The 72089-nt window shown below is 38.9% G+C and overlaps 6 protein-coding genes and 1 pseudogene across 6 annotated transcripts; 3 read left to right on the top strand and 4 right to left on the bottom strand.

Moving 5' to 3' along the window:
• The first annotated feature begins 15622 nt into the window (after positions 1 to 15622).
• Positions 15623 to 16756, top strand: LOC113562584 (histone-lysine N-methyltransferase SETMAR-like). The gene is made up of 3 exons (XM_026972364.1): positions 15623 to 15895; positions 15979 to 16227; positions 16307 to 16756. Exons 1-3 carry the CDS (start codon positions 15623 to 15625, stop codon positions 16754 to 16756), a joined length of 972 nt encoding a protein of 323 aa, XP_026828165.1.
• A 330-nt stretch (positions 16757 to 17086) lies between these two features.
• Positions 17087 to 21609, bottom strand: LOC113562583 (uncharacterized aarF domain-containing protein kinase 5-like). The gene is made up of 5 exons (XM_026972363.1): positions 21331 to 21609; positions 18359 to 18484; positions 17909 to 18067; positions 17651 to 17782; positions 17087 to 17119 (listed from the first exon to the last, which is right to left on the bottom strand). Exons 1-5 carry the CDS (start codon positions 21607 to 21609, stop codon positions 17087 to 17089), a joined length of 729 nt encoding a protein of 242 aa, XP_026828164.1.
• Positions 21610 to 25639: 4030 nt separating this feature from the next.
• Positions 25640 to 27132, bottom strand: LOC113562582. The gene is made up of 4 exons (XM_026972362.1): positions 26917 to 27132; positions 26608 to 26802; positions 26199 to 26529; positions 25640 to 25695 (listed from the first exon to the last, which is right to left on the bottom strand). Exons 1-4 carry the CDS (start codon positions 27130 to 27132, stop codon positions 25640 to 25642), a joined length of 798 nt encoding a protein of 265 aa, XP_026828163.1.
• Positions 27133 to 27913: 781 nt separating this feature from the next.
• Positions 27914 to 28761, top strand: LOC113562581 (the record flags this gene model as incomplete). The annotated part of the gene is made up of 2 exons (XM_026972361.1): positions 27914 to 28093; positions 28172 to 28761. Coding segments are annotated over 2 exons (591 nt in total), but the record flags the coding sequence as incomplete, so codon positions are not given.
• Positions 28762 to 52159: 23398 nt separating this feature from the next.
• On the bottom strand, positions 52160 to 52975 carry LOC105287897. Its single transcript, XM_011353757.1, has one exon. It carries the CDS (start codon positions 52973 to 52975, stop codon positions 52160 to 52162), a length of 816 nt encoding a protein of 271 aa, XP_011352059.1.
• Positions 52976 to 54366: 1391 nt separating this feature from the next.
• On the top strand, positions 54367 to 56127 carry LOC113562579 (annotated as a pseudogene).
• Positions 56128 to 56885: 758 nt separating this feature from the next.
• LOC105287896 (protein diaphanous homolog 1-like) lies at positions 56886 to 58506 on the bottom strand. Its single transcript, XM_011353756.1, has 3 exons — positions 58342 to 58506; positions 58041 to 58065; positions 56886 to 57484 (listed from the first exon to the last, which is right to left on the bottom strand). The coding sequence occupies exons 1-3, from the start codon at positions 58504 to 58506 to the stop codon at positions 56886 to 56888; spliced, it is 789 nt and encodes a 262-aa protein (XP_011352058.1).
• Between the last annotated feature and the right edge of the window lie 13583 nt (positions 58507 to 72089).

The following is a 72089-nucleotide window of genomic DNA, read 5'->3' as shown; positions in this document are numbered from 1 at the left end:
GAGTTTCGAGAAGAGAATAAGCGAGGGGAGAGGTAGTGAGATAGCTAGGAGGTGCTGGGAGGAGATGAGGGAAAGAAGAAAGCAGGGACGGGTAGGATCGGATTGGGAGAGGGAAAGGGCAAATTTTTATGAGATAAAAGGATGGAAAATAGAGGATATGGAAAGGAAGAGAGAAGAGGAGGAAAATTGGTTTGGAGAGGTATTAAAGAGAGAAAAGGAAATTCAAAGAAAAGAGAGAGGGGAAAAAATAGGAGAATCAAGATACAATGCATGGTACAAAAGAGTGAAGTGTGAAGGAATTCCAGGATATTTGAAGAAGGGGTGGGGAGAGAGCAGGTGGAGAAGGGTAGCTAGATTTAAATTGGGGAACGAAATGAGAGGAGGAAGATATTGGGAGATAGATGAAGAAAGGAAGTGCAGATTGTGCGGAATGGAACTGGAGACATGGGAGCATATTTGGGAAAGGTGTAGATGGTCAAAGGAAAGAGAGGAGAGTTGGCAGGAGGTAGTGAGATGGGTGCTGGGGGAGGGAGGTGAAGGGGAAGTTTGGTTAAGAGAGCTGGAAGGGGAGAGAGAGTTTCATGAGGGTAGAAGGGGAGGGGGAGTGAGTGAGTGAGGGAGTGAGTGAGTAAGAGAGAGGGAGAGAGAGGGGGGAGAGAGAGAGTTATGGGAGGATTTGGAAAGAGGAAAAAATGGTGAGAGTCTTTTAGTGCAAATAGAAGCAAATAGAAAGCAAGAGGAAGCGGAAGTCCGAAGAAGCGAGGCGTGTGTGTGTGGGAGCGCGGGTGTGGTGGGAGCATAGGTTGGGGTCTACCACAGTCGCGCTCGACAATGTTAAGTTAGTGGATAAGTTAGAAGTAAGTGGATGTAAGTTAGTATGTAAGTTAGGTTAAGAGATTGAGATGTAAGGAAGCGTTGTAACCCCAAGGGGAACAATAAAATACAATACAAATACAAATATATATATATATAAGTAGAAAGAATATGCGGGTTCTAACCCAGGGACTCCGAGGGGGGGTGAGGGGCGGTGGTATCTCCGGGGCGCGAGGGTATAGCGTCACGCAGGGGCGGGGAGGTCGCCGGAGTGCGAGGTATAGCGTTATGGGGGGGGGGGTATGGATCCTTTCAAGTGTCCTCTGCGGTCGAGGGTGTTTATGTAAACATATCTAGGAACGAACCATGGTATGCGGTATGTTTATATCTTATTATATTTTCTAGCGCCGATACCCGGCTGCTATCAATGAGATGTTTATGTAAACATATATCTAGGAACCGTGGGATTGTTTTATAGATAAAAATTTATTTTCAAGCGCCGATACCCGGCTGCTGTCAATGATCAATTGAGAAGAGGCGATATACAGATCTAGGAATGGGACTGTTTAGAGAAGTTTATTTCTCAAGGGCTGATATTCGGCTGCAGAGTGGAAAGAGACGGAAATATGGTACCGATATCATATAATCAAACGGAAAAAAGGTTTAGCATCACAGTTGGTTGCGAGTGCTCCAGAAAAGAGTTTCCTGAAAATCTTCAGTGAGAAAAGTTCTGTGCGCGCAAAACGAATTTATGTGTGCAAAACATGGAAATCGATTCCGAATCTGACGATGATTTTAACTTTGACAATGACATCGATATGGACGATATAGAGAACCGTGTCGCCCGCGATCGCCTTTTAATGGATAGTGACGAAGAAAGTATATTATCAGACGAGAGTGCGTATCTTAGCAGTGCAGAAGTGGTCGAAGAAGAAACTCATAGAATAACATCCGATTCCCAACGAATGGTCCTTTCTCCACTCACCAGTGTCTGCACCATATACTGTTATTATTCAACGAGTGAGCCTACAGATTTGTGCATGTTATGTGCAATCAGCACAGCGAATGTAGACCTTGGACCTGTAGTGTACATTATACGAAGACACGAAGTAGACACCTGGGATGGAATATGCGGTCGCTGGTGTACAAATTGCCGCTCCACATTATATGTGATATTCCCGTGCAACATGTGCCCGATATGTACGAAGTGAACAATTAAGAAACATTGAACAGTGAAAGTGACAATACGCGAGTATGGCGGAAGAAAGCATTGTGGGTCCTGCAGGTGTCAGGAGGTGGTTTGAACTGTTAGTGAAGGACGAACCTTACAGTATATGCAATAGCCGTTTCTGTCGTTACAGTCGCCGATATACGGACGTTGATTTTTCCGATGATTTGTGGGACTTTAAAAAATACAATATTCCCTGGATGCATTTGGATTTTCAGTTAATACACCATGACCTTCTATGTATAGTACGTAAATGTAGAAAGTGCGGAGAAAAGATGTGCAAGTGCTCCGAAATATAAAAAAACTATTAAACAATCGGTGCGTTGCGGACAAGTATCACGTGCTTCGAAATATAACGAACTATCGAACACTGGTGAGAAGAAGTGTTTCGCGGGACAACGCAAGCACTCGTCAGCCACGAATACAACCACATTGCGGATGGAAGAGCAGCGAGAAACAGGTATGTAATAGTAAATAAAGAAAATGTATATTACGGAAAAGCCGATCATGTAATCCTGAATTTAAAATATTTATGTTACAGAAGGGGCCAACCGCTTGCACGTAGACCGCGCTCACGAGGGTCCTCTGCGGTCGAGATGGAGGAGGTCAGCGCAAGCTGCATGGAGCCGGAGGATGGGGAAGAGGAGGAGGCGGAAGAGAGGGAGGAAGGAGAAGGAGTTCGTTTGGAGCGGTGATCCCTCCTGCTATAACGTCACGTAAGTTTTAAAATTTTAAAAATAAAAGAAAAAAGATCTACTTCCAATATACTACACTAACTAATAAATAACTATATAACTAATAAATATATATTTGTTTTTATGTTTAGTGACAATGGTGGGTGGAGTGAAGGAGTGGAAGGAGGAAGAAAATAAAAGAAGAGAAAGTTTATATAATAAGAATATTTAATATACGTAAAAGATAAGAATACATAATATAAAATAATGATATAATATAGTAATAAGAAATAGTAATAATAGTACTTGTAATAATAGTACTTGTAATAATAAGAAATAGAAATAGAAATAATAATAGTAGTAATAATAAAGAGATATAATAATAGTAGTAATAATAGTATTTATAATAATAATAAAATAAAAGTTATATAAACTAATATTAAATTCGTTCCCCTATTCCTCCTTTCCTGCCGCTACGAATACAATTTCTGAAAAATAATAAAAAAGTCATTAATAATAATCGATCGTAATGGAGCGAAGTTGAAAAAAAGAAAAAAAAACAAAAAATACTCACGTATGTCATCCTCTTCCTCCTCTTCCTCGTCTTCCGTCTCTTCTTCTGTCTCCTCTTCCTCCTCGCTTTCCTCGTCTTCGTCCTCCTCTTCCTCGTCTTCGTCCTCGTCGTCCCGCTCCTCTTCCTCCGCGAACCTTACTCGTTTGCAGAGGAATACTGAAACAATTTACAAAAATTTATTAGTTTAAAATAAAAAACTTAAGTATATAAACGAAAAAGTAAATAAACAAATACGTACCAACATCATCGTTGTCCTCCCGCGCGCGCTTTTTATCAAAGATAATTTCTGTAATGGCAAAAGACGATTAGTATACTTATTCGTAATAAAAATTAAAAAATAAAAAGTAAAAAAATTTTTAAAAACTCACTAATATCACTGCCCTCTTCGATCCGCATCCTTTTGTTGAGGCTCTCCGACATCTCTTCCTCCTCACTCGCCTTCCTCTTGCTCGCAACTGTAGGTTCTGTAACAATATTATTAATCCCGATTATTATTTTACTATTCGAACGCCGTTATATAATACTATGTAAAAAAAAGGAAAAATAAAATTAATTACTCACCGATATCTTCCCATTCGTCCCAATTTTCGGGAGCCCACTCATCTTCTCCGTATAAATTCCTCAAATGGAAAATATCATCGTCCTCAATGTCCGGGCGCGTCCACAATTCGTCGATACACTTGTTCTCCACCCTCCTCCCCTGTCGCTCCCAGCGCGTCCACTTCATTTCGCTAATATTGATGAATCCTTTATACTCCATTCTGTCACTTTGCACGAGAACTTTTCAGTGAACTATTGAGATGCACGATCGAAGACTGAAAACTGACTGACTGAACGGGAAAAAATCTTTCGCGTGTAGCCCGTAGAAAAGAAGAAGAGTAGGAATTGCAATATGCAATGGTTAACATTAAGATAAGTGTTGAGGTAGTAAAACTCTAAAATTCAAGAGCTCCAGAGCTGGCGTAACGTGACGCTTTCGATTTAGGCTAGATGTGCAATGGTTAACGTTAAGTGTTGAGGTAATAAAACTGCTAAAAGTCTAGAGCTGGCGTAACGTGACGCTTTTCGGTTACACAGCACGCACAGATACACGTATTTCATCCCCAATACAACTAGACAGTATCTACGGAACTAGAAGATGCAGCCTTTTCGAGAACGATCTAGAGAAAAAAATATTTACGTTTCGATGCGACAAGTTAAGGGTGAAGCACCTCGTAGAGGATACTCGAGTGCGTGAGGGAAATGAGCGTGAGGAAAAGAATAGTACGCTTTATGTCTGGAACAGTATTTCTTTATTGTATCTGTTTTTTTACAATGGTTTACTAAAAACCAAAGCCAACAGCTCACAATCTATAATGTTATTAGCGCTGAAGCAATCGCTTGCTGATATTACGTTTGTTACATCTTTAGTCTCGGCGGACGCGATATTTGAAAATTGTGCAATCTTTGCGTCGACCTTTTCGACGAAACGATCCAACTGAGCGTACGTCAGCTCGATGCAGCGGTCCAGGTTAATCATGGCGAAGAACATCGATTCGGTCATCATCAATCGTACGTTGGACGAATCCAGACACACGAGTTTGGTATCACACACTGGACTCTCACTGAATCGCACCGTTAACGGTCCAACGGTGAGAGGACGGTCGCGAACATCCTTGCAGAGATGGTTCTGGATGTTCCATTGTTGTTCATAGAGTCCCTTCCACGTTTCAAGAGATAGGATCAGCTCGTTTCCTCGATGATCTCCTATCGCAATCTCGACGTAGCTCGGTGGACCGACGTTGATGCCGATGTCCAGGTACTTATATCCCGTAGCCGTCAGTGCGTATCGGCTGTTCAGTATACGAACTGCTCGACGTGCGGGTAAAACGCTGTGAGAAAAAAATCATGAATAAAACAAATACTTAAAAATCAAAAGACAAAGGAGAAGATTCTTAAACGTACCTGATACATTTCTTCGGTGGAGTTTCGGCGTCCTGAAGCGGAACGTAATAGTTCATGCTGCTTCCCTCAATGGAATTCATTGCTGCTGCTGCTGCTGGTTAGGTTTTGTATGCACTGAGGTTGACGCAATACTGAACGTGCATGAACATGTTCGATTCTTCAACCAATTATAAGGAGAGGGGATTATCTAAACATTTTTAAGCGCCGATGTCAGCGCTGCTTACGTATGGAATTTGAGTTGATGCAATACTGAACGTGCACGAACGTGTTCGATTCTTCAGCCAATTATAAGGAGGGGAGGGGAAATAAGAAGAATTGTGTTTCATAAAAACATATTTTATTTCGTATGGTAAGACCACCAATTAAACAGTTTAAATACATTTTGCAAAGCACACTTGGTTACATGTTTGTTACAACGCAAAGTATGCGTAACGTCCAGAGTATTCAAAGATGGTACGTCTTCGTAGTGAGCGTCGATAGTCTCGATGTAGATATCGTCGTCATCTAGGAGTAGATTCCGCAGCCATTCGCGTTTTTCGCATCCCTTGACGTATACGATGGTATATGATGCTTCGTCCGTCACCGCCTTTGTAATCAGATCTTTAGCCCATCGATACGGAATCGTTCCATCGTCCCATTGTAATCCGTGATGATTCGCCATCAGCCAAAATGCACGGCGTCTCTCCACCTTGTTGAGACTGTACCATGGCACACAGGGTCCAAAGATATAGTGAGAGAGAATATTTCCATTTCTCAGCACGGCAACCTCCTTCACGACAAAGTTTCCGCCGATGATAAAGCCTTGCAGATCCACGAACGTCGGTACGGACATGACTGGTTGTGATATCAACGCGTCGACTATAATCGTTCTCGATGCGGCTGTTTTTTATATAATAGAGATCGCGATGTTGCCACGTTTAGGTGACTCTGCGTACAACGTTGGTCAACGGGCTGTATTCGACCACGCGATCGTGTATGATGAGACAGTAGGCCGTTGTATTTGGCGGTGCATTCTCCTTGCACTCAAATTCCAATCGCACATCCACGGTGGCACTCTTGACAGACTCGTTCTGTCGCGAACAATCGATAACCACGAAAGGTCCGCGAAGAAGAAAGTTGGGAGGAGTCAAGTATGCCTCGGCGCAATTGCAGTTATAATAAGCCCTACGGAAACGTGAATACATGTCGTAAAGGATGGCGGTTTTGTTCTTCTCGAAATCCACATTCAAGTCATCGTATGGATAAAATTCCGAATTGAGATGCAGTTTCACGTTGGTTAGTTTGCAGTCGTCGAATATGGTAACGTCCTCGGACATGATGTTCTTCCGACCTGTCTGCAGAGCAAAGATGACGTATCGCGGCTTCTCAAGCTGAGTCGCGGTCTTAATCGCCCACGAATGCTTGGTCGTACTCTGTAACAGCGGATACTTGTACAGTGTCACGTCCCGGTAAAAAATCGAACTTTCTCTTTTCTGTCAACGGTCCGAACGACGCGCACAAGACGCACCTCGGAACCGCCATTTTGTCGGTACTCCTACTTCCACGAGGGACGTCCCACTCTCACGAGAGAGGGGACCCCCACTACCGAACCGCCGCAACACCGAGCCGCCGAAAACAAAGGACCTCATTGCAGGACCGGAAAAGTTCAGTTCGACTCGCGACTCAGAACCAAGAGGTTCACTCGACACTCAAGGGCCACGGGTAGCCTTTTTCTATTTCAATCTCTAATTCGAACTTAGAACTTTTCCATTCCTTCATATTTCGACTTAGAATATTTTTCAATCTTCGTATTTCGACTTAGAATATTTTTCATTCCTTCGTATTTCGACTTAGAATATTTTCCAATCTTCGTATTTCGACTTAGAATATTTTTCAATCCTCGTATTCCAGAGTTATCTTAGATTTAAACGTTAGCATTAATAACCGTAGTAGTTAACTTAAATTTTGTAAGAACAATTGTATTTCCACCAATTCATTTTATTAGAATATATGTATTTTGTGTGCTTGAATTTACGATTTATTTTTATTTTTGACCACCAAGCCGATTTGATCATAATTCAGCGACTATAAATTTTACGTAGCTTACCTCAGTTTCGGTCATTGTGTGTGTGTGTGTGTGCAACCAGTTAACGAGCCTACAGTGCGGACAACGCACGTTGGTCTCCATTCCGCTGAGCTGACAGTCTTACAGTGCGGACAACGCACGGGGCGGTCACTCGGTAACGCACCCCTTTCCGCACCACTCTCACCACAAGGTACACTCTAACTGAGGCGCGCACGTTTAACAGTAACTTTTGCATAAATGACGAAGTTCTAATGCCGAAAACGAGACGAGGAGGAAAGAAACACCGTGCAAGACGTTTAGCTCGTATATTTTCTAACTTAGAATCAGTGAACACCGTCGTCTCGCAGTATTACGACATCGAGCCTCACTACATTGATCCAGAATACGAGGCACTTTTCCGACCACGCGACCGTAACACTAACAGAAATAACAATAATTCGATCATAACGTGACTCACGAAACCGAGAGTGACCAGCAACTCTGTCGTATCACACGAGTGATTCTAATCACGAACGGAAACAACGAAGCCACGTGGGCAACGAGACTGGTCCCCATTTCATGCAACCTGCGGTACCCTCTGTGCCAGGATATTCCCGAGGGGGACCCTCGCCGAACTCATTACGATAGGCTGGCACAAGAGATCAAGGTACAGCGCTGGATCGAGAGTAACCAAGAACCCCTCGGTAAGTGAAATTATCATACTATTACCAATCAACTTACATCGGCCTAATGATAAATTAATGAAGTTATTGACTCACTCAAAGTAAAATGCAGAATATTACCATAGCTCTCTAATGATAAATTAATGAAGTTATTGACTCACTCAAATTAAAATTCAGAATATTACTACGGCTTTCTAATGATAAGTTAATGAAGGTGATTAACTCATTCAAAGTAAAGGTCAGAACAGTATTGCAGTCGTCCATTAATGAGCTAATGAGGTTGATTCATTATCATACAACCCGATTACACTTTGCGTGATCACGCGCGGATACAAAGACGTCGAAACACAAGCCGCGTTATGCGAACAATGCAAATCCTCACGAATCGGACCCATTTATCATAACGCGTACGCGAAAACGGAGACTCATAAATTGAACATCGGGCCCCGTGTGATTGATGTAATCTGTATCTATTGTTCCGCATCATTAACGACCTACCGACCGGCCCATAGATGCACGCGTTGTTATAACGAAATGATCGGTTTAATTAGGGGGAAGTAAATTCAAATAAATTCGCCATCGGCCACCCCTTTATTGAACCGAAATTTTTCACAAAGAGCGACCCTGCCACCCTTCCGCGGGAACTGCACTCCTGGTGAAATCACTCTGATCACGAGTATCCCCGGGTAGAATCCTCGGATTCGGTAACCCGAAACAGTGATCTAGTCCCGTGCTACACGTCCGAGTCCTGCATTCCAAAATTTGCAGCCGCGATTAGCCGGGGGCTAACAGTATAAAGAATTCATAAATATATGTGTATATATCTATTATGCAAATCATATATATACATATATTTTTTTGTTAATAACTCATTGTAACTCTTTATATTCCACAGAAAATGTTAATATACTTACTACTATAACTAAAAATCTGAATATGGCCATTCCAGTTGTAAGGCTGTTAAAGGATATTGGTAAGAAGTATATTCTTTTTACTCATCTCAATTCATAATACGATTTAACATAATCATAACTGATTAAAACTAATTTTTCTTTATACCTTGTAGTTGATATAAATAAAGATACAAATAAAGATAGGATGCCTAATGAAAGTACAATGCTTAACGAAGATACAACGCATAATGAGGGTACAAGGCAGAATAAAAATTCAATGTCTGGTGAAGGTATAATGCTTAACGAAGATACAAGATCTCATAAAGATACAGTGCCTAATAAATGTATTTATATCTGAAACTTACTAAGACGCAAGATAAGATGTATTTATATGATTACTTATGATCCATTATTATTTTATAGGTGATAATAGTTGTGATGTACAAGATGTAATCTCTGATATAGATGACGGATTAGAAAATTTCAATGAAAGGAGTGTCATCTTACAAGAAAGTATCAACAATGATGTACTAGACCGTACTGATAATAACTTCAATGGGGAATTTACGAATTTATGTATGGAGTTCGAATACTCTGATTAGCGACGATAATGCAGATATATTATCAAATCAGAATGAAGAGGACGTTGTAAGTAATACTGTTCAGATCTGAAAAATGTTATATTTATAACCTCAGTTCTACACACAATAATATTGAAACTATAGAAACGCACTCTTATACAGATATTACGCTCACGATAACAGTAATAATGATGATACAGAAGGGTTCTGATTATTCTTATAATAATGATTCAAGGAATACAATAGAAGAAGATGATATAAATATATGCGCAATCATGTCGAAAGGATTCCAATAATGTTGCTAAGCATAGCAGCTTAGAAATATCATTAAATACTTCGGAAGAAAATCTGTGATAATTATGAGTTAAATGTGAGTTATTCAAAACCAAAAGGTGCAGACAAAAAGAATTTCTGTTGTTATTGTAAGAAATTATAATGCATGATATGTAGGAATCTCGAACAGGTGCATAAGAATGAGGAAGAAATAAAAATGTTTACCTCACTACCCATAGGTAGGCAATCAATGAATATTGTCTTCATTGCTCCTCCCAATCAATAATAATATGTTATCTTGGAACACTAGAATATTCAGTAAAACTTTTGAATGCAATTACTTTTATTCATAAACGTGTATATTAAACGGAATATAAGAGGATATACTTATTATATATGCTATGGTATTTTAAATATAAAACAATTCTACATATTGTGAAAAAATATATGACATATATGAAAAAACTGCATATGTAATATATTTAAATACATACTCAATACATCTACCTACTTATGTAACACATTTAACTACATATTTAACATATCTAACTACATATTTTTATAAGGATCAATATTATAGAATTATAAGTTTTTATTTTTTCTACTTTACTCTGATTTCATTTCTTTTAGGTAGTACGGAGAGGAAAAAAATCATTAGTATTAGTAAACGAAAAGGCAATTACTTGTTTAACACAGATGGCACCTACAATAAAGGAGAACTTATAGTTTGTAGAAGACCAAAGGAATCAAAACACATACAAGCACGCGATTTTATATGTTGTGCCAGACGCAAAGGAGTTTTTAGTAAAATAATATACGTCGTCATATTAAGAGCGCACGAAAAAAGTTGGTGGCAGATCTGTAGGAAGGTTGAAGGCCGAATCCATGAATGTGCAAATTCCATCTGAAGAAATATTGTATTTCCTGTGTTACGAGAGGATGATGTTGTGAGATGGTTAAATTGAAATGGAAAAATATGTGCCTCAATCGTCGTTCTGTTCCTCAAATTAGAAGTTGGGTACATAACAAAATACCCAAAAACCGTAAACCATGACGTACTGGTGAGTAATATATGTTTGAATCTTTATCACAGAGAAGCATTTAAAATTATGTATACGATATTAGATGCCCTTAACCTATAACTGTATAATAATACAGTCACAATATCGAACAATAAATTACTGGTCAATAATAGTTGGTTATTCGAATATTGTAAATGTATCAATATTGTAAATGTTGATCGATATCATGTCTGTATTATTATAAAGTTATACCTACAATGCTATAATATAATACAATGATGTCATATATCCTATAATAATATATGTATTCAAGCTAAGAAAAACTAAATATTTCTTGTATGTTTCAGATCCTGACACTGAATAGAGTTTCTCTTCTTATATATCTTTCAATTTTCTTCATATTCCATTATATTATATTATTACTATTAAACTATTATAGTCTACTTTAAGTTCAGGAATCTTTCGAAAAGATCAAAGTATACGAAACACAATCAAAAACGTACTAAAACAAACGACAAAATGTATCTACCATCTGTCTTAAGAGATAACGTATATAAAGAGATATTCAAACTTCTTTGTGTATAATATTTCGTATTGTTCTAATTTGACACGATCTCATCCCACCTTGTTATTATATCCCGAGATTTAAGCAACAAAGTATTCGGTGGGAAGTCGAGAAACCAACCGGCTTTCACGCCTTTTTTATAATCGAATATATATTAAGGGTAATAGTAATCGTAAACTCCTAATGCAGCAATCCTTACAGTACAGAGTATGTAGGCTAATGTATTCTTCACAGAATGTCGATATTTTTAATGATTGCGGAGATTTAAGCCAAAAAGTATTCGAATACGTTTTTCCCCTTTATCTCGGCAATCACTAGCGATATCGACGTCATTCAAAAAGCACATTATTCCACAAACTCTGTGTTATTGGGATTGCCACATTAGAATTTTACGATTACTTTACCTTCGAATATTAAGGCGAGAGAGAGCGCGGAAGCCGTAACGTTATCACCCGGCCCGCTTTCCCGCTTTTTTTATAATCGATTATGTATTAAGGGAAATTGTAAACTTCTAATGCAGTAGTCCTTACAGTACAGAGTGTAGAATAGGGTGTTCTGTGAAGGATGTAAATATCAATTTCTATGCGTTCGCTCAACTATTTATTCTGCAGATGCGGCCTTTGGGCAAATATTTTCAGTATTGCCAGAGAAGAACTGAATGTATCTTGTTTACTGTGAAAGTCCTCTTAACGAATGTGATTAACGATGAGCGATTTTTCATTATCGAATCGCACTTACTCTAGTGATTAGCAGTTGTCGAAAATCTCATCACGCATATTTCATGTTCAACAGGGAAGATATTGTTGCTTCGGGACGAAAACGGCAAGAAGTAATTAATAATTAATTAATATTTGTCCTAGAAATAGTGAGTTGTGATATTTGTTATCCTTCTTGAAAATAATAAGAAATATAACATCAAAAGAATTTGGACTCATCAATTGATTTTGTACATCATGGATTACTAAAATTTTTTACTTATTGATAAATAGCTGCTTCTTTGGTAATATTAGTATAAATATTATTATGATAAATATACTTGTCGAATCTTATGTTTGCAAATTGTAAATAAATATTTTTAGCTCATTGTCAGTATTGGCTAATTTATTGTAATTGTCGTTTTGGCGGTTTCTGTAAAACTGTCTCGTGATTAAATCGAACATATTGATTGACTGCTGACTACAATTAACGATTATAAAATAGAAAACATTGGTCCTATTAGGATTAATATAAATTATTTTGGGGATATTTAATACAACTGATTGTCGTAATCAGTTGTGAAATTAATTCAAACTTTAGTAGTAGAGTATGAATATTCGAACGTAAATAATATCATATATAATATGTATGACAGTGGTATTTTGCGTTTCTAGGTTATTGATCGATATAACTCTTGTTTTTAATATAAATATTATATTAATTTATATAAATTTCTTATAAAGTTTGTTTTCGCCACAATATAATAAGGCTTGAAATTAAAAGTAAATTAAAAGTAATTGATTGTAACTTTTAATTAACTGGTGTAATGCAAAAATATGATATTATGGAAAAATAATCTATGTACTGATAAGTCCGAAAATAGTACTTCTACATATATTTCTAGATGTAGTACACATGTATACAGTTTTATGAAAAATATTTTATTATTATGAGAAGAGACCTTAAAACTGCCTTTCCATATGTCTACAAATATTCAAATTATTTTGAAGTTTCACAAAGCAAATACATCACAAGGATATGCTAACGATAGCTCAATGTCTCTGGGATATCCCTATGTTATGTTTCAGACATTTCTACTAGTTAGGAGCGGTCGCCAAGGAGTTAAAAGCAATTTGAATATTTGTAGACATATGGAAAGGCAGTTTTAAGGTCTCTTCTCATAATAATAAAATATTTTAAATAAAACTGTATACATATGTACTACATCTAGAAATACATGTAGAAGTACTATTTTTGTAAGCATCTATATAGGTGTAGTTCCTATGTATCGCCTTATTACTAAATTACATCATTTAAACACTTTATAGATAAAATTGTTCAACGTAATGGTTGTTTCAAGGACTTCTATATAAAATCAACTGATGGGTAGTATTCAGGACTGTCCTGAATACTGCCGTTCCGCGGCCAGATTTTTCAGGACCGTCCCGAAAACTGCCAAATGTCCTGGAAACTGCCCTTAGATTGTACAAAATGTCCCGAAAACTGCCCTTTCATATACATACATATATTATATATATATACCTTGCAATATTTCTTTAATTTTTCATTGTATCTTCATTTTTATTTTGATTAAAAAAAAACAGTAGTTTAGATAGTAATAAAATTCTGTATATATACTTCTTACTATTAATAATAAATTTAAATTATATCCTAGTATCAACTAAACGCTAACGTAGAGAAAACAAGTTTCGAAATATATTTAAATTAGAACAATATTTTTTTAAATAACTGATGAGCGTTTGAAGTTTAATTAGTTTCTTTAAATATATGTATCTTACAATATTTCTTTAATTTCTCATTTTATCTTCTTTTTTATTTTGATAAAATAACAAAAATATTAATTTTTTTATTTCTTTTTATATATATATATTTAAAGAGAGTAATAAAAACTTCAAACGTTATCAGTTATTTAAAAAATATAATATTGCTCTAATTTAAAAATATACTATACGTGTGTAAACATATAATATTAATGAAAGCGCATAGTCTATGAAATACAAAGTATTTATTCGTATTATTACAAATACATTGTGCATCGTAATATTAACTGCGTTACTTACAGACTGGAGAGATTCCTATTACTACTTGTCCTTTAGCCGCCACCGCCATCTGCCCATCGCGCTCCTTACTCGCAAGTAGCGACGGCATTTATGCCGTTGATTGTACACACATATAATAACTTTTATATTTTATATTTGTTGTCTTTTTATCTTTTAATAATTTACAAATTAACGAAACAATAATAGTTTAAAACAAAATGTAGTAAATTATAAATATATAGAAATAGAAATGTATGGAACTGATCGATGTTCTATTGGTATTCTTATAATTAATTGCTTCACATATTGGATTGTTTTGTTTACCTTATTACTAACATCATGGCTTAGGCATTGATTTCAACGCAGCTGATATTTTATCGAATCGTTCCTGCGCTCGTTTTTGCATATACTCGTCTAGTGTCATATTACCTGAGCGTGATGTAAACGAAATTTTATATGGTGCCTGAGTTAACATTTCTGCTAACAATACATAATCTAAAATAAAAAAATTAAAGTATTAAGTTGAAAATAATATTATCATAATATTAACTATAGGAATAATTTGATGAATAAAGTGGATTTTTAAATACATATATATACGTGTAGAAATGTAGATACACGATATACAGGGTGGCCCAGACCTACCGTACCAACGGTTGAGGGTAGTTTCCTGAGGTGATTCTGAGACGAAAGTTCCTCTGGCAAAATGTCGAGGATGGCGTAATCTCGGCGCTATGAAGGGTTGAAGATTTCCAATCCGTGTGCTGGATTTTCCCGCGTTCAGTGACGGCGGGTCGAAGGGGCCCCGCGTATCGCGCACTGATCAATTCGATCTTAATTTTTCGCGACTGTTCATTGAGTGTTTCTTTTTACTGTTCTATTCACTGCACAATGTCTTGTAAGCACTGTATCCTCTTCCTGTAAGCACTATTTCAGCACTATTTTAAATCCGAAGACCTCGCTGGCCAGTTTACACTTTTCCGCGTTCGAGCCATTTATCCGCGTATGACTCGTTAAACACACTTCCGCGTACGTGTACACTGAGATTTTCACGCGTTACTGTTCGACTTTCTGCGACATCGGCAGTACGATCAACGAGAAAAGACGGATCGATCGCTTACCATATTGCCTGAAATCGCGATACACAAGGAACTGTCAAAACATACGTGAAGTGCGGCGCGCTCCCGCGTTGACAGATAATCAATACGAATGATATGAAATGCGCTGCACTAATATCGATAAGGGGTAATTCATACCAAAAACGATACAATTTATAATTTTATTAAATAATTATAAGTATTATTTAAATATGTAAATAATTAACTTAATTTAGTAAATATCTTGTTTAGATCTACAGATCTTATTGACGAAATTTACAGTACTTCCACAATACTTCGCGATTTATCTATGGCGAGCGTTCTAGTCGCACTCGTCGTAAATACTCTGCATGTCTGGATTGAAAAAATAGAAACAAAGAACACTTCAAAGCAATTGTAGCGTCAAAGTCGATCGTTTTTTGGTAAATCGATCTTCACATTTTTTTCTTGCAAAATCTTAGTTACAAAATACAATATGGATTACGACGCAGCAGAATATCGTAACATGCTGATTATTTACGGCGAGTTCGACCAGAACGCTCGCCGTGCCGCGCGAGAGTACAATGCTCGTTTTCCGGAACGCAGACCGATCGTGCATAGTGTCATTCTGCGATTGTTGCATTGCGCGGGACAAACGGGCCGTCTAGTGCCAGATAGACACTTAAACGTTGTCGTGGAACGTCGTGTTCGTACGGTGCGCAACGAGGAGGCGATCATACGTACAATAAACGACGCTCCAGAAATGAGCGTACGCGAAATAAGTCGCGAAATACCGTTCACCGTGTGCTGCATGATAATAGATTGCATGCGTATCATTATACGCGAGTGCAGCATTTACAACCAGGTGACTACGATGCAAGACTGCGCTTTTGCACATGGCTGTTAAATGAAGAAAACAACCGACCCGGTTTCGCGAGTAACATACTCTTCACAGATGAATCGCACTTCACGCGCGATGGCGTATTCAACATGCGAAACACGCATCTTTGGGCGGATGAAAATCCAAGAGCGTATCACATAAGAAATTTCCAGCAACGATTCAGCGTGAATTTGTGGGCTGGTGTGCTGAACGACGCAATTGTAAGAACACTTTCATCAGTTGAACAAAGTTGAGCATAGTTGAGCAAAGTTTCGCGAATTTAGCTTTTCACTTTTTCAGATCGGCCCATTCGAAATGCTCGCGCGACTGACAGGTCAGTTGTATGTAGAATTTCTAGAAAATGACTTGCCCGGATTGTTAGAAGATGTGCCGCTGGAACAACGTAGACATATGTTGTTCCAACATGACGGAGCACCGCCACATATGTCGATTCAGGTGCGCCGCGTGTTAAACGCGAGTTTCGAAAGAAGATGGATTGGGCGTGGAGGTCCTGTGAGTTGGTCAGCGAGATCTCCGGACCTGACTCCGTTGGATTTCTTCTTATGGAGTACAATAAAACAATATGTTTATCGTGAACGCATCGACAGTCGCGAAGAATTGCAAAACAAGATTATCGAGGCATTCGCGATTGTTACCCCAGAAATGGTGCACAACACGCAGCGGAGTTTGTTGCGACGAGCTAGGCTCTGCATTGAATGCAACGGAGGATATTTTGAACATCTGTTATAAAAGGTACGAAACACTTTGATTCGATAAATACTTTTACTTAAAAAGATATTACTTATGTCACTTTACTTATACTTTACTATAACAATAGTATTATTTTTTTCAGTTTATTTTGAGATGTCGAATCACGCACAAGAATGCTGAACAGACGTTGAAGAAGTACTGATGTCCAGGTTTCTACCAGGTGATGTCGGTTTCGACGTTTAAACGTCTATCCGGTCCGTTCAAATTGTCCTTCGTTGCCTTCAATGTAAAAGCCTCGCAACAAACTCCACTACGCGTTGCGCACCATTTCCGTAGTCACAATCGCGAATGCATCGATAATTTTGTTCTCTAACCATCGATCCATTCTGTTACAAGAATTCGCTAAAGAATATTAAAAAAACATAAAATTAAAAACTAGGAGCACACTATCTAAATAAATAATCAATATGAGTTTAATTCATAGTCTAAGACAATATGGCACATTTGCTTTTAACCACGTTTTTCTTTTCTCTTCTTTGTGATAAGCGTGTCAACAGTTATATGATTATTAGCACATTTTTAATCTTTTATTACGTTGATTATTTTCTAATTAAATATATAAAAGCTATTAAATAACTGTTAACACAGATTTAAGATTAACAAAGGAAAATTCTTAAAAGCAAAACAAATGATAAATAGAATCAGCATGTGATTTAAAAATTCATCAAATAATGGAGGATTAATGAAAATGTATAATTTTGTATTTTAAAAAATATAAAGAAACTACACATCGATTTTTATAAGCTTTAAGATTCTTAATGACTCAAATTTGTGATTCAAAAATAAAATAATAAATTATCTATTACAAAAATAATCGGACTATGAATACCACCCTAAAATCTATATGTCGATTAGGCTAAATAAAGAAACAACCTTAGTACTAAGATTCCAATAAACTTTTGGCACATATGCATACTTGAATTTCTTTAGATCTTTAGCGCATTGTTCTGAATTTCTTCCTTCGATTTCGAAATCCAACTCCAGGCGTAACCTATCAATAATTTCCTGCAAATGAATTTAGACAAACCTTTTTAAGATAACAAACAGAATTGGAATTATACCAAAAATATACAATCAACTATATGTAACATTTGCAAATAACAATGACGAATATATAATATAGCATGTTACCGCAAATATCCAATGCAAATCGAACTTCGGGTGCACATATGTAATAGCTTTTAGTAGGTAAACTATCCCTTTCAAATCAGATATGAATCGATCTTGGAGATTCATGTATTGTACTTTGATCGCCACTTTATCTCCATCCAGAGTTACAGCTTTGTACACCTGTCCGGTAGAAATGCATCAATAGGAAAAGAACTTTTTTATAAGACAACGTAATATCATCGCGGACACTGGCAACGTCTGATGGACGGACAGAATTATTATTATGATAGCTGCAAGCCAACAATCGTTGGACATACTGCAGTTACTTTTACTCCCCTACCCCCCTACCCCCAACTACGCACCAACATATCGTTAGACTTTATAACGTAGTGATCTCTTTTATTCTTTTTTATAAGAATCTCATAGTGGATCGTAGAGTGATTAAGTACAATCTAAATACAATCCTATCACCTGAGCTAAACTGGCAGCTGCAACTGGCTCAGACTCAACCTCGTGTAACATTTCCTCGGGTTTTTTGCCACATTCTTGCAAAAATATTTCGTCCACTTCGCTCTTTTTCTGGGTTAAACACTTGTCCTTGAGCATTAAGAGAAATATAAGAAATGATTACTGTTTGACCATAACTGGAGGATTACTAAAGTATTTGAATATAAGAGCGTACTTGTAATGCCGACAAGGTCTCGATATATTCCTTTGGTAAAATGTGATTGACTACTGCCAAGCCTTGCCCAACTTTTATATAAATTCCACCATTCTGCATACATCCGTGTACGAGTCTTCCGGCATCATCCTCACCATGGATAAAATAACAGAAATGCAATAAACTAAATTACTAAAAGAACAGACATGCAATAAACATTTAGCAGTACCATTGTTTAGGCCGATGGTTTATAGAATTTTGGTTACATTTTGTAATACGTTAGATGTCGCGTTACATATAGTTAGTTGCCGATAGAGGCGCTGACGCGGTTAGTCTTTAGTCTTTGAGTTACCAAGTTATGGCGCGGACGTTACACTGCGTCGTAGCAAAAAGGAAAGTTGTAGGAAGCAAAAATAAAGCGAGATAAAAAGGTGTGATACAGTCTACTTTGGTGATTCATTGATAAGCAAGACCCAAAAGAGAAAATACGTGCCAAGCACTCGGCTAAACAAGAGCTGCAATAATAACCATGAAGAACATAGATATAAAATTTATACAAGTAATTATCGATAAAAGAACAGAAATGCAATAAACTATTAGCAGATTGCGAACAGTTACTATAAAGAACATAGCTATAAAGTTATTCACAGCTAATCATCAACATAACCGAAAAGTATTAAAAAGTTTTAAAATTTATAAAAGTAATCATCGATAAAAGAACAGAAATGTAATAAACTATTAGATATAAAATTTATAAAATTAATCATCGGTAAAAGAACAATGATTAACGTGCTGAACGTCAGAATATAGGTATAAAATGTATAGGTTACTTACATCGTATTCAATCTCACTCAATGGAATAGGTTATTTAACGACGAACTAAAACAATAACACTTTCACGTCTTCCTCGGCTGCGTTCGGATTTCCCGCCCGGGTCTTCCTTCACACATGTGGTCTGTTCTTTATAGGTTAAAGGGAGACAATATAGTTTTTCTCACTCAACTTCTTCTTTCACTACACAATGCGGTCCAGTTGCAGCTTCAAGTGTTTAAGAACATTTTCTATCCCTTTTCTTCTTTCAAATAAAATGAAGAAAGAAAATAGTTCGAAGCATCTGAAGCATCAACTGGACCGCAGCCCGCGTCGTACATCCGTATGTACATGCTATCTCGCATCTCTGGCACACACGAGAAAACCGATATTAGCTGCTGCCATCTCGTTGAAAAGAACGAACTGTACAAACGACGATGATGATAATGACGACGTTTCTTAAGTGAAATTTGCCAATTTCAGACTTGCATCGCCATATCTCCGCTCGTAGGGCACGTAGAAGAAAAATAAAAACACTTTTATTACATAATTCGACCCCAAGCTATCCATTGAGCCTACTCTGAACTTTATCCGTTCAGCGGTTATTGAGATCTAATAATCTGAGTGTCTGCGAAAGCGTCGCTTCGCGTAATAGTGTCACGGTGCGGTTTCGCTGCGCGTATACTTGGCGCGAGACACTACCATGTCTCTTGATAATGAACCGCGATCTTTTGTCAGTTTCGCAGTACGTCCATTTAACATATGCTATATAGCAGTGCCGGGATTTAGTTGCACATTTCTGGTCGATTTCGTTGTCAACTCCCACTGTTCCCCTCTTGCCGCACGTATCTTAGAAATGAGGTGCCGGACGCTAATAAACAAGATACATGCCGCTAAATTATTAGCAGCTCATTTTCAGTGTTGAAACGAATAAAAAATTATTTAAGAAGTAACTTACACCAAAATAAAGCAAGTGACCTGTCGTTATTATGCATTGAATCAGATGTAATGGACTCGATTAATTATGATGACATTATAGATATATTTGCTAAAACCAAAGCCAGAAAAAAAATACTTTTAATTATTAATTTTGTTTAATTTAAATTTGAACTGATTTATTTTTATACTTTGTTAAATGCAATTATATGTATACTCAATTGTGCTATGTTAGTTTTCTTTTATTAAAAAAAGTTATCGCAATGCCAACTTTTATTTTCAATAAACTACATATGACTTTAATTAACTGAAATAGACTTGTTCTTTTGAGGCCTCATAATAATGTTGCGCCTAGGGCCTCTAAAAGTATAAATGCGGCCCTGGTTTATGCGTAAAACACGAATGTAAATGTTAAAATCGTCGCTCTCAACTAGAAAAGAGCTACAAAATGTTAAAGAGTGACAGTTGTGAGGGAAGGAAATTAAATTATACTGATCAAATGTAGCAACACGAGTATTACCTTATTTATAATTTATTTTTCACTTTTCAGTTTTTTCATTTCAGTGCCTTTATAAACATGTATGATTGTGGCATTGTTCTTCACATTAGAATCATCGTCAACACTGAGGAATGAAACCCATATATGAAATAAAGAAATCGTAAAGAAGGAAGATAGAAATAAATAGAAAAATAGGCAACTGTACATATATCAGATAAGTAACTAATATCCCTGGTAGAAATTTCGTGCATTTTTCTAACAGTTATTGAACAGTTTTGTTACATTCTGCCCAGTAATTGACGAGTAAAACTGTTGGGATCCCGATCAAGATGTAACGTTTTTCCTACAGTTACTGGCCACAAAAGATGCACAAAATCTGAACTCATTTACTGAACAAAAACTAGACAAAGTGCTTTGCAGAAATGTTTTTGTACATGTTGGAAGTGTCGGTAATACTCTACGTCTTAATATTTTTAATAATTTATCACTATGCGAATGAGGTATTTTGCATGAAATAATCCACTCTTTTAATTGTACGATTTCATCCTGTTCAATGTCCAAATTATTATGACAGTTTTCATTATTATCAGAATCTGATGTGTTCTCGTCACAATACAATTCTTCATTATTAATATCAGGATCTGATGTATTCTCGTCACAATACAATTCTGTATTATTAATATGCAACTCATTTGTTGTTTGCTTACTTTCTTTAACCTTAGTTGTCAGTTCTGCCATAACATGTTGTTTTGTTAAATTCCGTACTTCTTGCAATTTTCTCTTCTTTACTCTATGTTTTTCTACGCGCTCACTCATTTTTTAAGTAGTTTTTGGATCGTCTTTAAAGAATAAATTTAATATAATTTAAGTATTGATACAATTTATGAGAATACAGTAATACTAGACAGTAACTGCTTGGGTGTCTAGAAAAACTGCACAGATTTCTACCAGGGATTCTCATAAAATAAAAGAATATTTATTCTATGTACTTTCTGTAAGTATAGATATTGGACCGATTCTTTCCTTGAATTAATTTTTTGTTTCAGTTTCCCACCTAATTTACTTGCATTTACTTGTAACATGTTAACAACCGGAGAATAATTGCCTACCGAAAACTAAAACTGCCACATTCTGAGCCTAATTGCTTCTTCAAGTGCAATTGTAAACATGATATTATATTACATCGTCGCATCACATTTCGTATCACATTTGCCTTTGCAAGTGATGGGATTCTCGTGGTGCGAGTAGCAGTAACGACACGTTTAGTTGGTTTAATTGTATAATTTACTTACACTGTACGAAATACAAAATAAATGAGAATGTAAAACGAGCACGTATCGTGAATACGAGGAGACACAAAGCGTACAGGGAAGAACATAAACAATATAATGATATAGAAAAGAAAAATCACAGTAGGGCCAACCAATCAAAACACAATAACTAACGCACTCTATAATTCTAATTCCAACAGCAAAAATGAATTTTGGGATTGGAAATGGAATTTCCAGTCTTCAAAACAATGAGGAAAATTTAAAGAAGAATAGAAAGTAATAAAATAAAATGTAATAATAATAAAGAAAATAAAATAAGAAGAAGAATATAAAGTAATAAAATAAAAGTAATGAACGCTTAGAAATTGTTTTATTATTTTCCTACTAGTTCTGATAACACAGGCCGACATTTTTAGACTTTTTGTCTGCTGTTTGAATATAAAATATCATTTTCGATGTATTTTTTCACGCTGAACACGAATCCGGCCGCGAAATTGCTCTATCACGTCAGGTTTTTGAGAAAATGAGGTTAAAAGTGTCAAAAGTGACGTTTTTTGCCATTTTTATGATTTTTTCGCTGGTAAAATAAATTTTATTTTTTACTTTCGCCTACGCCATCTTAAAGTGCCAACTTTTATCTTTAAACTCGATTTTTCGAAACTCCGTAGGATTGTTTTTCGCCGAGTTAACCACTTCGCTGTCAGACGAACATTTCGGCCTCCGTAGCAGTAATGCAAACTCTGTACCCCTGGAACCATCGGTGTTACACCACGGTGCTCACGCACACAAACTCAGCCTAGCCGCCATTGTCCGCCGCCGAGCGCTGAGAGCACACGGACACGGATCACGCTTGTGTACGTGAGCACAGTGGTGCAGCACCAATGGTGCCAGGGGTTCAGAGTTTGCATCACTGCTCCGTAGCACTCGATTAGAATAGTATATCCCCACCATGCACTACCGAGGCCTGACATCACTGCCGCACAGAATCGAAACCGCGTACATGTGATGTGCCGAGGGTACTATTGCGCCGATCGTTTTACTTATGTCGCGCTTGTATTTATACAATACACATTGCATATGCAGTTGTCCTGCTCGCCTAGAATTGAGTCTACCCTCTGTATTTATATTGTATTTGCTTATTTTTAAGAATTTTTCTTCTTTTGGGAAGTGGAATGTTTTTGTAAATAAAACAATTAAATGGTTCAACAATTTTTTTGTTCGCTCAACAAATGCTTCTTATGTAAAGATGACATCACGAACTTGTGTTAATCATCCTGATAAATTTTGCTACATCTGTGGTAAATATACTCTTAAAAAACAAGGGATTACTATAACTCCATTCATTAGTTCAATTTATTTTCATTACTTCCATCTAGAAATTAAAAATCAAGATAAATCTTGGGTTCCTCATAATGCCTGCAAGAGTTGCGTCGAAACATTACGGCAGTGGGAATTGGGAAAACGGAAATCTATGCCATTCGGCATTCCCATGGTCTGGCGTGAACCGAGTAATCATGTAGATGATTGCTACTTTTGTTTGACCTCGATACAAGGATTTAATAGTAAGAATAAAAATCAGTTCTTTATCCAGATGTCTCCAACGTCACCAAACCTATTCCTCATGGATGTAACGTTCCTGTACCGCATCCTCCACGGGGACAAGGTGCTGCATCTGCTTTTTCTTCTTGTACGAACGACAACATCAATATTGATGACGGAGATTTTGAAATGATCGAAACTCATGATGATCTTCCGAAATTCGATCTATCTGACGATAAGACGCCTAAACTGTTCACCCAACACGCATTGAACGATGTGGTGAGAGATTTGGGCCTGAGTAAAGAATCGGCGCTACTTTTAGCATCGAAACTTGGCGAGAGAAATTTGCTAGCTTCGAACACAACATTTAGCTGGTACAAACACCGTGAAACGGAATTTCTTCCATTTTTTGTTGCAAAAGATGATTTGGTGTATTGCACTAATGTCCCTGGTCTACTGAAAGCTTTAGGTCTTGATATTTATAAGAGAAACGAGTGGCGACTTTTCATCGATTCGTCCAAGCGGAGCCTGAAAGGTGTCCTTCTCCACAATGGAGGTCGATATGCTTGTGTTCCAATTGCGCATTCAGTACATCTTAAAGAATCTTACGAAAATGTTGAAATCCTGCTAAAAGCAATAGAGTATAATAAGCACAAATGGCAGGTTTGTGGAGATCTGAAGATCGTGAGCATGGTTCTTGGTCAGCAATCTGGGTTTACTAAATACCCATGTTTTTTCTGCGAATGGGATAGTAGAGCTAAATGTAAGCACTGGACCAGATAATTGTGGCCACCCAGAAATAGTCTAACACCAGGTTCAAAAAATGTTATACGTAAAGCCTTAGTTGATCCAGAAAAAATACTTCTGCCTCCGCTTCATATAAAACTAGGTCTTATGAAGCAGTTTATGAAAGCTCTGAATAAAGAAGGAGATTGCTTCAAATATCTCGTACAAAAGTTTCCAAAACTATCAGATGCCAAAGTAAAGGAAGGCATCTTTGTTGGGCCGGAAATAAGGTCACTGTGTAAGGATGACAAGTTTGAAAAAACGATGACTACTGCGGAAAAAAATGCTTGGGTTTCATTTAAAAAAGTTATCAACGGTTTCTGAGGAAACAAGAAGGATCCGAAATATGTAAAACTCATAAGCGATATGCTCGCACATTTTAACAATTTAGGCTGCAACATGAGCTTGAAAGTACATTTCTTGCACTCTCATTTAGACTACTTTCCGAAATGTAACCTGGGAAGTGTCAGTGAAGAACAAGGTGAAAGATTCCACCAGGATATTAAAGAAATGGAGAGGAGATATCAAGGAAAGTGGGACGTCCACATGTTAGCCGACTACTGTTGGTGTCTTAAGCGTGACGAACCAGAAATACCTCACAAAAGACAGCGTATGAGGCGCAGCTTTGATAACATGTAACTTTAAATATTTAAGTATTTAAGATATTAAGTTATTAAGTTTATATGTGCATATGTGCTTATATAATATCTTTTTAATGATTTAAAAATAAAAAAATGAAATTATAAAAAATGATTAAAAAAATGAAAATTAAAATAATAAAAAATGATAAAACAATTTAAAAACAACACAGCTAAAAAATTTTTAAAAATGATAAAAAAAGTGTGATGTAGGCTGCCTCCACGTGGTGCACTCTGGTAAACGTAGAATGTTTGTAAAATCGTTCCTACTGCGGCTAAACGGTCTACGAACAAAAAACATGGTGCAGGATACTGTATTTGCATCAGTAAGGTACAGTTAAGTTTTGCTCGTGTAAAGTACATTATACACAGAAGATTTTTAATGCCAGAATCTCATTTGGGGAAGCGAAATGTAACCCACCCAGAAGTAAAAAAAGAACAGTATATACCAAATTTTATTGAAATTCTAAGTTTTACAAATTTTGGTCCGCCATATTGGATCGGCCATTTTGAATTTTTAAAATCTTATTTCGGATTTGGATTCAGCGACCTCAAAAACCTTCTATAAAAATCATTATCATTCAGTTCTAAAATTTTGTTCTCCAAGTACATTTATGGCACGAAATGTTCGTCTGACAGCGGAGTGGTTAACTCGGCGAAAAACAATCCTACGGAGTTTCGAAAAATCGAGTTTAAAGATAAAAGTTGGCACTTTAAGATGGCGTAGGCGAAAGTAAAAAATAAAATTTATTTTACCAGCGAAAAAATCATAAAAATGGCAAAAAACGTCACTTTTGACACTTTTAACCTCATTTTTCTCAAAAACCTGACGTGATAGAGCAATTTCGCGGCCGGATTCGTGTTCAGCGTGAAAAAATACATCGAAAATGTTATCTTATATTCAAACAGCAAAACTCATGTCGGCCTGTGTAATTTATTTAAAATTAATAATAAATCTATATTTTCACTGGTTGCTATTTCTTTCCAAATGTTTTCTAAGATATCCTCTTTTTGTTTTAAAATATTTCGCTTCCCTCTTGCCCAGAATGTTGAATGCCTCATGATGCTCCGAATACGTTTTTGGTGCTCAGTCAGGTAAGCTGTAAATAATATATATCGCATTTTATGAACAGTAATAAAATGTTTGCAATGGGGCATTCACAATATATACCTAAAAATTCCACAATTGTTGAGTGTTTTTTTAGAGTCTCTCGTAGTTCCCGATTATGTCTTTCAGATATATTGTTTGTTTTATGTAATTGTTGAAAAACAGAGAACGAATCGGACTTAAAGCCATTTAACCATGTCTCTTTATAATAATTAAAAAATGAATCCAAATACTTGTAATTTTTGAAAATAATTTTGGATATTATTTGGAAGCCTTCTTCTATTAAGTTTTTGGGTAAAAAAGCTAGGGATACTAACAATTTGGTTGCACCCCAACCCAATTCTTTGTCGTCGCCTTTAAGTATCCCAAATTTGTCGGCATTATGTACTAATGCCTATAAAGAGAAACCAACATAATTAAAATTAACGCGCATTTTATGTTTATAATTATGTGCATTGTTATTGTTTATTACCTGACTGTAATGGAAGAAACTGCCGATGATTTTAGCACTGGGGAAAACTGTTCGTAACGCTTTTCTTTCTGCTCTTTCAAAGTCTGATATTGCTGTGTCAGGTTTTATTTTTATAACATTTACGACTGCGTCCAAAACATCTATATAATTTTCGGCACTGCGTCCTTCCATTATAGCATAGACAATCGGAAATGTCTGAAAATTGAAAGTAATTAAATTTACTCATATATTTACATAGAATATAGTGCCTTTAAAATAACTAATTACTTAATGAATTAACTATAATTAATGAACTAATGTTTTGCTTACTCTATTTTTATGTCTAATTACAATTGTCCACAATTGGCAATTAGTATTGCTTAGTTGGGGTACTGTGGCAAACGTTCCATCAACAAAAATAGTTAATTTTTCATTAATTTCATTTGTAATTGATTCAGTTAAATGTTGATCAATAAAAATAACTGCTTTTGTAGTATTATTTTTTAAGATAAATTTCACATGAAACGAATCTACTGCATCCAACATGAGTAATTGTTTCCAGGTTTCTTTTGTGAGGCAGTTATGTAATTCGTTTAGAGTTTTTGGAATTCGTTAAATATTTTTTTTTTCTTTTTGTTACGCTCTATGGATTTTTCAATAGCACCAATGCTTATAAAATCCAATAAATGATCGTGTCTATAGGTACAAAGTATGGAAATTACGTAAATACAAATTAGTAAATGTACACATTACGAATTACAAAGTAGTTGCTAGTCCGCTTCGTAACAGCATTAATTATTTGCTATTTTATTGTTTCTTACTCACTTTGACATAACTCTGTTTTTTATTATTCTTGTTGTTTCGAATGGTTGTGATGCTTCAATTTCCTTTTTGATTTCAGAAAGCTGAAATGGTTTATTATGCTCCTCGTGTCTTCCACATAGAATATAGTTCCCATTAACAGGTTTTAATCGTGCTTTGCACTGTACATCTTTGTTTTTACGGAAACTACATTCGTAATAGCTACGAGAAAATTATTCATTAGTAAATATACCAAATACAATCCGATGCTCTACGTTATACATTTTTCATTAATTTCATTCACATATATTGTGTTTGCTCACATTGTATCTCCGTAGGATTTATCACGATGGAAATGGTATCCCTCATATTCCACCTTCGTCTCTTGAATTCTTGCTTTTTTATATCTATTTTTTCAGCCATATCGACAAATAAAATGATTTTTTATACAATATATCTAATAAGGACGCCGAACGAGATTGCAAACTAACAATCGGGAAAAACAAAAGCATTATGAAAAAATGTCTATGCTATAATGGAAGGACGCAGTGCCGAAAATTATATAGATGTTTTGGACGCAGTCGTAAATGTTATAAAAATAAAACCTGACACAGCAATATCAGACTTTGAAAGAGCAGAAAGAAAAGCGTTACGAACAGTTTTCCCCAGTGCTAAAATCATCGGCAGTTTCTTCCATTACAGTCAGGTAATAAACAATAACAATGCACATAATTATAAACATAAAATGCGCGTTAATTTTAATTATGTTGGTTTCTCTTTATAGGCATTAGTACATAATGCCGACAAATTTGGTATACTTAAAGGCGACGACAAAGAATTGGGTTGGGGTGCAACCAAATTGTTAGTATCCCTAGCTTTTTTACCCAAAAACTTAATAGAAGAAGGCTTCCAAATAATATCCAAAATTATTTTCAAAAATTACAAGTATTTGGATTCATTTTTTAATTATTATAAAGAGACATGGTTAAATGGCTTTAAGTCCGATTCGTTCTCTGTTTTTCAACAATTACATAAAACAAACAATATATCTGAAAGACATAATCGGGAACTACGAGAGACTCTAAGAAAACACTCAACAATTGTGGAATTTTTAGGTATATATTGTGAATGCCCCATTGCAAACATTTTATTACTGTTCATAAAATGCGATATATATTATTTACAGCTTACCTGACTGAGCACCAAAAACGTATTCGGAGCATCATGAGGCATCCAACATTCTGGGCAAGAGGGAAGCGAAATATTTTAAAACAAAAAGAGGATATCTTAGAAAACATTTGGAAAGAAATAACAACCAGTGAAAATGTAGATTTATTATTAATTTTAAATAAATTATCAGAACTAGTAGGAAAATAATAAAACAATTTCTAAGCGTTTCATTACTTTTATTTTATTACTTTATATTCTTCTTCTTATTTTATTTTCTTTATTATTATTACATTTTATTTGATTACTTTCTATTCTTCTTCAAATTTTCCTCATTGTTTTGAAGACTGGAAATTCCATTTCCAATCCCAAAGTCCATTCTTGCAAAGGCAAATGTGATGCGACGATGTAATATAATATCATGTTTACAATTGCACTTGAAGAAGCAATTAGGCTCAGAATGTGGCAGTTTTAGTTTTCGGTATGGAATTATTCTCCGGTTGTTAACATGTTGCAAGTTGTTGACGCAATCCGGATAGTCGAAGGTAGGCGTGAAGAAAATTGGCTAGTTGATTTGATTGCACACTTTACTAAAATTAAGAAAAGAAACAAGTAATTCCGTAGTAAATTAATCGAGGCAGCAGGCTTGACAAATATCATATGATGTGTCGTGTACGGGCGAGATTTTCGTGCTCCGGCCCCTTGAATGACGCTGAGGGAGGTCGCTCTTCGAAGATCTTGTTCGCTCAACGCCTGTAAAGAAACTGCTGGGATAATTCCTGAAAGAAGTGGTTAAGAGAACGCTCGAAGAACGTTACCACCTCAGTTATTAGAGGCACCGTAAAGCGGCTGACTAAAAAATCAGCGAGTGAGCTGCTCCAGAGAGCACACGTCCATGTAATGGATGAAGCTGCAAGAGTCCACAAGAACTCTGTCACCCAAAGGCAACCTCTGTTAATAACGAGTCGACTTTGATTCTTTCACCTAAAATAGTGAGGTTAAAATAGTCGGCTAAGACTACAACACCCGAGATAAATCAGGCTAGATACAGAGACGTAACGACTCTCTCACCCGAAGGCTAGTGACTAGAAAACTCGACAAGCGCTTGTCCACCCGAAGGCCGTGAACTATAGTAAAGTCGTCGAAGACTTACACACCCGAAGGCTGTCTAGGTTATTCGAGTGTCCGCTCAGTGGCAGAAGCCCTTATCTCTCTTTCCTCACCGCTGGGCGTTTCAGATGAACCCGTCTCTCGTTGGTCGTCCACTCGAACTCGCCTTGTCTCACAAAGAACCACACAAAGCTTTTCGCAAGCGATTTGCTACGCAGAGATCGCAGAGATTGCGAGGTAAGAAGACTGCCGCGCCACCACCGCTCTCCGCTCGCTCTTGTATTACTCCGCCGACGGTCGCGCAGTACCGCTGTGGCCGGTCATTTCGAAAAGACCGCTAATCCGCAACACAAGTAAATGCAAGTAAATTAGGTGGGAAACTAAAACAAAAATTTAATTTAAGGAAAAAATCGGTCCAATATCTACACTTACAGAAAATACATAGAATAAATATTCTTTTATTTTATGAGAATATTAGTTACTTATCTGATATATGTACAGTTGCCTATTTTTCTATTTATTTCTATCTTCCTTCTTTACGATTTCTTTATTTCATATATGGGTTTCATTCCTCAGTGTTGACGATGATTCTAATGTGAAGAACAATGCCACAATCATACATGTTTATAAAGGCACTGAAATGAAAAAACTGAAAAGTGAAAAATAAATTATAAATAAGGTAATACTCGTGTTGCTACATTTGATCAGTATAATTTAATTTCCTTCCCTCACAACTGTCACTCTTTAACATTTTGTAGCTCTTTTCTAGTTGAGAGCGACGATTTTAACATTTACATTCGTGTTTTACGCATAAACATACACAATATTGCAAAAGTTTATCGAAATAGGAGAGATAGAGACTCTTCTGCAGTATTACCATCAACAATTATGCGTTTTGTAAATATTTACACGTTTTTATCTTGATTATCTGACATATGCACGCATAGACTTATTACTTAACAGAGTCACTACTCCACAGAAATTTGGCACCTAGGGATTTTTGTTGGTACCAACATTTTTCTCATCTAGTTTTCTGGAAAATGTCGTGTAACCTTCCTTATTACTTTCATTGTGTCTGAGCCCTTAGTAAGTTTGAAAAAATTTTTGGTTCTATCAGTAATCTCGTCAGGCTGGCTATTAGTTAGCTGATGCAACGTTGCCAGTTGCCACATCTATCTAGTAGTACGGCCTAGAAATAAAGACGGCCGTGTATGCCATTGTATCACTGTACATATACATATCCCCTAAGGGGCGAACAGTCTACCGTGGCTACTTATATACGTGCAGTCGCAGATCTTATGTACGAGTACGGCGTACGCCCTGTAGCCATCTGGTGGCGTCGTGAGTACTACGCTCCTACTAGCGTATCCATAAACTTTACGAAGTAATTAATCATTCAATACGCGCAAATGTGCAACCGCAAGTATCTCGATGGATTCTATCTTGATTACATCATCATAATGATATTTATATAACATACTGCTGCTATATAAAGTTTATACACATATGTAACATACGTAATCCGCATATTTACATTTTGATATTAGCTAAGGAGATTATCAATGATATTTCGTGCGGGACACAATTTCAGAACTTGACAACATTAAATTAAACATCTATTCATGATGTTTAGTCTCGTATATAACAAAAAGTATACATTTAACAAACAATTATAATAAATAATTATTAAAAAACGAATTTTTCTTCGGGGAAAGAAATGAAACATTTACAAAACATTTACAAAACATTTACAAAAACATCATGTAATTGCTGTAAATAATTAGTCATGAGGTTTACTCTCATACATATTACGTAGTTTACATATAACGTTTTAGAATTTATTCACTATTTCTCAGGGTTGGGTAAGATACATTTTTTTGTAACTAAGTTAAGTTAAAGTTAACAGTCTTGAAAATTTAACTTAGTTAAGATACAAGTTAACCCATAATGAAATTAATTGAATTAAAAGTTAAGTTAATAATAAAAAGTAATTAAAAAGTTAAAAGTTAATTTTATTTTATTTCAGTTTCACAGTCTTACAAATAACAGATATAACAAACATCACTTTACTTTTCATATTATTTAGAAACATCTACAAACTACATTTTGTTTACAGATACTTATTAAATTTAAGTAATAAAGCCATTTCGAAATTTTTGTCAGACATTTTTCCTCGAAGGTTGTCAAAAACGAGCCCTCCTGCACTGAACAACCGTTCAACGTGAGCTGAAGATAGTATCGCGGTATTATATTTTATAAACTCACGTTTGAGTGCCTTAGGGAAATTTTGTTTCGTCGCAAATGTATCAGTCGACAGATAGGTTTGAATAATATGATCAGTTATCATCATGTTTTCGTTTCGGTCCAGTATATTATTAAATCCCTAAAAAACCTTTTTAAACAAAGAAAAAATATATACGCCAAGTACATAAAACCTCTCAACTTGTGAAAACTCGAAACTAAATATGAAATCAATAATTAATTAGCCAAGTATCTAGAAGCAGTTTGAGTATTTTACCCAAACGTTTTCCATGCATACTCTCTTATCGCATGACGACATTGAAGTACTTGGCGTGCCCGAATCACAGTGGTCATGTATTCTTGTAAAGGCCATAGCCGGATTAGCATACTAAAAGTGCCCCCGGCGAGTTTGGAACGACACTTGGACTGTTATTTTGTCATTATAACAAAAACATTTTCTCAAAATTTCAATCCTTTAATTGTATTATTTCTCGAGTTATTGAAAACAATGCTATTTTCAGTTTTTATTTTTTTCTTCCATAGATATTATAGATGGACTTCTGTCGAATTTTTTTTTAAAGACTTATTAATAGAAGACATAAAAAAACTTTTTTTCATAGTTCCCGATTTAAAACTCCATTTACAAAAAAAATAATAAAATTAAAAGTAACTTTTCCGAAATGTTCTCTTCGAGGTACAATCACTAAACTTTCACAGAAAACTCTTCTCTTTTATGAAATTGTTCTCAAATTTTTTCAATTTTTTCAAGTTGGTGCAACATCATGAAAAAAAATAAAAATCAATTTTTTCCTTTTATTTTTGCAGTAAAATAGACAATTATTTATTTCTCTCAATACAAATATAGTTATAATTATACAAACAAGATTCTAGAAAGAATTTTTATACAAAAATCATAAGTTTTATCGAATGTGATCAACAAATTAATTTTTTATCTGTCTTCATCACTATCTTCAGTAATTACTACGGTGCTATCCTGTATCGTAAACAGATGGCTCAAAATTTCAGCTGGTCTTATTATTTTTGCTAAATATCTCGCAGAAGATAAGTAATATACAGCTAGGGTGTATTACTAAAGGTGTTACAAGCTTATATTTTTAAAACTAGATGAAGTATGAAATTTTTGTTTTCCAGCAAATATTTGGTATCAAAAATAACATCATATGATGAAGTTAGTGTTTTCCTAGGTGGAGTGGTTAAAGTCACATCAAGGACATTTTGATTTTTTAACTGTCGACATATATTTTTTATTGCGTATGATTGTAGCCCGTCTCCTGACGAGTAGATTGACCACAAATAGTCATAATAACAAAACATATAGAAATAACAAACCAAAGTAATAAATCCTTAAAGCAAATGTTAGAAATTAGCGCCATTCAAAAACTATATGTCGACAGTTATAAAATCAAAATGTCCTTGATGTGACTTTAACCACTCCACCTAGGAAAACACTAACTTCATCATATGATGTTATTTTTGATACCAAATATTTGCTGGAAAACAAAAATTTCATACTTCATCTAGTTTTAAAAATATAAGCTTGTAACACCTTTAGTAATACACCCTAGCTGTATATTACTTATCTTCTGCGAGATATTTAGCAAAAATAATAAGACCAGCTGAAATTTTGAGCCATCTGTTTACGATACAGGATAGCACCGTAGTAATTACTGAAGATAGTGATGAAGACAGATAAAAAATTAATTTGTTGATCACATTCGATAAAACTTATGATTTTTGTATAAAAATTCTTTCTAGAATCTTGTTTGTATAATTATAACTATATTTGTATTGAGAGAAATAAATAATTGTCTATTTTACTGCAAAAATAAAAGGAAAAAATTGATTTTTATTTTTTTTCATGATGTTGCACCAACTTGAAAAAATTGAAAAAATTTGAGAACAATTTCATAAAAGAGAAGAGTTTTCTGTGAAAGTTTAGTGATTGTACCTCGAAGAGAACATTTCGGAAAAGTTACTTTTAATTTTATTATTTTTTTTGTAAATGGAGTTTTAAATCGGGAACTATGAAAAAAAGTTTTTTTATGTCTTCTATTAATAAGTCTTTAAAAAAAAATTCGACAGAAGTCCATCTATAATATCTATGGAAGAAAAAAATAAAAACTGAAAATAGCATTGTTTTCAATAACTCGAGAAATAATACAATTAAAGGATTGAAATTTTGAGAAAATGTTTTTGTTATAATGACAAAATAACAGTCCAAGTGTCGTTCCAAACTCGCCGGGGGCACTTTTAGTATGCTAATCCGGCTATGGCCTTTACAAGAATACATGACCACTGTGATTCGGGCACGCCAAGTACTTCAATGTCGTCATGCGATAAGAGAGTATGCATGGAAAACGTTTGGGTAAAATACTCAAACTGCTTCTAGATACTTGGCTAATTAATTATTGATTTCATATTTAGTTTTGAGTTTTGACAAGTTGGGAGTTTTTATGTACTTGGCGTATATATTTTTTCTTTTTTTAAAAAGGTTTTTTAGGGATCTCACTCTTTTTTCTAAATTTTAAAAATTTGACTATATTTTAGTTTTACAATCTTTTGAACATATCATTAGTATTACATAATTTCTTTTTATATGTTTTATTATCAATTATTTTGCATGCTAACACGTACATCGTTCCGATGCAATTTGTAATAAGTTTTATTAAGAATAATCTTTTGATTTTTATATAATGTAAATTATTTTTATATATTTTATACTTTTTTGTTTTGCTAACAAATTTTGTCTATGTCATTTACAATATTTTTTATTATAACTTTAACAATATAACTTTACTTTCACATAAATCATTTTTACGAGTTTTATAATTTTATTCAATGAATGTGGTAGCGCTCGACGTTATACAATGAAATTCGTGGTATTGGTGCAGTCAATCCCTTTCTCACTAACTAATATAACGTTGCACCACGTCGATGACGACGACGATGACGACGATGACGTTGCACCACGTCGATGACGGCGACAACAACGACGACGACGTTGCACCACATCAACGTCATCGTCGTCGTCGTCGTCGTCATCGACGTGTGCAACGTCATCGTCGTCGTCGTCGTCGTCGTTGACGTGGTGCAACGTCATCGTCATCGTTGTCGTCGTCGTCGACATGGTGCAACGTCATTGTCGTCGTCGTCGATGTAGTGCAACATCGTCGTCGTTGTCGTCGTCGTCATCGACGTGGTGCAACGTCATCGTCGTCGTCGTCGATGATGTTGCTTGCAATTACTTGCAATTTATGTCTTTATCGTGAAATAAAACATTTCCTATGTATCACATTTTTTATAGTATTTGCGATTTATATCTTTATCGTAAAATAAAACATTTCACATGTATTATTAAAATCCTTTTTAATTCATAATAAATTAAATCATGCATGTGTGAACAGCAGCTTGAGGAACAAAATCGCTTTGCATGAGTATGTGCGAACATACGTACGTGAGTCTGAACCAGAATACGGAAAACGGAACGTCACGATTCTAACGTACGATTATAATATCTCAGGATTGACTGCACCAATCTTATTCGAACTGGTCGCGATCGAAAGCTCGCATTCACATTTTATTATACAAGTGCCGTTAGATTTTTGATTACGGCTTTAATTCCTGAGATATGTTAATCATAAGTTGATATGACCTGTCAAATGGCATGAATTTCAGGTAATCTACTTGGTAGCGCGTGACGTTTATGCAATGAAATTGGTAACACTTGATATTATACAGTGACTCTCATTGTTCGAAACCTTATTTTTGATTATGTACTTGGCGTCGAGACGCTGCCGCGTCGCTTGATAAAAATATGAAAATCTATAGAAAATTAAACATTCTACATATAATTAAATGTGATTATAAATGATTATAAATCTGAAGTAATGTCTTAAGATACTAATGCGGCTCTGTGATTGGTTTCAAACATCTTACGATTGTACTTAAGACGGTCTTAAAGATTTTATTTGAAAAAATAAAGGAGATAATATTAAGCAGATATATTTTTATACGAATAAATATTTTAATACATATAAATATGTCAATACAATTTGAAAATACTTGGCGCTGCTAAACCGAATAAATAATTCTCTTCGTATTTAAATAAAGATTACAATAATTTGTTTAGACTCTAATTTACGCAACAACTTGCCGAAATACATAAAATATAATTAAGTAACTTATTTTAATGTCACACACACACACACACACACATACGCACGCGCATGCACACACACACACACACACCTGAACTTACATAACACAATCAGCGAAATACATTAAACAATATATGTTATTCGGTTTAGCAGCGCCAAGTATTTTCAAAAAACACTTATTGTATTGACATATTTATATGTATTAAAATATTTATTCGTATAAAAATAAAAAAACACTTATTTGTATAGACATATTTATATGTATTAAAATATTTATTCGTATAAAAATATATCTGCTTAATATTATTATCTCCTTTATTTTTTCAAATAAAATCTTTAAGACCGTCTTAAGTACAATCATAAGATGTTTGAAACCAATCACAGAACCGCATTAGCATCTTAAGACATTATTATTTCAGATCGTCTGGAAATAAGAACAGACTAAGAGAAGTGTGGACTAGGAGATAATAATATTAAAATATGTATTTGTATGTAATGTGAAACAATATATGCTCAAAACTGTCATTACAGAATTATATTATTCACTGGATATAGCATTTTAATATCAAAGGCCAGTATTCATGGTAAATATGCCGATTAGGGGAGCCAGCCCCGATGACCTTGACCTTGACATATTATCAAGGTCGCCCTCCTGAGTGACCTTCAAAAGGTTTTAGCCGTCGCTCGTTGTTTATTAAAAAGTTATTAACAAAAGAAGTTTAATGATTTTGCAGGAATTTTCAGCTGTCCACACGAAGTAATGACTTGAATTTGACATATATTACAAAGGTCACCTCCCCGAATAAACCGCACTAAGTTTCAATCGTGGATAGTTATTTATTAAAAAGTTGTTAACAAAAGAAGTTTCGAAAGTAAAGCAGTTATTTTGAATATTGAAAGCCCAAACGGTTAAATACAAAGTATTCTCTGCTTTAACCTAACCTAACCTAACCTAACCTAACCTGGTTAGGTTGTTTATTAAAAGTTATTAACAAAAGAATTTCGAAAGTATCGCTTGTTCGTTGAAATGCTCTCTTTGTGTGGAAACATTGCCGCTGTGTTTACATACTACATTCTATATATACGGTGTCAATAAAATCTATAAGCTACTAATAACATTTCAACGAACAAGTGATACTTTCGAAATTCTTTCGTTAATAACTTTTAATAAACAACCTAACCAGGTTAGGTTAGGTTAGGTTAGGTTAAAGCAGAGAATACTTTGTATTTAGCTGTTTGGGCTTTCAATATTCAAAATAACTGCTTTACTTTTGAAACTTCTTTTGTTAATAACTTTTAATAAACAACCTAACCAGGTTAAGTTAGGTTAGGTTAGGTTAGGTTAAAGCGGAGAGGCCTCCTTCTGCTCGCAAGTAATGCGGCAGAAGGAGGCTGCGGAACGGGAGCGGGAACGCGTGTTCGCCCCGGATCGCATTAGAAGAGGAGGAGTTGGGGGGGGGAGGCGTCAGGCCCTCCCCCCACAGCCGCGAAGAAACACGAGATGATGATAGGGGGGAGAACGCATATTAGCCTCCTCCCTCTTCCTCCAAAGGCGAGCCCTTAACTAAGGACGGAGCTGATGGGCGTTGGGGTGAATGCAGACACCCCAACGCCCAAAAGATGAGAGATGGGCGGCGGTCCGCGGGGACATGAGGCGCGTGCGCGGAGGGAAATTCCGACGAGTGACAGGGTGCCTTTATCAAAGTACCCTGGGGGTGATTCTGCAGAATGCAGAAAAGCCCCACTTTGCACCGGGGGACACTTGCCCGGGCGTGAAGTTCACTCGTCGGAATTAGCACGACAGTCCGCATATTGTCGTGCATGTGGCGAGTCCTAAAAGGGGGCTGGGTGCCGGCGGGGCATTTGCCCGGGCCATCACACCGTCGCAGAGTCCTTAGGACCTGCGACCCCCTTTCGGGACGTTAGGGATGGGTGGACGGGGGTTGATTTGGGATAGTCAACCTCCATCCAAAAAACACCCCTCTTGACGGGGGGTCCCCGTGGAGCGGTAGTCTGCCACGCTCCATGGGTGGGGACCGGGCCAGCTTCGGCGGGCATGCGCGCCGCCACGGCGCGCAGAACCGGATACTTGGCAGGGAGAGGACTGAGAGGAATCCTTAGGGGCTCCCAGACCTCTCCTAGCCAGGGCTGGCAGACGGAGGTAGGTTTAGTGAGTAAGAGTCTCACACTCCCCTCGCACCCCGCCCGCGGAGATACTTTATATTTAACTGTTTGGGCTTTCAATATTCAAAATAACTGCTATACTGTCGAAACTTCTTTTGTTAATAACTTTTTAGTAAACAACGAGCGACGGCTAAAACTTTTTGAAGGTCATTCAGGAGAGCGACCTTGACAATATATGTCAAGGTCAAGGTCATTGGGGCTGGCTCCCCTAATCGGCATATTTACCCTTAATATAATTTTATATTTTATAAACATGTAAGTTAATACTTTTAAAAACCTTGACTGACAGGACTATGGCTTTTATCTCCTCATATATTATAAAAAAGAATAACATACTTCACACTACAAAATGTGTGAAATCACAACAAAATTACCTTTTTAAAAAAAGGTACAAAAAAAGCGCCAAGTATACGCGCCTGAAGTTCTTTCAAAAAAGGACTACAAAACTGATGATATGAACAAATTGCGCCAACTACAATAGGTGGTATTTATGCAAACCAGAAAATCTATTACTTTATTATCACTCTTTGGCCGATATTCATTGTTGATTCTGATTTAAGACTATCTTAGGTACAATCATAAGATATTTGAAACCAATCACACAGTCGTATTAGCATCTTAAGACATTACTTCAGATCGTCTGGAAATAAGAATGGACTATGAATACTAGCCTTTGATATTAAAAAATAAAGGACATAATAATATTAAGCAGATATTTTTATACGAATAAATATTTTAATACATAGAAATATATTTATTAATACAAATAAGTGTTCTTTTCAAAATACTTGGCGCTGCTAAACCGAATCAAAAATTGTACCTTTTTTTAAAAAGGTAATTTTGTTGTGATTTCACACATTTTGTAGTGTGAAGTATGTTATTCTTTTTTATAATATATGAGGAGATGAAAGCCATAGATAGTCCTGTCAGTCAAGGTTTTTAAAAGTATTAACTTACATGTTTATAAAATATAAAATTATATTAAGTATATTTATGCACAGAAGTCAATATATGCAAGAAAACAGAATTTACCCCCGTCGTTTTTTATTTCGTTTAGTAAATTTTATTGTACACAATGATACCTATCCATATAGTATTGTCCATTATACATGTGATACCTATCCATAGTATTGTCCATTATATCGTATACGTTACGTAAAAATAACAGTATTAACATTAATTGCGTATTTAATTATATTTCCACTTCCACTATCTCTATGCTCTGATTCTTTTAACTATATTCATGAACATTCATGAACAAATTACACATCGATAATGAAGTTAGGATTACAACGGTTTCGAGAGACCCCTCGATTATCAGATCTGAATAACGGCGGATCCAAACTTCTAAGTAGGCTCAATGGATAGTTTGGGTTCGAGTTGTATAAGAAAAGTGTTTTCATTTTTCTTCTACGTGTCCTACAAGCGGAGATATTGGCTGCGTTCGGCAGAAAAAGCTGCTTTGCAACCGTTGTAAAATTCGTGAATATGATTGGCGTATGCTTTTAGATTCAATTAAAATTAAGCGCATACGCCAATCAGATTCACGAATTTTACAACGATTGCAAAGCAGCTTTTTCTGCCGAACGCAGCCATTGTGATGCAAAGTTCGAAATGTAACGATAATGAATTTTGATCGATAAAATGAAGTTTGATCGATACTGAAGTTAACATTATCGACTCTACACTTACGAGTCATCTCGAGCCATCTAGCGTCGAAACTACCGAACTGTACATTTTTCCTCACCTTTCCGTGAGCCCCTCTTGCCCTCACTTTACGCAGGAGGAGAAAACGGAGCATCTTAAGCGTGAAATCACCATATTCGACTTTTGCATCGCAATATCTCCGCTCGTAGGACACGTAGAAGAAAAATGAAAACACTTTTCTTATACAAATCGGACCCAAGCTATCCATTGAGCCTACTCTGATCTTGATCCGTTCAGCGGTTATTGAGATCTGATAATCGGAGTGTCTGCGAAAGCGTCGCTTCGCGCAATAGTGTCACGGTGCGGTCTCGCTGCGCGTATACTCGGCACGAGACACTACCGTGTCTCTTGATTGTACAACATCATATAACGTGCGCGTATGCATTTCTATTTAAAAAATAATGTTAAGAAAGCATTACTTTTTCTGGATTATTTTAAGAAATTTATGGTCAAAAGCATGCTGATTTTACTAAGAAGAACACAAAATTTGGGTGATCGAATAAGTAAACTTGAAAATAAAGAAAACAAAAGAAATGAAGAAAATGAAGAGGAGTTTACATCTCTTCAGACTGAAGATTTATTAGAATTTGAAGAAAAATTAAAAACCCCGATATTCTTCAAGAAAATGGTAAGTTAAGAAATGTCAATTAATAATACAAAAAAGTTAATTGAATATTTAACAGCCACCTGTAACTTAGACAATAGGAGAGCAACTTCTCAACTGGTACACAATGCATAGCAAGATACTTGGGTACTTATCAATTTTTTTAATATTATTACATATAGCCAGATAGCAGAGAGAGTTCAAAAAGAATTCACTTGTATGTCACCAATTCTGAGTTTATTTTCAGATGCAAAAAGAATTCATAGAATTGGTGACATACAAGTGAATTCTTTTTGAACTCTCTCTGCTATCTGGCTATATACATACATATATGTACACACACACACCACATACACACACACATGTATATACCATAGACCTTATAGATATGGACTGACCATTACCTATAGTTTCTATACAGAAATAGTGTCGGGAGGAGGTTGGACAGAGAAAGCATGCTTTTCAGTACTTCTCTCTCTGCTAGTTTATGGAAGTAAGCTTTGCGCATGTCAGCCAAGCGGCAGTTTGAAACATATGGACTCCTATTCTCAATTCACTTCTTATAGATAAAAGTGCTTTAAATGTGATATTTCAGTTAATCAGATAATTGTTATACTATTTTTAAAGGTATTTTTAATATTTATACAATAAATGCAACAGATGTTTTTTGTGCTTGACCTCTATCTTACATACGCACCAATCACAATGTTCCACTGTATACTGATACTATTAAATATATTTTTAGCACTTTCAGTATTTACACACTAAATATACATATAAATATCTCTTGGGTTATTTATAAATAATTTTGCAATAAATTAAGTGAAGTCATTTTCTATTAATAAATAGAACGTTCACGCACGCCGCAAGCAATCTGAAGTCATTATATTTGCCCATTTAATCAAATTAAGTATTGACTAAAAAACAGATTACTTGGACCAATATAAGAAATTAATCTATGTCCAATATAAAAAATTGGATGTATATTGTTAACCAATATTGCTCCAATAAAGTTGTGTTACTAAGGATACGTATGCCTCACTTTTCAAACATGAATAGCAATACGCCTAACACTTGACTTTTCAAACATAGTATCAGATTTGGGGATACTTGATGTAGATTTTTCTCTATGCCAAGAGTGCGAGGGAGATCTATTACTACTTCAGGGCACATATTATGAAACTGTTCGGAAACGATTACGATCGGAATAATTCCGTTTTCCCCACATTTTTCCCTAGAAAAAAGAAAGGGAAGAACAGGGAAGAAAGGGACAAATGTCAAAGGGAAGAACAGGAAAGAAAGGAAAAACGGAATCATTCCGATCGGAATCGTTTCCGAACAGTTTCATAATATGTTGCCCTACATCGACTACGATAAGAAGATTTTTCTTTAGCTACTTACTTCGAAGTTTCAGCACGCTTCCTCTCGTATTCTAATATCTTCTTTTGCTTTAGTTTTTCATGTTTTCTTTCTTGTTCTTGTTGTATTTTCCATTGTTCTCTTCGTTTTCTTTGTTCAGTTGGTGAACGACGATGGAAATTTGGAAATCGTGGTGGATTCGTTACTGCAATAAATAAGATGCAAAGGATTTACTACTAAGTAATAAGTAATGATTAAATTATGGTGGACTGTAATAAGTATTGATTAAATTATGGTTTGTTTTTAAATCTAAATTATCTCAAGATTTCGTTAAAAATAATTAGGCTTTAATTTCTGGCAATTTTTGATAATCCTTGTCTTCTTATTGATTACTAAGAGTAATATGACAATTTATTCTTGAAGTTCAATGTACAGTGAACATTTCAAGTATTCTTCTAATTCAATACAATAGTGTGGTAACGGCAATAAAAGATTTAAACATTATAGTCTATTTAATTCTATAAATATTCAAACTTTCATTATGTAGTGTAATTATTGTATTAATATTGCATCAGCAGTTTTCAACCTTAATATAAACGCGTACCATTAAAACCAAAATTCAAACGTTTCCATACCGTCAATTAAAATATTTATATGTATTAAAACATGTTAGGCCAAAAATATATTCACATATAATTATATTACATATATTATAAACAAAAAAGTATCTGTCTAGGAAGCGTCCCGTTTGGCCACGTTGATATTGACCACAGTCCGATTGACCACGTTCCGATTGATCACGTTGCAATTGACCACAGTCCCGATTGACCACGGTCCCGATTGATCACGATCCCGATTGACCACATTGACATTGGCCACGATCCCGATTGACCACACCTTGGAAATCAGAAATCAGAACGGGCGTTTGCACACGGAACGATTGCACACCGCACGATTGCACACGTAATATTGCACACGTTGTATTGCACACTGTTTTATTGCACACAGCACAATTGTACACAGCACGATTGTACACCGCACGATTGCACACGCACATTGCACGATTGTACACCGCACTATTAGAAACTGCACGATTGTTTAATAAAACTGTATGAACGAAAAATTTTTAATTATCAGTAAATGATTCCGCATAGGTTCAACGAGGTCCGTACCTTGAATATTCCACGCTAATCGAGGTCCACCGCGGGCGGGGTAGGCCCCTTGAAGTTTGTTTATCGGTTATCGGTTATCGGAAGTATATTTATATTTTTTTTCGGCGGGGGTGCAGGTGGAAGGTGCTTCGCCGAAGGCGAAGCCCTTCCACTTTCATTACCCGCCTCACGCAAACACTGTCAAGTCATCGTACGATTCCACATAGGTTCAATGACATGAAGTCAAAAACAGACCTCTTTGACCATACGCGCTGGCTCTTATTGAATATCATCGGTTGTAAATTGGTGTCCAATCGTGCAGTGTCTAATAGTGCGGTGTCCACTCGTGCAATGTGCATGTGCAATCGTGCGGTGGTCCGATCGTGCGGTGTACAATCGTGTTGTGTGCAGTAGAACAGTGTGCAATACAACGTGTGCAATATTACGTGTGCAATCGTGCGGTGTGCAATCGTTCCGTGTGCAAATAGAGGCCACCCCATAAAACACATGCATGTTTTTAATTTCCAATGTGTGGTCAATCGGGATCGTGACCAATATTAACTTGGTCAATCGGGACCGTGGCCATTATCAACGTGGTCGATCGGGACTGTGATCAATGGGGACCGTGGTCAATGGGGACTGTGGTCAATCGGGACCGTGGTCAATCGGGACCATGGCCAATATTAACGTGGTCAATCGGGACCGTGGTCATTCGGGACTGTGGTCAATCGCAACGTGGTCAATATCAACGTGGTTAATTGGAACGTGGTCAATCGGGACCGTGGTCAATATCAACGTGGCTAAACAGGTGCCACTCATCTGTCTAATACTCATATATGTAACACTGGTTGAGAAGTGCTGCTTTAGACAATAGCCACAATCATCTAAAATAAGCTTCAAGATCAAGCTGCATTCGAAGAGACATTCGAGGAGTTAACAGCAATAGTAAGCTCCCCGAATGCAGTCTAGGGTAAAAATATTACAATAGGTATTGCAGATATAATGGCAAATAATGCAAACATGAATCGAAGAGGAATAATAAATCTTCTCACACTTGTTATAAAGAACTGAATAGAGTCATCATCATTATCTGATAGCGAACAAGAGTTGGATGCATTTTATAATTTAAAGACGGTGCGTCAGAGGAGAGTTTCACGACTACAAAATTATGTTGAAGAGATTATTTCTAGATAGAGAGATAGATAGATAGAGATATAAAAAGTTTCAATTATATTTTAGGTAATAATAATGAATATTCGCTGCTTTTACTTTCCATATTTTAAGTTTCCATATTTCATATACTTTTACTGAAAATAAGTATACAATCCAAAAAATGGTTTTTTATCATACTGCGACATGATATTGTAGGAAATTTGATTTAAATTATAGTTCAGAGTCACAGATTATTCGATCGTATAAAGGCCAAAGATATTCCTCGATGATCAGAAGTGGTCGAAAAAGTCGATGCCTGAGTATTCGAGCAATTTCACTCACTTTTTCAATGTTACCGTCTGTTTTCGATGTGCGAGGACGACCGGGACGCGGATCGTCTTCAATCTCTTCCCTCACCTCCTTAAATTTTTTAAACTACTCGAACACTTAAGTATGAGATAAACACTCATCACCATAAACTTCCTTTAACAAATTGCACGTTTCTGTAGCGGATTTCCCAAATTTAACAAGGAATTTTACGTTGACGCGCTGCTCTCCTTTCACACTCAACATAATTCCGGCAGAGCTCAGGTACACGGTCCGCTTCGAACAAAGGTTACTGTCGTACTGAACGTCGCACGACCTTGCAATTTGGACGGTGGGGAGAGAAAAGAACACAGATTAATATAGGACCCTGCTAGTTGTTGCCAGGGCCCCAGGTAAGCGGTAAAAAAAATCAGTCCGGTTATTTTATAGCTACACCTCGTATATTAGGTAAAACAATTTAAAAAATGCCTTCCCTTATTTTTATAGTATCATTTTGATGACAAAATTCGCCCAGCAAACACAAAGTAACAGTAATATACATGTTAGTTATAATTTCCCACTCAACAATGTAATTGTTACATAACACGTATGTTATGTTGTATTTATATTAACGAGTGGGAAATTATTAGGTGTTCCGGTTAATTTTGAGGGATTTTTTGCAAAAAAAAACACGTTTATTGTAGAAAGACGTTAAATTATATTTTATTCAAAATATTTTCCATTGTTAGTTATAACTTTTCCCACTTTTCGGGTAACAAGTGAATTCCGCGATAAAAGAAATGTTCGTCCTTCGAGGCAATCCACTTATCAAGCCATTTTTTAATTTCTTCATATGATGTGAAGTGCTGGTCAGCAAGGCCGTGCTGCATGGATCGGAATAAATGATAATCGGAAGGAGCACAGTCTGGTGAATACGCGGCGTGTGGTAGGACTTCTCAATTAAGTGCCGATAATGTATCCTTAACAGTTTTTGCCACATGCGGTCGAGCATTATCGTGCAACAAAATCACTTTGTGTTTTCGTTGCGCTATTAGTGGACGTTTCTGGCTCAAAGCACGATTCAGATCGTTTAATTGTTGCTGATAACGCTCAGCAGTGACGGTTTGATTCGGTTTTAACAATTCATAATACACAACACCCTTCATGTCCCACCCAATGCACAATAACACCTTACTTCCGTGGATGTTGCGTTTCGGAGTTGATGTCGATAGTTGGCCTGGACTTATCCATGACTTTCTACGTTTAGGATTATCATAGTAGATCCATTTTTCATCTCCAGTTATAATTTGATATAAAAACTGCTTCTTTTTATGCCGAGAAAGCAATGAAGTGCAAATAGTTAATCGATTTTAAATTGCCAATTCCTATAATTCATGTGGAACCATATATATAATACTACTATATTGCTAGCACCGTAGGATGAGCGGGCAACAACATTACGGTGCAGACAATACTTCTGTCTCTCAGAGATAGTGCACCTCGGCCCGTTTGCGCATGAGTTGGAAATTGCTCGTCTAACCAAAATATGCATACGGATTACGGTTCGTATCGATCACATCGGTTGATTTTATTCTTCTTTTTGAAGACATTTATGAAAAATGGGTCGAAGGTGCTACTTGTGCAGTAATTATAAGGAAAGTGATATAATTGTTTTGCATCGGTAAGTATTAAAATCATTATAAAAGTATGTTTAATATTATAGTGAGAGTGAAGCAAAAGAGATTATGTGGAATGAAAAATTTGTTTTAATTTGGTCTTACATATTTTTTGCATCAAAATGACATTATTTGTACACGTCATTTCCATCCTAACGCTTTTGGAATGAAGAATAAAAGAATAAGATTACATCATGGAGCAATCCCTTCAATAGCTGTCCCAAATCCAGTAATAGAAGAAGGTGAGTCACATCAAATGCAATTAAAAATAAAATATGTCAATCACCAAAGATATGATAAAAGAGCAATGAACATTCAAAAAAGTCATCAATAGTGATGCTACTTGTTAGTGTTATTGAAAAAGTGCTTGCCGCAACTTCAACATTATTATTTTCGACGCTGTTTTCTGTAAGAATTGAGGAAAGATTCAATTTTGCATGCAACACATTGTTACGTCCAGAGCTCCGTGAGCTCGAGGAAGGGCGCAACCAGACGCCTCTCGAGGTACGTAGGCACACAACCGCAGTACCTCGTGTGTTCGAGCTGACCGATTTTGTTTCGATTTTCGGGTCAACGACCAAAGTCGACTTTACCCTATTATTCGAAACGGTCCCTCGATTTTCAGGTCAACGACCAAGTCGATTTTACTCTATTATTCGAAACGGACACTCGATTTTCGGGTCAACGACCGAAGTCGATTTTACCCTATTATTCGAGATGGTCAACTCGATGGTCCTTTTTTGGTAAGGAAAATTAATCCCTATTACACAAGGATAGGACCCGTACGATCTGTCAAGGATGAGGGTGAAACGAGGGTAATTAACTGAATGAAATTATTGTTAGCTTTTACTAATTAAACAAAAACAATATATTTGTCGAAATAACATCAGAAATACATATGTTTTACAATTAAAAATGATTATAATCTAAAAGAAATGAGTTGCGGGTTGAACATAATTATAATTTTGAAAAATGAATTTCGGATTTAAACATACCTACGACTCTTACGATTACCAATAAAAAATTACAATTTAAATTGAAATGATAGAACAGAAACATTTTCTGGCGCGGGGAGGGGTGCAGTTTGGTCGCACGATAGCAAATCTGCCGATGAGGAATAACCCGAATCTGCTGAGGAATCGGTTGGTCCGTGAATATTATCGGCCACTTAAACAGAAATAAATCGGAATAGACAATTGCTCTACTGGAATCGCGAAACGATTAGAGGGTAATCAAATGAAATAATTAAAAAGGCTTACTTTTATTCTGTTCCGACCTTTCGGATGGAGTGTTTCTTCAGTAGGATGAAAGGAGCCAGTCGAACCAGAGAGTCTTCGGGTGGAATCTGACACTGACTCTATCTTAATACTTGGTGTCCCGATCACGGGAGCAGAACGTTACGTTATGCAAACTGCAGAGTGTCCGAAGATAAAAGAGGACTCTCTGGCCAAATTCTTCCCTTTACATAGGGCTAAAAAGTGTAAGTGGGGGTCACTCTTTTCCCAGAAAAGAAGAACAACGGAAAAAGGCAATAAAATTGTTTCTAATGAAGCGTCCATTGCTTCTGTATTACTATAATATCTGATAGATTTACGTTATCGTTTCCAAGGATTAGAGTCCGGTACTTGACTTGTGAAGACCCTTCACTTGATCATCCATATTACAATCCATGTTTACGTTTCCTTAATCTATTTCACAGCTGCCCCTGTATGGCAGGGTTCCTTATCGGTGGATTACTTTTTATTGCCGTCAGCGAGTGACAATTCCCAAGTCCCGCTCCGCCTTTCCGAATCAGAAGCGGTCTTTGTTTAGTGATTAACTATTGATTCCGGGTGGTTTTTCCTCTTTTTTCTCTTATCGAACGTTTCAGCCGAGCGCAGGTGGGGAAGGGGGTGTGAAATAATTTTGTGAGCCTTATGGTTTACATATCGTTTCTTGATATCTATCACAATCAGTCCACCTGGCCCCCTCCTACACTCGTCCGGTCGTTTTCCCGCTAATGGGGATTAATTCTTATCTGTTTCTTCCCTTTATTTTATGTTTTCCCTATGGAAGCGAGGAACCGTGGAGTCTCCTGGACGTAACAACATTATGTCTACCTTTTTTGAATGTTCATTGCTCTTTTATCATATCTTTGGTGATTGACATATTTTAAGTTTAATTGCATTTGATGTGACTCACCTTCTTCTATTACTGGATTTGGAACAGTTATTGAAGGGATTGCTCCATGATGTAATCTTATTCTTTTATTCTTCATTCCAAAAGCGTTAGGATGGAAATGACGTGTACAAATAATGTCATTTTGATGCAAAAAATATGTAAGACCAAATTAAAACAAATTTTTCATTCCACATAATCTCTTTTGCTTCACTCTCACTATAATATTAAACATACTTTTATAATGATTTTAATACTTACCGATGCAAAACAATTATATCACTTTCCTTATAATTACTGCACAAGTAGCACCTCCGACCCATTTTTCATAAATGTCTTCAAAAAGAAGAATAAAATCAACCGATGTGATCGATATGAACCGTAATCCGTATGCATATTTAGGTTAGACGAGCAATTTCCAACGCATGCGCAAACGGGTCGAGGTGCACTATCTCTGAGAGACAGAAGTATTGTCTGCACCGTAATGTTATTGCCCGCTCATCCTACGGTGCTAGCAATATAGTAGTATTATATATATGTGTGGAACCCATTTGCCTTCTTTTTGAATCTTCCCCATTGCGTGTAAACGACCTGAAACGGTTGATTTACCAACATTTAATGCTTCAGCTAGATCTTGAAGCGTTTGAGCTGAGTTTTCATCCAGTAATGCCTGCAGTTCAGCATCTTCGAATTGTTTTGGTTGACCGGAACGTTCTTTGTCTTTCAAATCAAAATCATCACGCCGAAATCGCCGATACCAGTACTCAAACGTTTTAATGGATGGAGTAGACTCAGAATAAGTTTCTGAGATAAATTGGTGAGCTTCGGCAGCCGTTTTCTTCGAATCGAAGCAATAAAGCAGTAAATGACGAAAATGCTCTTTACTACGCTCCATTTTCGATCGCACAAAAAGTGTGGTTATGTCACACGAATGCGTTGTCATGTGTCACATTATTTGTAGCTATGTTCAAGTTGTACAATGGCGTACCAACTTCAAAATATCGCTAATAGATTTGTAGCTGTACCCATCTATATTAATCCCTCAAAACTAACCGGAAAACACCTAATATAACTAACATGTATATTACTGTTACTTTGTGTTTGCTGGGCGAAAATCGCCGGCCGACAAGATGGATGGTGGAAATTGAAACCCAATGCCATTCCAATGATTTTCAATAGCAATGAAAGTAATTCCAATATATTAAATGATCCATCTTTTTTTTTCTTTCGCAGGGGAGCCAAAAAATGCATTTACGCACACCAAGGGGGCCGAACCCCTTGGTAGTGTGGGATTCGCCCATAGGACCGGAGGTCCAATCGGGCCATACCCACTAAAAACACACTCCCCCCAAACCCCACCACCGGACAACACACCCGATGGCACAGAACAGCACACTAAAGAGACCCCTCCCGTAACGTCGTGAAACATTAAACTTGAGGCCCTCCCAGGCACATACGAGCCAAAGGCCCCACCCACACGGCACCCTACTGCCCGAATCTGCCCCCCCACACACACACATTCACTCACACACACACATACACTCAACAGTGGGCAGAACCAGGTTAAACGTACAACCTGTGCACGAACCGACAAGTGAAGTCAATAGTGACTTCGATAAAATAATTAAAAGAATAAATAAATAAATAAGAAATAAATAAATAAATAAAACAACAGCTCGCCTCCACCGATGCGCCCTGTAAATGGGGGCCCAGCGGTAGGGCAAGCCCTCATAAAAGAATGTTCTTACCTTTATCCGACACATGCACCGGTAGGTAACACCACAATGTCTAAGGGGGCCGAACATTCTGCCGGGCCCGCTCACTCTCCTCTTTGGTGCGCATCACACGTACACAAAACAAATAAAATGTGGACCATGCACGTCGCGTATTTACAATACTCGCCACCACATTCCGGAGAGACGTAAGAGGCCCGAGCACCGCCACCAATTCCGCACGCTCCGCACTCCACGCCACGCAGGTCAGCAAGGTATGCTCAGAGGAGTTCGCACCAGATCCACAATGCTCACAGAGGTCAGTCGGAATTTTACCAATACGTGCCAAATAGATGCCAAAGCACCCATGACCCGTCAAAATTTGCGTCATGTGATAGTTAATACCACCCCATGAACGTGCCATCCATTCATTAAGGACCGGCAACACTGAGTCCCTGGTGCGAACCCCCGCCACCGTGTCGCCACCCAAATATAGAGTTCACTGACGCTGAATCAGAACACGCTCTTCCGCATAAATATCGGCCGTCTTGTCGTTATCAATGTCGCCGTGCCATCTCGTATCATATAAGCGGAAATAAATACGGTGCCGTTCGGAAGTCAAAAACTCCCATGGTAGAGTACGCGCAAGGATCGTCGCAGCGTCAAAAGATACCGTACGGTACGCAGCACACACTCTAAGCGCCACCACGCGCTGAAGCCGCCGAAAAAGAGCATGTGCCACCCGAGAATCGGCAAAAGGACCGTACCAAATCGGGGCACCGTACAAGGCCACCGAACTCAGCACGTTATTATACAACCGACGCTTATTTTCAGAAAGGCCTCTCAAGTTCGGCATAAGTCTGCACAACGCCCGAGCCACTCTACTGACCTTCTCATCGATATATCGGAAATGATACATAAAACATAAACGCGAATCTAACATAACATCGAGATATTTAATTGCGGGCGACATTCGAATGAAAGAACCCTTGACTCGCACTATTGGGTCAAGCTGAGGGCGCCGCCGACTGTAAACAGTCGCTTCCGTCTTATGCACGGAGAGTTTAAGACCAAGTACCTCAATCCTACGTATGACATACACCAGTTGATCGTTAACTCGGTTGCGCGCAATCTCAACGGTGGGACCGTAACTTAAAACGAAAGTGTCGTCCGCATATCCAATAATAAGACACCCCGGCAGTGGTTGCAGGCTAATAACATAGTCGTATGTGTCGTTCCAGAGATCCGGACCAACGACCGAGCCCTGGGGGACCCCGGACGTGACTGGCCACCGGTGAAACGCACCATCGCTATCAACGAATTCGATGTAACGCTCGTGTAGATAGGAATCAAAAATTCGCCGTAAATATTCCGGAAAACCCTTACGTCGTAAAGCCCAGCGAATCGCACCCCACGGAACCGAGTTAAACGCATTTTTAATGTCTAAACTCACTGCGATAGCAAAGTGACCGCGGTCACGAACACGCCGAATCGTGTCAGTCACTAAACGCAGCGCGTCCGTCGTCGAAACTTCTAGACGAAAACCAAATTGTCGTGCCGCCAATCGCGCGGAACGATTTGCCGCCCGGAATGCCGCCATGCGACGAACCAAAATACGTTCAAAGATTTTTCCAACCTCATTTAAGAGGTATATTGGTCGCGCACTCACTACACCCGCCACTCTCTGTTTATGTATCAATACCAACTTGGCAATCTTCCAGCACGCGGGGAAAACACCATCGCGGAGGCGCGCGTTAAAAACGTCTGCAAGCAGAGAAGAGACACACCCCGCTGCACTCCTCCAAATTGTCAATGACAAACCATCCGGACCTGGAGCCGGACAACCATTCCTTCCACCACTAGCAATGGCCTCTACTACCTTCGAAGGAAGTACTTTGTCCTCCTCCTGGAGGCCTGTCCAGTCAGTCCACTCGGCGGCAGGATCGTGTATATCACCGGCAGGGAAGAGGTCTGTAATTAACCCGCGTAGTTCTTCCGCAGGTAACGTCTCCGCAAAAGATGGCGCAGCGCGACGAAGATGTCCAAGAACTAGTTTATATGGGAGTCCTCACGGATCGTCATCAAGAGCATGCAGCAATTCATTCCACGACTTGGCTTTGCTACTGCGCACTAACTTGCGTAAGTTCCTCTTAGCCGACCGGTATTCGTCGTGCATCCGCTCCCTAAGTTCCACATCAGCGGAGTAACGGAACTTCATCCATTTGCGGCGAGCCGCAATACTTAATTTTCGCGCCGCAGCAACATCATCGTTCCACCAATATGCTATTCGCCTCCTGGGTCCACTCCGGACACGACGAGCAGCCAAGTCACATGCATCGAGCAATATATTCCCAGTGATGGCAGCCAAGGCCGTCGCAGATAAGTCCGGTCGCACAAAAGTGCTCTGGAAGCTAATCACTTCCACGAATAATTCCTTGTTCATATTTTTCAGGCACCAACGCGGATAGAGCCTCCCACGCGGGCGATCCAGAGAGCAGGAACCACCAACCAGGCCATCCAGAAAGAACACGATATACAAGTGGTCGGATAATGACTCTACTCCAGTCAGAACATGCCAGGAACGAAGCCTGGAGGAACACGACGGCGAAGCAAGCATAAGGTCCACCATCGAGGACCCTTGCGTACGCACACACGTCAAAAAACCGTCCACATTACACAGTCGAAGATCCAGTTCTGAGATCAACTCCTTCAGCAGCTCGCCGCGACGATTAGAGGACCGGCACCCCCAGGATAAAGAGCGCGTATTAAAGTCACCACAAATCAACAATTCACCGCGAGTGGTAAGTACAAAGTCTCGGAAGTCGTCTAAAAAGTTTAAGTAAACAGCTACGCTCACACTAGGCGAAATATATACGGATGCCATTGTAACAGGGCCAAAACGCACCGCTACGAAGTTATTCGTGACCCGAACGAGAACACCGGATCATCCAAGGTGAGTAAGCACCCAGTAGAGAGCAGCAAGGCTGTTACTACTACTGTACCAGCTCGGATCGCCGGCTGGCACAAAATGAGGCTCGGAGATACAGCAAATGTCGATAGAAGACTCGAGAACATGATGCCGCATCAAATCCTGGGCTCCCCAGGAATGGTTCAGATTGATCTGAAGGACCTTAGCCGCCATTGGTTACACCAGCGTTACTCGATCGGCGGTCTCCTCCGGGCCGCTTGGAAATACCCGCACACCGCTCGGAACCGATCCTATGGTTCGCATTTTCACCAAACTCCGCGCAAATAACACAGTGGTGTTTCTCATTACAGGTCTGCTCCAGGTGACCCGAGCCTCCACACCGAAAGCACGTCCCTCCCCGATCAACGGATGACGCACAATTCGCCCGCACATGTCCAAAGTGCCAGCACCGGAAGCACTGTATAGGGCGAGCGCGCATTAAGGTCACTCGGGCTGAAGACCACCCGAGACAAAGGCTTCCGCCCGCTGCGATCCTATTCGCAGACGTCAAAGAGCACTGCACCCAAACATGAAGAAGCCCGTTCAGTTGTTGGCGCAACGGGCTGACTCGAACATCAGCCTCCCGACATCTTCCGCCATCAACGATCGCCGCCATAACTTCGTCTCGCGAAACAGATTCATCGAAGCCAGTAATTTGTAGCTGGCCACGCATCACGGGTCGAGAGACCGAGGCGACACCCTGCAGCGCCTCACCGAGCTTTCCCGCCAGCTCATCCGCTTTCTGATGGCCCTCAGGACCGGCGACCTTGATTAGAAAGCCTCCATTCGCAGCGCGGCGAATCCGAGTATAGTTAATATCGATGCCTCCCAAATTAGCAGCAGTACGAGCGTTCTTTAGTATCTCCGCGTGTGAGACATCCGAACAAGATTTGATCGCCACCGCTGCCGTGGCCCGCCGACGAACACCACCAGAACCTCCAGCCGCAGCACCACGACCAGCAGGGCCGCCAAACGCAGCACCAGGACCGACTGCACCTCCACGGCGCCTCAGCGCCACCGTAGACCACGACCCCTGAGTCATCCCGGGCAAGGGCTCCTCCTCAGGTAAGTTAACCCCTGCAACAGTCGTAGCCACGCCCTCCACAACCGGAGGGGGCCACGGGTAAATGATTCATCTTCAATTGGTAATAATTCCAAAATAATTTGATTATTTTCTTGTATTAACCATAAATGTAAATATACAGGGTGCTCTCGGATTAAATGGCCAAACTGAAAATATAGATTCAGAATATCAAAACAAAACAAAATTTTCCTCTGAAAGTATGCTCACAAACGCTTCGTTCAAGAGATATTGACTTCTGAAGTTCGAATACTTGTTGATAGGTTTTGATCGACATGCTGCAATATCACGGTGTATTCATGGCGAGCAACATTAGCATTTGTTTATGGTGTGAATAAAAATCTGTAAATGATTTTTGATTTTCGAAACAAAAAAAGGAGACAGCAAAGCTTCGCCCGTTTGTACAAAATAATCGTTAGCAGTGATGGCGGTAGCATTGTGTGGGGAATGGAGTGGGGATGGGTTTCACGCCGCACACTATCTATGGGTAATGTCGATGCGTGGCGAAACCATCCCCACGCTATCCTCCACCCAATGTTACCGCATGCTACCGCATTCCATTTCTGGCATCGCTGCTAACGATTACGTAATAAAATTGAGGCATCTAAAACCTGAATGCTAATGGCTCGTCGATAATTTAATGGCTTTGCCGCACTTAGTACTTCGTTATGATGTATTACTTGCCTCTCGATTGGAATAAATGGACGGAGTTTTGTTGTTTCCTTTTTTTGTTTCGAAGATAAATCATTTACAGATTTTTGTTCGTACCATAAACAATTACTAACGCTTGCCGTGAACACGCCGTCATATTGCAGCATTTCGATCAAAACCCATCAACAAGTATCCGATCAGAAGTCAATATCTCTTGAACGAAGCGTTTGCGATCATACTTCCAGAGGAAAATTTTGTTTTCTTTTGAAATTCTGAATCCATATTTTCAGTTTAGCCATTTAATCCGGGAGCACCCTGTATATACATATATCGTTTCATGCGACAACTGTTACTATTTGTAGGGCAGCAAATCCAACCAAAAAATTGTAATATTTTATCTACTGATAATGAAGAGTTGGCTACAATGAAAATGTCACTACTGAGAATCCACCGAATGAACAAGGGGTTCAATTAGACCCAATTGCTGTACATGTAAGTGTTCAAACAGATGACGAGATAAGTATACGGAAGTTACAAACAATGTTTATGGCTAATGAAGAAGGAACTATCCGACAAGCTAATAAAATAAAGTACTTACTCAAACACCTGGAACAAGAACGAGCAGAAGCTAGTGCTTTCAAATCCAAATACGAAAATGAAAAAATATTGCGATTAAAGATAATGAAAATCATGAAAATATATAAAAAAAGGTAGACAACACTGTCTGGAAAACTTGATAAATCACCAATTTTTAAACAATTCATATTAGGACTTTCCCAACAACAGACAAAATGGTCTTCGCCAATGTTTAAAATTAGCTACACAGTTAAGATATATTGGTAAGTTCCATAATTATTACACTATTGTTAACTTTTAGTTAAAAATAAATATACTAATCTCAATATTTGTTCTTTACAGTTAGATGGAAGGCCTATCTGTATCTAAAGAAAGATCTGGGTTTACCATTGCCATCTTATTCTACACTATGCAGATACATAAAAAAGTTTGAATTTGAACCTGGTATGTTAACAAATGTTCTTTTATTAATGGAAAAGATTAATGGCAAAGAAAAAGAAAACTTAAATCTTCGCATCAGACCGATTGTGTTATTTTAATGGATGAGATGGATATTCAACCAGCATTAAAATGATGTTAGCACAAGTAAGTTTTATAGAATGAAAAGTTTATATCAAGAGACACGGTAGTGTCTCGCGCAAAGTACGCGCAGCGAGACCGACCGTGTATCTTTACGCGAAGCGAAGTTTTCAGAGACGCTTAGATTATCGGATCTTAGTAACTGCTAAACGGATCAAATTGAGAGTAGGCTCAATGGAGAGCTTAGGGTCGAATTATATAATAAAAGTGTTTTCATTGTTCTTGTACGTGCCCTACGAGCAGAGATATGGCGATGCAAAGTCTGAAATTGAAAAATTTTCGATTAAGAAACGTCGTTATCATCATCGTCGTTTGTGCAGTTCGTTCTTTTGATCGAGATGGCAGCAGCTCCGTTTTCTCGCGTGCGCCAGAGGTGCGAGATAGCATGTACGATGTAGTGTGTAAGGTTCTTTTTCAAACCTCAAGTAGAGAGAGAGAGAGAGAGAGGGAGAGAGAGAGAGGGAGAGAGGGAGAGAGAGGGAGAGGGAGAGAGAGAGGGAGAGGAAGAGAGAGGGAGAGGGAGAGAGTGAGAGAGGGAGAGAGAGGGAGAGGGGGAGAGAGAGAGAATAGTATTTGCATTTTACAAATAAACATTGTGTATTTTTTAAAATAATATTTTTATTATATATATATTTTATATATAATACATATATATATTTTTATACATATTTTTGTCTTCGGCTTTATCTGAAACATAAAAATTGAAAAAAACCATGTTATTGTGTACATTGAAAGCAAACTTTATACATTATATTCAAATATATATTGTTGCATCCGGCTGGACCACCCGGTATGACGTGTGCTGGTCGGCTTGCTGTCAGCTGAGCGCCGTCAGGTCGACCGTCAGGGAGATAAATAAATAGCGAGAAAGAAGAGAGTACGAATCTTGACCTTGTCATGATAAGACGTGCTTTCTGTGATCTCTGATTCCTTGATACTTTACTCGTAATACTGATAATACGGGAATGGTGGTGGCGTGGCCACGTTCCACGGTGCTGCCGCGTCCACATATCTTGGTGCCGCCGTCGGTGGTGGCGGCGCGGCCGCGTTTCCTGGTGCAGCGGGTGGTGGCGGCGCGGCCACGGTCTCTGGTACCGCCGGTGGTGGCGGAGCGGCCGCGTTTCCTGGTGCAGCGGGTGGTGGCGGCGCGGCCACGGTCTCTGCTACCGCTGGTGGTGGCGGAGCGGCCGCACTTCCTGGTGCCGCTGGCGGTGGCAGCACGGCCGCACTTCCTGGTGCCGCTGGAAATGGCGGAGCGGCCACGTTTTCTAGTGCCACTGGTGGTGAAGGCGCGGCCACGGTCTCTGCTACCGCTGGTGATGGCGGAGCGGCCACGTTTTCTGGTGCCGCTGGTGGTGGCGGCGCGGCCACGGTCTCTGCTACCGCTGGTGGTGGCGGAACGGCCACGTTTTCTGGTGCCACTGGTGGTGGCGGCACGGCCGCATTTCCTGGTGCCGCTGGCGGTGGCGGCACGGTCGCACTTCCTGGTGCCGCTGGTGGTGGCGGAGCAGCCACTTTTCTCGGTGCCGGGGTTGCGCCTCTAATTATTTAGCGGCGTACTTTTTTTACCGCGCGCCTGGCTGCATAACGATGACGCTGAAAAGAAATGGATTTTTATTATAACATTTTACATTTTTTGTTGTACATTAATATGTATGCTCGCAGGCACACACGCAGGCACGCACGCAGGCATGCAGCACATAACACATACAAACATGAATACGTGTGTGTATGTGTGTGTAATTTTAGACTACGTATTATGTTGCACTATATTTGACGCAATTTCTTGAGCAATTTTCTGTTGCAAGATTTACTTGCATTGTTTTGTTTCATACTGTTCATTTTAAGTGACGAAAAATTTTTGCAATATGCACTTGTATACAATATGTACACATTGAAAACATGGAGGAACGTTATAGAATAAGTTATATAGAAATAGCATAATAGGAACATATATAAACGAATAATACAGAGGCGAGTAGCGAGGCGAATATTATTATCTTGCACTAATCATAATCAAAGTAACAAAACTTTGTTCTTTTTCGAGGTTCTTTATGTAATAGTGCGGCAGCTAAAACGAACAAATGTATATACTTTTTGTATAATGCAGATAGTTCAGCTAAAAAGAAAAGATCTCGAAATATACATAGCGCATGTTAGCAGACAAAACATTGCTCAGGAATGAAGCACGTTTTCAATGTCTTGCACAATTTACGAAACATATGCAATTTCTTTGCAGTTTGTGTATGATATTCTGCAATGTTTCTAGCGTCAAATCTTGCGCAATATATTGCATAGTCTAAGACGAGCACACTAGATTTACGGAACCTGTCAGTTGTACGGACGTCCGTTCAAATAGATATACAAGAAATATCCGTAAAACAATATTACTTACTTCTTTTTCGAGGTCCCGCTGCCTCTTCCACGGCAGCGACGTCATTGTCGCCGCCGACTTTTGCCACCGCCGCAAATATCGGGTCGACATCCACGTCGCCGTCGTCGTCGTCTTCGGTGGCGATGTCATCATCGCCGTCATCGTCGTTTTCGGCGGCGATGTCATCATCGCCGACGTCGTCGTCCTCGTCGGCGATGTCATCGTCGCCGTCGTCGCCATCGTCGTCGGCGGCGTTAGCGTCGGCGACGTCATCGTCGCCGTTGTCGTCGGCGATGTCATTGTCGCCGTCGTCGTCGGCGGCGTCATCGCGGTCGCCGCCGAGCGTCGCGCGATTTTTCGCGGCGTGTTCACCGGCGTGCTAGTACTCTTTCCTGAAACAGTAATTTATATATAACTATATGCATACATATATGTATTAATAAAGTATGAGTATAAAAAGTGTTTCATGAATTCATAGCAAGAAGAAGAAAGAGAGATGGAGACAAAGAGATGTATAAAGTTGAAAATACGTCTGCCCAACATCGCTGCTGGGAAACAATAACTGTACGGCGCAGAGATGCCAATTTGCAGCCGCGGCTCACGGCTCACGGGTGGTGGAGGGGGCGACGCACACAAGCGAAGATAGCCGAAGCGCCGAGCGCACACGTACACGGTTTTCGCTTGTGTGCGTCACCCGCTCCACTACCGTGAGCCGCGGCTACAAATAGGCATCTCTGGTACGGCGCAGCATGAGCGAAGAGGTTCCAACACACACACCATATCGTGTCCGTGTGCGCTTCGAACGATAAACAATAACATCGTTTGTAGCGCGCTCCGACGGGCCGCTCGCCGCGGTCGAGCAGAAATAATCATAACATTTTCTCTCTCGTAATCTCGCTCGCTCGCGATCTTATCGTTGCCGCTCAACATATATATATATATAATATAATGGAATATGAAATAAAATAAAATAGTAATACAGAAATTTGTAAGAAATATATATATATGTGTATCATAATACTAACAAAGAGATGGCAAGAATTGCGAAATACGAAATGGAATGAGTCATATATATCAGTCGAAAGAGGAAGTTGTACATAACCAAAGTGTCAAAGGGTGCATGGGCCTTTGCTTACGAGAAATTTGCAATGAAATATTGGAATGTTTGCAGCGCTACAGTAAGTGCAATAACTGAGCTCTCAGTGAAGTGGCTGAGCAGCTAACAATAAGACGCGAGCGTTACGTTCTGTCTTGGCGTCCGAGGAGCGTTTGAGTCCTCGTACTATCACGTTTTTTGACGTGAATACGTCTTATAACTCGATGGATGCCAATTTGAAAAGTTGAGCGTAACGCGTCACGGTACGCGTGACGAAATTTCTTTCATTCAATTTTAATATACAATCTCATTTTAATTATAATTATAATATATAAGGGTATCTCACTTTATCTTATTATAATATACAAGGTGTCGACTTTGGATTATAATATATAGGGTGTCCGATTTTTATTGACTAACCGAAAAATTTTTATTTGCGATTTTATAATATTCTCGGTGTCGACTTCTGATTTAAATATATAGGGTGTCCGATTTTTATTGAACAACCGAAAAATTTTTATTTGCGATTTTATAATATTCTCGGTGTCGACTTCTGATTTAAATATATAGGGTGTCCGATTTTTATTGAACAACCGAAAAATTTTTATTTGCGATTTTATAATATTCTCGGTGTCGACTTCTGATTTAAATATATAGGGTGTCCGATTTGACCAACCCGAGAAACTTGTAATATTGTGATATTGAAAATATACATAGTTGATTGAAACTACTATCTTTCTTTGAACTCTTTCCATTAACATGACGTATTCACGTTAAAAACTTGCGGCCGTGTCCCGACACAGCCTATTTTTATAATTGTTTAGAGTGTGATTTACAATTTTTGTATAATAGAAAACCATCATATATTACAATTTAAATAATGTTAATTATTCTTTATATGAAAAAACAAGCATACACATGAAATCGTTTCTATATAATAAAAAATTACAATTTATAATTGTTTAATTATTGTAAAATTCAGGCATTGCCGTACAATGCTGTACATGAAAATTGAAATATTGTCGTATACAGATTTCGGCTCTTCGTCCGGACATGGTGCACCGTGCGACGCGCAATATTACACGAAAAGCCGAAATCTGTATACGAGAAAGAGGACGGCACTTCGAACAATTGTTACATTAGTTTATTAGAGTGGATTAGGCCTATTTGGAGAAACCACTATAAAAGAAAACGCGCCATGCTATCTACTGCAAAGTGGTGTGGAAAATATAGCACCTAAATATGAATTAATAATGTTATTAATAATATTAATTAATATTAATCATATTGTGTCTGATGTACACACAAGTTTTATTTATTAATAATATTAATTAATATTATTAATATTAATTAATAACACTTGTACGTATATGAGAACAAAAAAATGCGTGACAATACTTCCTCGGCAACTCGCGCGCGTGAATGAGACGTTGAGAAATTATTGTTGACCCGTCGTCTCGCCTGCCGCTGTAATCCGATATTCGCTGCCAATCGCGTCCGCTGAATTAGCGAACTTTCTTTACCGAATTACTCGAAATTTTACGCGGTTGTCTGCAAAATGGTACAGGACTTTTTAATTCACTTTGAGATCTACCTGTTGGCGAGAGGTTTTTCACCTTATGTCAGACACCCTATGCGTGTGCGTGTGTATGTGAAATTAATTATTTAATTAATTTAATATAAAATAATCAATAAAATCAAACGTATTAATAATACGTAAAATAATATAAAATATAATAGGAATAAAGAAAACATTTTAATAAAATAAAACAAAAGTAATGTTGAATAATGCAGTAACATCTCATTTCTATGACAATAATTGTTTCATTGCGTTTTACAATATTCCGCGCAAGTAAAATATATGTATATATTCGCGCGGCAGTGATATCTCGCGAGGCCAGCTGAGTCGCGAAACATATACATATGCGCGAGTCGCGCTCACACGTTCCTGCTCGCGCGTCGTACGCGAAACAAAACCGCGTGACAGAATCTAACCGTTACGGCAGAACGTCGGCAACGTTTCACGTATTGATACCGTTGCATCGTTTCTTCATACACATCGTCGTTTGGGTATAGTTATTTATATTGTGCTGTGTAGTAGTGTGTGAATAAAGCACTGTGAAATGGGATGCACGAGTACCAATAAACGTTTCGGCCTTTGTCAGCCCAGATTGTCACGGAAGAAAATATTCTTTCAACGGTGCGTAGAGATTATAATATATATTATAATATTTATAAAGAGGGAAAGAGGGAGAGATGGAGAGCGAGCGAGAGAGAGAGAGAGACGGATGGACGGACGGACAAACAGACAGACAGTGAGTGAACGAATGACTGAATGTATGAATGAGCGAGCGGCTACATAGGTACTGAGGTAATATTTGTACTGATAATAATGTTATTGGTAATTTTGATTATTTTGTAGATGCACAGTTCGCCGCTTATGTTACACCTATTTGCTCGTTCACTCATTTATCTCATCTATCTCTCTCCGTCTGTATGTCTTATTATTTTTCAATCTATAAACATTTTACGTAAAATAACGTAACAAATCCAGTTATATTATTGAATAAAACTAGCTGTACAAGATCATAGACACTATGACTATTTCGACAATTCTTTTGGTCTTTTTTAAGTGAATAATTCTTACATTGTGCTGCAAGTCATTTCTTGGAAATAAATATATAAATTATTATTATGAAATCAATTTTAAAAGAAACTAATGAAAGAAAAATATAATAAGTAACTTATTCTGATTCAAAACGACCTGTTTAAAACATATTTTCAAGGAATACATCAGGAAATATGTAACGATTACATGATACTGATGGTAATAGGACAAATATTGTGTTTTTCATAATACTATACAGTCGCTACATGGAACAAGCTATGTGTATTTTAAAATAGTATCATATGTACAGTCGTGGACATTGAGGTTGCGACACTTTTTTTTTAACTGAGTTTATGAACACGCAATCAAATTCAGGATGTGAATCACTGTGACACGCGCCTACTCGATGAACGATCATGAAGTTGTCAAATTTGCGTATACATGTGTAACACAGTTACATGTGCGCGTCATAGTGAATCGCATCCTGAATTTGATTGCGTGTTCATAAACTCAGTTAAAAAAAGTGTCGCAACCTCAATGTTCACGACTGTACAAGGTAAGTTTTCTGCATCTTTTGGTAAATTGAACGACTTTTTGTGTCTTTTCATAGAATACATTTCTGCTACTTTTCTTCTGTTACAATGATTTTCATTATTGGATCAATGTAACTCATGATTATGCAATGTTTTGTCTTTGCCTACTACTGAGTGATTGGAAATACATTGGTACATGTTCCTTGATTCTTGTTCGTAAATCTCTCGTGGTCTGTCTCATGTTACATGAATTACAATAAGCAGTCAATTTCACAAACTATTCTTTTTTTGTGTGGTCAATACATCTTTTCCTTGTAATAAGATCAGGTTGCACGAATGTCGTGTATGTAAATTTGAGACGTTTTAAATTCCATGTAATGTTATGACTTAAATTTTTAACATAAGGAAGTTTTATAACATTTTCATTTATTTTTACATTAACTCAACGTAGCATTACTATTAATAGTTTCCATTTTCTTTTACATATATTTGTCAATAACATGCACAGAGTAACAATTATTAATTGCATCATGAAGTATATTACTAATCACTTAGTTGTAAACAACCACAGAACATTGCATAGTCATAAGTTTGATTGGTCCAATACAAAAAAATATATATAATGGAAATCATTGCAAAAAAATTGGAATAGCAGAAACGGTTTGTATCAAAAGACATAATAATTCGATCAATTCACAAATAGATACAGAAAACTTACTTTATATATATCATACTTTGAAATACACATAGCCTGTGCTATTTAGCGACAGTATTATTTTAAAAAACATGCAGTATTTGTTCTATTGGCTATCAGTATCGTGTCATATGTTTGCTGACGTGTTCCTTCAGAATTTGTCTTATTTTTGAAAACAGGTTGTTTTTATTCAAAGTTAGTTAATTGTTATATACGTTTCTATATACTGTACTTTATATACTGTACTTACGTTCTTTTAATTGAAGTCATTCACAAGAATTTATATATTTATTTGTAGGAAATGACTTGTAACACAATGTAAGAGTTATACTTGAAAAAGACCGGAAACAGTCTTCGAAACGTAGTACCTGTGATAATTAATTGTATAGCCATTGTGGGCAATAGAGAAAAGATTTTATCAATACTGGCGACAGAAATGAGTCATTTTAATTGAAATAAAAAGAATAACATATGACACATACGTACAAAAATAAGCATATATTTCTTTATATCTATACAATTGTGTGTGTGTGTGTGTGTGTGTGTGTGTGTGTGTGTGTGTGTAATTCATTTTCAACATAGAAAATACATAAATATTTTTCCATAACGGAAGCACTATTGCCAGATATTTTATTTGTCCAGACTGATACGTAGTAATAATTGAAAATAATATATGAAGAAATATATGTTTATATAATGTATATGTGTCATATCTTTTCAAGCTGTTACAAATTAATAATGTGTTTTCTTCCTTTTTAGGCGACAATTGAAGAGGGCGATGAAGGCTGCAGCAAGTGACTCCAGGAACACGGAGTATACTAGCGGTACTAGTGCCGATTGTAAAGATGTCGTATTAGATACGATGAAATCGGACGTTAGTACACCAGTAATGCAGGAGTGCCTGGAGTCATGCTCAAAGACGGCAGCGTCTACTGAAAATAATGTAGACCTGTGCGAAGACGATGATTTGGTCATCGAAAAAGGCATGGATACCTATCGTATCCAGGAAAGCCCGCGTGCAGGCAAGCCTCGAAAAGATGACAATTATGTTGTCGAAAGGTGCGGCCTGGATACCTATCGTATCCAGGAAAGCCCGCGTGTAGGCAAGCCTCGCAAAGATGACAACGATTTTGTTATCGAAAGTGGCGGCCTGGATACCAATCGTATCCAGGAAAACCTGCCTGAAGGCCGTCGCTTTGTCGACATTTCTCATATGTGGAATGAAATCCACAGAACGTTCGACAATCATGCACAAGGAATTGAGTGCCCATTTAAAGATTGGAAACTCATAAATTCTCGTCGCCGTGGATTGAAGACGCAGTTGTTCTTCAAATGCCAAATGTGCAATTATGAAGCCAACATCTGGTCAGAACCCACGGAGCCGCCTGTATTAGATATTAATACAACTGCTGTGGCAGGCACAATTACAGTGGGAATTGGTTACGCCCAACTGGAAGAATTGTGTGCGGCTGTAAACATTCCTTGTATATCCGAAAAGACATACATAAATCGTCAAGATGGTTTAGTCGACGATTTCCAGAATACTGCCATGCAAAGCATGAAAATGGCAGGCGAGGTTGAAAAACAACTCGCCGTGGAAAGGAATGAAATGATAAATGGCATTCCATATATAACTGTTTTGCGGATGGTAATTGGATGAAGAGGTCGTACGGCTCTGCCTATGATTCACCTTCCGGTGTCGGTGCCATAATTGGTTACCGCACGGGAAAAGTACTCTTCGTCGGTATCCGCAACAAATATTGCGTGCTCTGCGACATGGCGGAGGAACGAGGTCTCCAGGTACGGAAACACAAGTGCTACAAAAACTTTGACCACAATGCAAGCTCAACAAGGATGGAGAGTGATGCTATTGTGGAAGGGTTTAAAAGTAGCCTTGAAATGCATGGAGTAATATACAAAACACTGATTGCCGATGGTGACAGCAACGTATATAATTCCATCAGGCATAATGCACCGTACCGCGAGAAGAATATAGTGGTGCAAAAGGTAGAATGCACCAATCATTTATTGCGCAACCTATGCAAAAAGCTCAAAGCTATAGCGCGAACGACTGTGCCGAAGGCAATGATGCATAGGAAGCGTGACTTTGTACAGTTACGAAATGTTGTTGACCATAACATTTTGGCAATGCGCAAAGAAGTGTTGCGACTGGCTGCTGTACGAATGAAAGGAACGCAAGCTCACCATATGAAGGCTAAGGAATTATTAGAGGACATTTTAAATATTCCTAGCCATATCTTTGGTGAGCATAGGCGATGCAGAGAACTTGGTTATACCAAGATCTCTGCAGTAATACGAAAAATTATGTGCCGTCTCTGAAACACTGTGGTCTCTTTCAACAGATTTACAGTGTTGTCAGATGGCTGAGTACTTTCTCCGACAGTTTGTTACTGAATGTAACAAACAATCCTGCAGAGTCATTTAATTCGATAATCTGCAAAGAAATTAGAGGTAAACACATTCATTTTGGCAAACGAGGTTCGTATAACGCTCGAATTGCGGGAAGTGTTGTGCAATATAATACACAAGAGGTTCTTACACAGATCCATGACAACATGTGTAAGGATGTTCCTGCTGTTGCCGCCAATTTAGAAATACGACGACAACTCAAAATTGCCAAAAATAAAGAATGCAGAGAGGTGCATGGAAGAAAAAGGTTTAAGCGAGATGCAGGACCGGATTCTGATTACGGGCCACACTCACAAAAACCAGATCTTCCACCTCATGTTTTTGAGCAATTGCAGCAACATCATGCTGAAAAGTTGCTCGAAAATGCTAAGAATCGTGACGAAATTGAATGCCAAACAAGAGGTCAAAGTGATTGCGAATTGTGGCAATCACTGAGACGTGAAATGTTGACGGCATCCAATTTTGGAGTAGTATGTCGCATGAGACCAACAACGTCTTGCGCAGCGACAGTCAAAAGCATTTTGTTTCCTCCCTCCATCGAGACCGCTGCCATGCAATATGGGCGCGACATGGAGGGAATCGCAAGGAAACAGATTGCTGAAAAATTGAAAAAGGACATCGCATCATGTGGATTATTCATTGATGAAGGAAATCCATGCTTGGGCGTTTCTCCTGACGGTCTTATTGATAAAGACGGTCTCCTAGAGATTAAATGTCTTTTGTCAGCTGAGAATATGACGGCTGATGAGGCTTTGCAGAAATTGCCTCAACTGAAAACAGTGTTTGACCGAAAGAATCCTGATAAAATGAATCAGAAACACCGATTCTTTTATCAGGTTCAAGGTCAATTAAATATCACACGGCGAGAATATTGCATGTTTGCCGTGTGGACGCCTAAAAGCTTCAAAATAGTGCGTGTTAGCAGAGATGAAGTTTTTTGGAAAGACCAAATGCTTCCTTTCCTAACACGTTTCTATTATAAATGCATGCTTCCGGAAATATTGGACAGTCGCCACAATAGGCAAATGCCAATACGAAATCCGGAATACATCATTGAAGCTATGCAGGCTAAAGATGCACGTATAAAAAAAAGTGCTTCACATGTTCAGCGTGAAATCTGTACGAAAGATGAATCTGCTGAACAAGTCAGTCCAGTAGCAGCATCATCTGTCGCCATTTCTGCTCATGAAGACCAAGATGATGATTGCGTCATCATCAGTGTTTCGAAACACGATTTTACTGATGATGCGAAAAAATTTTTTAAAATTCTGGACGACATAACCAGTGATCTCTCTTTGCTGGAGCAGAATATATTACCTGTGCACAGCAAACTGAACGACGAATCGTTAGACGCATTTTACGCGTCGTCAGAGAGACGTCTCCTTTCGAGACACAAAGCGTGCAGTACCTCGAGTTCCCTTGGCTTATTCATGCTAATAATAGCAAGAAAAGCATCCAAATAATTGGAGGGAATTGCACCGATCATTGGCGGTGCATCTTTTTCGACGGTTCGAAACTGCATGTGTATGACAGCATACCTGGCTGTACATACAAGAAGTTAGCGGAACAGGAAAAATATTATATTCACCAACGTTTCCCACAAGTAAGCGTAGGTGATGTAATTTTTGAAAAGGTGCAAACACAACCGGACAGCACGAGTTGTGGTATTTATGCCGCCGCTTTCGCTACTTCTATAGCGTTGGGAAGAAATCCATGCGGAGAAATATATTCCAATGATGTAGAGCGCATGAGACGTCATTTAGTTGATATTTTACAAAGTAACACCTTGACGCCATTCCCAACACGATAAATGCTCGCAAATAAAGCCAGAAGTTTATTCTTGGGCTAGCAATTACAAAAAATGAAGCTAGAGCCATTTATTTGTGAGTTGACATTTAAAAATGTAAAGCCAGAGACGTGATTTTAAATGATTCGTGGGCTGGAATTTACTGAAAATAAATCCAGAGACAATAATTCGTGGGCTGGCATCTACATGAATTAGAGCCAAAAGTGGTCTACATGACAATGATGCTCTATATAGAGCATCATTGTCATGTAGACCACTTTTGGCTCTAATTCATGTAGATGCCAGCCCATATAGCAATTTGCATCATTTGCATGACTGACTTTATGTCATAAGTCAAACAGTTATTTGCTCGATGTGTGCGTCATTTGCGCGAACACTTCTCGTAGCAAATAAAGACGTAACTATTTATACGCCGCATATGAACAATCGGAGAGACGAAATAACAGATTGGTTGCGTTCTCACGAGAATGGGCGGTGGAGGGGCCCATTCTTCTTTTACTCTTTTTTTATATACCGAGTCAATGATATGTAACATTACATTTCGTGTATGTAATGTGCATATATGTATATATATATATATATATATATATATATATATAAATGTATAACATATTATAATACAATAGATAATGTGCGCGTGGAGACTGCTGGTATGCGGTGTGTAACTCAAAAATTACCAAAAACCATAACCAGCAGTTCGCAATCGAACAAATCGTTCCGGTCGTAGTCCGCGCTGCTGCTTATGGCCCTGAGAGCGCTGGAAGGATCCTCCACACCCGCGGCGATGTGCCTGAAGGCGCGAAGTTTAGCCTCGACGCGTCCGACGACGCCGGTCATCGTGGCGATCACGCGCTGGACGCAGTGCCGCAATCCGTATAGGAAGCTCACCGTCGGTGCGGACAGGGTCAACCGTCCGGACGGAGTATCCAGACGTATCGTTGGCTGGCTGTTGATGGTAGCGAAGCGCACCGTCAGATCACCCAGCTGCATGGGCGGAGGCGGACCGTGCTCGCCGTTAGCCCGCGCGAGGTTGTCGCAGATTATGGCTCTGCTGTCCACCAGTCCCTTCCACATTTCGGGAGTCAGCAGTATCTTCTTGCTGGCAGTGTCCCCCAGCACGATGTGCACGACCACCGCATCCGCGGTCGGAGGGATGCCTAGTCCTATCTCCAGAAACTTGTAGCCGGTCCTGGTCAGGTTGTATCGGCGGCCCAGTATCCGCATGCGTCGCACGTCTACGTTGGGCGTCGCGGCGACGTCTCCACCTGTGAGTCGAGAAAACGATGATGTTGATGACGAATCGTGACCCAGCGACCAGCGCGCGCGTAACTTACTCGCGACGTCGCTTCTTCAGCGCACCCCCGTCCTCCACAGGCCGCGGAGTTGCGGTCCCATCTGGTCGAGAGGTAACGTGACGTGGTACATTGCGCAGTAGGCAGGTTCTCTACACTCAGAATATGAACGCCTGACTGACGTATCCTCAGCGGGACGCAGTTTATATACCCGCCTGCTCCCATGTATAAGCACGCTACGTAGAGGGGAATGCGTGGTCGTGCTAGGGGTCAACTATTCGAACGCGGTTCCTCAAATGGTCGGACATCTTCCGACCGTTCGAAATATCTCTGCACACGAGTCAACTGTCCAGCTTCAGCATTTACCCCTGAGCGGTACGGCACATGCATACGTGTCCATCGGACCGATAAGGGGCGAGTATGTAATTGCAGCATATAGTGTAACGCGAGTCGGTCGCATCTTCGCTGTGTCAGCGTCCCACAGACCAGCGTACTCACTGACTATGGCACGCGTCTCGCAGCCCGTCTATTGTACGGGGAGTTTCCCACAATCCTTCTTCGGGATTCAATTCCCTTTTTCGCATATACGGGGCGAGATAAAGTGACCCGGCTATCCATAGCACGATTATGAAGACGCGCTTCATCTCGCTGACACCGCCTCATATCATGCGCTCTATAAAGACAACGCATCATGCGGCATTGTCATTCCTATTGTAACTGGCTACTCGACATCTGTTCCGCGACAATATGGAAAATTTAGTTGACGCCACCAATGGTGTCCACACGGCTGCAGCGATGGCGACGCAGACCGCCGCTGCTCTGGCCGCGCAAACGCGCGAGACGCAAACGGGCTTCAACCGTCTCGGCGCATCGATGGACGAGGCCTATTTAACAGATATCGAGCAGGTCATGTAAGTACGAACAAACATACATAAAACCAATGGCGCGACCTATACTGTGAACGGTGTAACTAAGTGTACATGACCTTCCAGGCGCACCCTACGAACGTGTCTGCAGAATATTGACGAGGTGTTGTAGCACAGACTCCAATATTTTGAACAGATCCAGCCGATCATCAACAGAGCGCTCGGAAGGCAGTACGCGCGCGCCAACACGCCGCCACGTGAGTAAGTAGTGCTACACCATACGTTTCTGCGGCGTCTACACACACGCTACACCGATACCGGTGTTAACATATGTATACTCTCTTTTGTAGCAGACCTCCCACAGAGCAGGAAGAGGAGTAGGAAGAGGAGCAGGAAGAGGAGCAGGAAGAGGAGGAGATGTGAGAGGAGCAACGTACACACACACACGGTACAAATAGATATATACATATAATACCATAAGTGTATAGGGTATAATATATATATTTTATTAATGAAACAATAGTGTATAAAAACATATATATAGAAATATATAGATAGTGTTTATAAAAAACCCACTACTTCTTTATTCCAAATTTCGCGCGCGCGACGGTCCACCCATCCACCACGCGTGCAGCTTCAGCACGTTCTCCAACGCGCAGACCCCGCTGTGCGCGCTGCAGCGGTACGTTCCGCGATCGGGGCCCACCAACTCGCTCAGGTGCGCGATGTCCTCGAAGTCGTCGTCGACGGACCTGACAGTGACGCGGCGTTTGCCCGCGAGATCGCCGAGGAGACCCTCCAGCCACCACCTCTTTTCCGCGCCCTTTACGTAGACGAGCCTGTCGTCTCCTCCTCCTCCTTCTTCCATGGCCGATACCGCTCTACGAATAAGAGCACCGGCGTGTCCGTAGGGTACGTTACCGTCCGTCCAGCGGAGTCTATGGTAGTTGGCCGTTAACCAGGCAGCCTGAGACCTCTCGTCCCTCGTCAGGCGACTCCATGCCACTGGTGGGCGGAAGACATGATGCGTCAGCACTCGGTCCCTCGTACGCAGTACGGCAACCTCCTTCACGCGAAGCCACCCTGGACGATGAAACCCTGCAGGTCGGCGAATATCGGCTCGGCAGCCATGGGTGCTATCAGACGACGCGACGTACCACGCTCGTCAGCGGGTTGTACTCGACTACGCGATCGTGGAGTATCAGACAGTACGCCGTGGTCTCGGGCGGGACGTTACGCCTGCAGTCGAACTCTATGCGGACGTCGACGATGGCGCTCTTCACGGTCTCGTTCTGCCTCGAACAGTCCAGCACCATGAGCGGTCCACAGTGCAGGAACTTGTTCATCGTGAGCACCGCTCCATCGTCGTCCCGGTCGAGCGCGTAGTACGCTCTGCGGAATCTGGCATACATGTCGTACAGTATCGCGTAGCGATTCTTCGCAAAGTCCAGATGCATGTCGTCGTAGGGATAGAACGTCGAATTGAGAAACAGCTTCACGTTGGAGAGGTCGCAGGCATCGAACAGTGACGCGTCCCTCGTCGCGGCGTTCCTTCGACTGGTTTGCAGCGTGAAGATGACGTAGCGCGGTTTCTCCAGCTGCGTGGCCGCTTTGACGGCCTAGGAGTGCGCGGTCGTGCTCTGCAGAAGGGGGAACTCGTACAGATCCCACGAGTGGAACGCCATACTGAGAAATCGACCGCTCTCCAGGGTGCGCAGCAACCGTAGTTTGTTGATCTCGTTTAGGTAGACGTGCGGCATGTGCCACTGCACCTTGTGTAGGTCTATCCGCGCTCCATGTCGGTCGCCCGACAGCACGACGCAATTGTTGTCGTTGCGCGCACGAATCAGAACAAGCTCGTGCCGCGTGTTGATCACCACGCGTCTGTAGTCCTCGCAAAATCCCAACAGCATCCCGAGAGGGACGCAGAGGTTGAAATCACCCGGCCCGAACGTGCCCGTCAGACTCCATTCTGCGCTCAGTAGGATATTACTGCGCGCGTGGGTCAGGGAAACGTAGTTCTTGAGCGTGCTCGTCATGCCGACGTTTCGGCTCCTGTCTATCTCCACGCCGTTGAGCTCGTAACGAAGCTCGTCGAACAGGAAGGCCGCACAGTTGTTCACCAGGTGCATCTGGGGTTCACCAGGTTCAACGGGCGCCGCTTGAGCATCCCCCGCAGCTGCTGCTGCCCCATCGACCGAGAACGTACCCTCGATGTAGAGATAGCTCTCACAGGGCAACGTGTACAGATCCTGCTGGTGTATGGGAATCCGTATCTCATCGCTGTGCCCGAACGTGGTGTTGGCGTACGGGTTGTACGTGTGGGTCTCGAGCCCGACGATGCGTTCGTCGAAGACCGGCTCATCGCCGATGTCGAGTACGTCGACCATCGTAGCCGTTCCGCAGGACGGTGTATCCCAACGAATGAAGGGAGGTCGCTTTC

The sequence above is a fragment of the Ooceraea biroi genome, chromosome 9 (genome assembly GCF_003672135.1).
Source record: "Ooceraea biroi isolate clonal line C1 chromosome 9, Obir_v5.4, whole genome shotgun sequence".
In the NCBI taxonomy this organism is placed as follows: domain Eukaryota; kingdom Metazoa; phylum Arthropoda; class Insecta; order Hymenoptera; family Formicidae; genus Ooceraea; species Ooceraea biroi.
The sequence above is the reverse complement of the archived record's forward strand: the minus strand, read 5'-3'. Positions and strand labels throughout refer to the sequence as shown.

What these genes read in the sequence shown, in the direction of transcription:
- LOC113562584 (XM_026972364.1), top strand. Translation starts at nt 15,623, where the DNA reads ATGGATTACGACGCAGCAGAATATCGTAACATGCTGATTATTTACGGC. An exon ending in ACGACGCTCCAGAAATGAGC is followed by an intron (nt 15,896 to 15,978) that starts GTACGCGAAATA and finishes ACGCGAGTGCAG; the next exon opens with CATTTACAACCAGGTGACTA. An exon ending in GTGTGCTGAACGACGCAATT is followed by an intron (nt 16,228 to 16,306) that starts GTAAGAACACTT and finishes TCACTTTTTCAG; the next exon opens with ATCGGCCCATTCGAAATGCT.
- LOC113562583 (XM_026972363.1), bottom strand. Translation starts at nt 21,609, where the DNA reads ATGAGTGAGCGCGTAGAAAAACATAGAGTAAAGAAGAGAAAATTGCAA. An exon ending in ACATTGAACAGGATGAAATC is followed by an intron (nt 18,485 to 21,330) that starts GTACAATTAAAA and finishes TTAATGCTCAAG; the next exon opens with GACAAGTGTTTAACCCAGAA. An exon ending in ATTTGCATTGGATATTTGCG is followed by an intron (nt 17,783 to 17,908) that starts GTAACATGCTAT and finishes ATTCATTTGCAG; the next exon opens with GAAATTATTGATAGGTTACG.
- LOC113562582 (XM_026972362.1), bottom strand. Translation starts at nt 27,132, where the DNA reads ATGTTGGATGCAGTAGATTCGTTTCATGTGAAATTTATCTTAAAAAAT. An exon ending in TAATTAGACATAAAAATAGA is followed by an intron (nt 26,803 to 26,916) that starts GTAAGCAAAACA and finishes TTCAATTTTCAG; the next exon opens with ACATTTCCGATTGTCTATGC. An exon ending in GTTTCTTCCATTACAGTCAG is followed by an intron (nt 26,530 to 26,607) that starts GTAATAAACAAT and finishes TTCTCTTTATAG; the next exon opens with GCATTAGTACATAATGCCGA.
- LOC105287897 (XM_011353757.1), bottom strand. Translation starts at nt 52,975, where the DNA reads ATGGCATCCGTATATATTTCGCCTAGTGTGAGCGTAGCTGTTTACTTA.
- LOC105287896 (XM_011353756.1), bottom strand. Translation starts at nt 58,506, where the DNA reads ATGACATCGCCGCCGAAAACGACGATGACGGCGATGATGACATCGCCA. An exon ending in AGCGGGACCTCGAAAAAGAA is followed by an intron (nt 58,066 to 58,341) that starts GTAAGTAATATT and finishes TTTTCTTTTTAG; the next exon opens with CTGAACTATCTGCATTATAC. An exon ending in CTATCTGCATTATACAAAAA is followed by an intron (nt 57,485 to 58,040) that starts GTATATACATTT and finishes AAATAATTAGAG; the next exon opens with GCGCAACCCCGGCACCGAGA.